Source organism: Hirundo rustica, chromosome 1 (assembly GCF_015227805.2).
Source record: "Hirundo rustica isolate bHirRus1 chromosome 1, bHirRus1.pri.v3, whole genome shotgun sequence".
Taxonomy (NCBI): domain Eukaryota; kingdom Metazoa; phylum Chordata; class Aves; order Passeriformes; family Hirundinidae; genus Hirundo; species Hirundo rustica.
Window position 1 is genome coordinate 44,768,896 of NC_053450.1, and position 72,089 is coordinate 44,840,984.

Sequence of the window (72,089 nt, forward strand, 5' to 3'; positions counted from 1 at the left end):
GGAAAGAAACACAACAGTTCAAAACAGAGAAGTGAAATGACCTAGCAAGAGATGCTGATGTTTTTTAGCTCTTCGTTGTTCCCTGGAGTTAGGTTGCTAAGTCAGACAGTCTTTCTTGTAGAAAGCACTAAGGAGCATCACTTATACCTGGTTATACCCACTAGTTAGTGTGGAAGCCACTCAGGAGATGGAAAAATATTTTCACATATCCAGTCTGTGATCTGAAGTGGTTCCCTCTGGTGCCTAAACCATAATCCTGGGGGATATGCTAGGATGGGTAAAGTGCCTTTTTAAATGAACCCAAAGGTACAGTCTTTGAGATAAAGAGTAAGTGAAGAGGCAAGAAACCAACTCTTCTGATGGATACTTAGAAGATCCCAGATAGCTGAATGGGATCTGTTGCAGCTGCCTCTGATGTGGAGGTATTGCAGGCGATGCTTCATATCCTGTGGTGAGAGGCCATTTACTCCTGAGGGCGCCTTCATCATGGGTATTGTGGACACAGAGAGATGTAGAGCTGCTCATGTTAGAAAGTTTTGTTCCCATTTTGGGTCTACAGTTTAACCACAGAATCGTGCTCCACACGCAAGATAGGTTTAGGCAGCAGCTAAGAGGCTGGTGGGGGCATCAAAACTTGAAAGACTTTCTACCAGAAGGATAACACCCATAGTCACATATCAGCTGAATGGGACTGTTGAAAATGTCAATGAAGCAAAAATCTTGGGCTTCAGTTTCTAGCATTACAGTTACATTCCTAGATATGTTTACGGTTATGTATCAGTTAGACACGCCCAAAGTATAAGAAATGCCTTTTAAAAAAAGAATTCCTCTCTGTACACTGGGATTCATCACTTTCCTAGTCTAAATAATCCTTATGGACAGATCCACAGCAGGTATAAATACCTCTTTTCTAAATAACTAATTTCCTCTCTCCTTTGTGCTTGGGAATCTTCTTTAACTGACCGTCTCATCTCCTGCTGGATAATCTTTTATTAGCCTCAGTGATTTTTTTTTTTCCTTATCAAAATATATATGCAATAAGTGAACTCATATGGTGTTCCTAACTGGCACTGGCTAAGTGCTCTCATCCATTTAAAGGCAGGTTTTCATTCTGCCAAGCATTTTGCTGATATCCGTAATCATCAAGATTTTGCTTTCCCTGTATTTAGCAGGAAACATTTTCCTTGCTTTTCTCACTTCTAAGCATTTTGGGCCACATGTGCAGCTAAGAAGTTTGCAAATCTTTAGTTGCTCAGACTGGGGAACTTAAGATATTTGCTGCTGGAACACGATCAATAGAGGTTTTAGGCACCTGCCAATGGCCTTTTAAGGAAATTATTTTAAACAGCCTCCTGGACAATGATCCTTTCAGAATGTAGTGGAGTTCAGGCATATTTAGAGGTCACCCATTTCCCCCATTAATTCTACCTTGCTGAGAAAAATGCTGAGGGAGGTAGAACATAGCAAATACCTTTTCCTCCACCAATAATTTCCCTTTTTGCTACCAGCAAATATCGCTGCAATTAAGCCACAGTTGGATGCAAGAGTACAATTATGCACTCTGCATTACTGTAGAAAAGAAATAATTACTTCAAAATAAATGTAATTGAAATACCCTAGCAACCTGAGTGGTTTTAGATGCATACACTTTGAGACAATTTCAGGTGAGTATTCTGCTGTCTGAACTCACCTTAGAAGATATTGCGATGTAAAGTTACATATTGGTTTTTTCAAAGATTAAGAACTGACTTTGACTGGTAGGCTTAACAAAGTACATTTTTGAAAGATTTTTTTTTTCCTGCTACCTTTTTATCGGTGGGATCTTCAGACAAAAAATTGACCTCCAGCCCCGTTCTCACAGAAATTTGCAGCTGGGCTAGTTATGGTTTCAAGTCCTCAAGAAAAGTTCTGTAGATGGGGAAAAAACCTCCTATTGTCCTTCATAAGACTCTGGAGCAAATCTTTTCATTTCTCAGGACCTTGATTTAAGGCAAGATTTCTAAGACATAAATGAGATGAAGTATTTTAAACTTTTCTCACATTCCCTTGTTCTACAACAAAAAGGTCTGTGCTACACGTTCTAAAGTGTTTCAGCTCAGAAATGCATTGACTGAGTGTGGAGACTCCTTTTGTATCTCACAGACCTCCAGTATGAAGCACTTGAATGTGAAGAACTGTATAACCTCTTCAATTTAGAACAGTTTTGTACCTCCCAAATGGCTAGAAAGGCCTAATTACATGTGGAAATTGCTCCCGTATTTTATTGTTGCTGCGCTGGAGGCCAGCTGAGAGGGGTCCCTGCTGATACATGGCATTCCTCAGATGGTAGAATACAGAACAACTAGTAGGCTGTATTTAAATTTTCATGGGAAGTGAGTACAGTGCCCAGGTATCCCCCAAAGAAGGTAATAAAAGTAAATCAATATGCTAAAGACTTGTTCTTTTCTTAAATATTTAAAAATGATGATAGGAAATCTTGAGTTTCTGTATTCATCATCACAGTCCTTTAGAGTGCCTGTTATGTTCATTATTATTGCCCTTGTTAAACAAAACAAAACCAAAAGAACACACACACCACAAAAAGACAAATTTCCCTGTGTTTACCTCTTGAAGGTTGTTTTGGATTGCCTGACTGTTTATGCATAAACCCAAATAACTGGAAAAGTCCCTAAGAGAATACCAGCTTCACAAAACTCATATTGTTTTAATACAGCTGTTTCTGTAGGTTACCTAGGTTCAAAGTGACCCTGAGTTTTCAGAGGCAGTGTTAGGAAAATCTTGTCACTCTCCATTGCATGAGTGGTCATTTATGCTGTTAGGGTAATAAGCAGAATAGATTTTAACATGATACAAACACTAGATTTGAGTAAGCTTCTGGGAAAGCTCTACAAATTCACAAAGTTAATGGCTTAACCTCACAATTCTCCAATGAAAAATAAATTTTAAACTTTTATAGACTCAATCCAAATTTCAAGATGTGAATTTACCCTAACTCCACACTAGACTTCTGTTAAGTGCTGAACTTAAACAAATAAAAACTTATTTTCCCCCATGATTCATAGAGCTATACAGACATGGTTTCCTCCTCTGTGAAAGAAGAATAGAACATTATTCCTCAGGCACTCAGAGCAAAGAGGTTGGAAATTATAACATAAGAAGGGCAATAAAAGTGCCAGTAAAAAAAAGTGAATGGAAAAACAATGGGGGGACACAGAAAATGTATATGACATTTAGCAGACTAAAAACAGGATTAGAGGGTATTAACAAATATAATATCTGGTTAAGGTCTGCGGGACAGGAAAATATACAAAAGTTTGTATTTCTCCTTTGGAAGCGTTGAAATTCTGCATGAACATAAGCCTTTTGCACAGCTTTGCTAGGCTACAGAAACCAAAATCGTGGATGCAGTCTCAAAAGAACAGTTACCTGCTTTTCAGACAAAGGTCCTACAAGCTTGTGTCAGCCCAAGGGTGGCGATGTTTGCCCTCCTGCAGGAAGCCTCCAAGAATTTTGTGCAGCAGTATTTTGTTTTGAAGATTAGAGGACTAGAAGTGAGAAAAGTTTTCTTAGGAGATAGGAGGTTTTTAGTGGGCTTTAGCAACATCCTAGACTTTAATTATTACTAGGAACAACAGCCTGTGATATTCCAGGAAGCAAAGATTACTGTACGTGCTAGCAAAGCCATGATTTGTGGTAAGAATTAGCTCTGAGGCGATAGTGAGAAATTCTGATTTCGACATTGCAGTTTGGTAGTAATGAAACAAGTCTCTGGATTTTAGCTGCTCGGCTGCAGCACAAAAGTGCTTTCCAGCCAATCGGTGCACAGGACACGCTTTCGTGGTTTCTAATCGTGTTCTTTTTTTGCCTTGTTCTGACTTTGCTAAACAACGCACATTGTATTAGCAGAGCAATGCATATTGATGTTTCCTAGTATTACAGTGAAAAGGGAATACTGATCTCCTTGCTCCTGTTATATGTTAGCATTATCTCCTTTCAATGGATTACTTGGAGTTTATAGGCATGCCCCAGAGTGATTTGTAATCACCATCTTTAACTCCTCTGTCCTTGCAAAGAAAATACTAAATAGTTCACTTGCATGTCTTTGCCATTCACTGAAATGACATTAAATATAATGACGAGGGGCCATATTCTGCTGTCCCTTGTTGTGTTAAAAGTCCTGGGGAATGACTGGAAATCATAGTATTAATTTATATGTATAATAAAACAGAACACAGACTGCAAAGAATTGGAAAATGTCTGAAAGCATTCTGGGAGACCTTTCACTCTCTTAAGCAGTGATTTCAAGCCAGGACGTTCTCTGTTCACCTCCTTCTTATGGCTCTGAAAGCTGCAGCATATTTGGGTGTTAAGACCCTCAGGTCCTTTCTCAGCTTAGTTGAGTTTCGGTGTTTGTGGAGACATTATAGATAAATGAGCCGTATTCAGCTGGAAAACAAAACCTCTGGAACCCTGTAGGAAGAGGCCACACTAGAGGGAAGGGCTTTCTTTGTCTTCACACGGGGAAGATGGTTATTTGCTTTTGTTTCTGGACTTTAATACACTGTGCTTTTCCCTAAAAGCAAAAGTCTTCAAGAAAACTTGTAGCTTTTTTTTTTTTTTTTTTTTTTTTTTTTTTTTTTTTTTTTTTTTTTTTTTTTTTTTTTTTTTCCCCTGAGGCTGGTTACTGTTTGTCCCTCATTTTGGTGCGTTTGTGGGCTCTTCATTGCAGTGCCTGATTACAGGTCCTGTTAGATGATAATTAGCAGTTTTGAGTCACATTTTTCTATCTCAATCCAGATGTCTGACTTGCTTGATCCTTCACCTTACGTATATAGAGGTGACAGCTTCACCTTCACCTTCCCTTCCCTTTTCTCGCAAGGAAGAGAACCTCCAAGATCTGGGATTCATGATACAGAGCATTAAATTAGAAACTGAAAGAGATGCTTTAATAAACTGCCATGGCCATGCTACATAGCAGAAATCAGGATGTGCTGCTGAAAGGTTTGTTTTAATGTCTAGACTATAGATGTTTTTGCTGGATAGCACTTGTTCAGTTATTGATTGTGGGGAGAAAAGCCTCTCTTTTCCAAGTCAGCTCTTATGTGGGAAGCAGACAATGTGAGAGCGTCCTGGATATTTGAAAATATAAAGCCCAGATAAGATAATACACCTCCACTTCTATTAATGTTGCCATTGAAAGCCAGAAAACAGAAAGTGGCAATAAGTATAAGAAATGCTTCAGTTAATGTAAGGGGAGAGCCGAGAAACAATTCCATTATCCACTTTATTCTAGGGAATTTATGGTGAGAGCTGAATGTAGTATGTGACAGATTTCAAAAGAAGTCATTCAATGCACACTAATGCCTCTACCAGAGAAATGCATATGAAACAGTTTTATAACTGAATTTCAATATGCAACTATAAGCAACATTGCCAGTTAAAGTTTCTGCTTGGTGGTTACCAAACTATGGTGTTCTTCGAACTTTCCCACTCCAGAGAATGCAGTGAAGCACACAGCACTGAAGTTTAGTCATAGTCCTTCAGTGTCATACGTATGTCATTCTTGTGCTGTATTGATTTTACACAATTTAAGGAAGATTTTGAAATAAAAAGATTCTTTATTTTCATTCTTCTCTGTCACTGTCTGCAGCATATTTTTAAAGCCTTGTTAGATATTCAACTATGTATGTGTGTCTATATATATATATAGAGAGAGAGATAGACATAGGGGTGGCATTATTTGCGCCTTATTTACTTATTTTGGAGATGCTTAAATGTATAATAAAAACGATTTAAAAGCAGTTTTGGCGGGTTATCTAGGCACATTAGATTTCTGCACCATTTCACTCGCTGCCAGCAAAAGACTGAGACGTCAATGTCAGAATTGTCTAAGAAGGGTCCCTAAAGTACGAATTTCAGCGTATGTTTTTTTGCCCAAACAGAACGCGGCAGTGAAGACGGGGGCTCCTGCGGCTCCGCTCGGTGCCGTGCTGCCCGTCGGGCTGGAGGTGGAGCTGTTGATCAGCGCTGCTCATCGCTCCCCGCAAAGGGATCGTGATGCTCCCGCCGCCGCCTCGGCGCTCCTTCGCCGAGCTCGGGAGAAGCAGCCGTCTGGAACTTATTCCAGGATTTGACTTCAGTCACTTTGCTGCTTAACAGTGACCTGCCGAACAGTTTAACCGTGTTACTCTTCCTTCCCCCCACTTAATGCAAATCAGAGAAAACAGCCAGAGAAAATAAGAGGTATGAAGGGATATGTAAAATTTTGTGACCTGCGTTAAAGCATAGCATGATCTGTGAAAAAGGAAAAAAAAAAACAACAAAACCCAAGCAAAACTAAACAAAACCCAAACCCAAAACAGCATCCAAATATCATTTGGGGAAGTCAGACAAAGGGTGTTATAGAATAAGGGAGAAAAAGATTCACATATTTTTTATCCAGATGTTCCTAGACTTATAAAGGTTTCCACTCAGTATAGATTTCATATGGGAAAAAAAAGTCTTCTGCAGTAAAGTTCTGTGTTCTGTTAAAAATGTTTAGTACCTTCAGTGCTTGTGAAACACTGCAGACATCAGGCCTGTGTTCAAAAAAATATTAATAGAACAAGAACTTGCATTATGATTTTCCTTCCTCATGCTGTTCTCATTATGTAGGAAAATAACCCTTGAGATCAGAGTTAAAAGACTGCTTGTAGGCAGCATGGACATTTCTAGTGATAGCCTTAGTCAGGATTCACACTGCGGTGGTACCCTTTTTTCTCTTGTTCTCTAAAGTTAACTTCATTTTTAGCTAACTGCTCTGAGACTATTATATCCACTAGGAGCTACAGGCTTGCTTTTCCACATGACTAAATGGATTCAAGGACCACTGATCTTTGTCTACAGGGTATCAGGATGTTATTAAAGGGCTAGACCATAATTTGGAATCTTAGACGATAGGTTATCCAGACAATGGGTCCAGTTGTGTGCTACTTCCTCCTCATGCATGCAGAGTCTGTACGGACTTCCTCTTATGCACCAATCTCTCATCCACCTCACATCACATTCATCCTTTCCCAGAAGCATTGCTGAGCTGGCTTGAGGCCTGCAATCACAAGCAGTCATGTCCTTTTTCCCCATAATTTTTTCTTCCTTCCACTAAGAGGGAAAGTCCTGTCGCTCTCATTCTCAGTGGGAGCTAATCCTGCAGTGTGAGAATATAAGAATTGCTCAACTAGATCAGAGCCAAGCGTCACCTTGTACAAGATCACATGTCCACCAGGCAGAGGCAGAGCAAAAAAGTTTAAGAAAGAGCTAAGTGTAAGGCAGGTTTTCTCCAGACAGCATAATGTAATTTTGAGTTAATCAGCAGTTTATGCTATGCTTAAGCAAATGGCTCTCTTTTTATAATTGCTACTTCTCATCTTCAAACTCATCTTCAAATTCCTTTCTGCTTTTGATTTTCACAGCACATTGCAGTGGTGGGTTATAGTTCACCATTTAATGGGATGATGTCTTATTCTTCTTTTTACATTTAATTCCTAATTATTCATTACCTACCTCTGCCACACATTACTTTCCTCAACTCTATAGCCCTTTTTCATAGTGCCTTCAATACTGGGTTATCTATGAAAGAATCCTGCTCTATGTTGACTCTGTGAACGGTTCAGGATTCCTAATATACAGAGTGGTCACTGGCAAAGGAGAAAAATAAAAACACAGCTTGTAATATCAAAGCATCAATGTTAGTATCCACAAAAACTTCTATCCTCAAAACTGCGTGTATGCATTGATTGAACATTTAAAAAACTCTTTGGGACCAAAGCGTGCTAATTCCTTATTTAGACAAGACAAAGAAGAAATGACAGGTAAGTCGGGCTGCTTACCCAAAGGCATAGTGTCAGAGGCGAGACAATTTTCAAGTTCTGAACCTGTAAAATAGTACTACCTGCCAGTGCTTCTCACTCTTCTGGAGGTACTTTCCTTGCTGCATGTCTTCATTACAGAATTTTTACACTTGGGTTTGGCATTTTGGGTGGCAATGACAGAAAAGTCCTGACTCAAGTCCACAGCATACTGGCTGCCCATGAAGAAAATCCTGTTCGAAGTGACAAGGTTTACTCTTTCAGGTGCAAAAAGTTTAACAGCTTAGTTGCTGTGAGATCCCCAGGTTCTTAGCTGGACATCCACTGGAGAGGTTAGAGATGAGAAAAGCTGACATTTTAAGTCACTGCTTGTATTTGAGAACCTTCAGTGCAAATTACCAAATATGAGACTTCTCCATCAGGAATCCTTGGAGACCATTGTTATTTTCCAAAGTGTTTTCAAGTGCTTTCAAAAAATAGGCTTATCTGACATTTCTCTATGCAACTATTCCTTCTGTCTCTTTGCTCCTTACCTGTTTTTCCTGTGACCTGTACTTTCACTTCCCAAATTGATTTCACATTTTTTCTTAAGCAGTCTGTTGGCTTTTATAAAGAATGTCAATTCATGAGGTATCTGCAGAGAAAATGAAATCTTAGTATTTTGATTTTGTAGTTTTAGACTCCAATTTATCAGCTGATATTTTCTTTTGGGGTGGGGGAAGAACATCACTGCTTTTATCTTTTTTCCTGCCATTTGGCAGTTTACAAAGACCTATTCCTTGTTATGTAGAAGTTCACAATGACATCAGAAAAAGTTGTGCATGACTGAGTAAGAACATCAAAAATGGTACCTGAACTGAAGAGTTCTATATGTCTTAATTTCAATAATTACTACATTTTACAGCGGAGTTTAGATTTTCTCCATGAAATTGCAGTGATGTGGCATGATATTTCAAATCTTTCAACAACTGGTGAATTCTTGGAACAGTTTCCATTAGATGTTTTCCAAAAGTGCAGGTCTTCCTTGTATCAGAAATACTGATGTGTATGAGTTGATGATGTTCCTCCAGAATATTTTTGGGGAAAACCAGTAGTTACTGAATTTTTTTCAAAATTTAAAAATGATTTCTCATGAAAGCTTTGCTTTCATCTCTTGACTATACACTTTTTAAAGTACACTTTCATGGTAAGTTACTATGGTACCTGCTGCTTACGACATAAATAGAAAATGTTTCCAGACTCTAAATATTAATCTCCTTATTGCCACTCTTTGAACAGGAAAAGAATGTGCACTGCCAGAGATTCAGCCTGGATGCTGTATTTTCCCCTGATAAATATCTTTTCCATTTCTTCAGCCCTGCAAAGTACTTTTGTCCTTTATTTTCCACTAATGCTTATGATAAAAAATTAAATTACTGTTCATCATTTCAATAAGTTTCCCTCAGAGAATCTCTGTTAAAGAACAAACATTTAAAAGGAATGCAGAAGCTTTAGTTTTATACACAGCCCTACTATATTATTCATTGCAATGCATTTTTAATGTCACAGAAAGAAAAGTAAAATATATTTTAATTTCAGGAACTAGGCAGCCAAGTGATCCAGGGAATCCCAAATTCACAAAGGCTGAAGACAAATGCATATAGTGCAAAATAAACCCCACACCAAGACCAAGCCTTTGTAGCCTGCGGTTGCCCAAAGGTTTTCATGAGAGATTTGTGAAAACTCTTACTGGTTGAAAATCTCCTGAGACTGTCACCATGGTGCACAGATGCTGGGAACCTCTGACCTAGAAGCATTCAATGTGTTTTCAGACACACTTTTTTCACTGAAGAAATAGGTCAGCAAGAAGATAATAAAAGAAAAAAGGCTGAAAACAAAGCTATAGATATTAACATAGCTGTTGCGATTATGATAAAATTTTCTCCTGCCTCTTCTCCCTCTTTTTACTTCTTACAAATAAACCAGTTTTTTCCTTTTGGTACATTTGGTCGTAAACAAACTAATTTTGACTGAATAATTGCAATAATTTAAGTGAGCTTTCTTTACATTGTCTGAAACCTGGGTACTATTTTACAAGAACAAGGAGTGAATAATATTCTTTACTTTGTTTATGATTTGACAGGGCTAATGGTTTTCTTTGTATTGTATTCTGTTGGAATTCAGCCATTTATCTTCAATAGATGAGTTACAGCATCTAGTGAAGAATCAATTTACAAAACCCTCTGAATATAAGACTGCAGATTAAACCTTATGGACACTCTGTTCTTCAAACATGAACACACCTTTTATGATATACAATGGTGGAATAGCATAAATAGAATAATAGCCTTGTTTGATAATAGAAATGAAAAGCAGAGCAGGATTTTTAGCTTTTGTTCTGTGATTCACAACAAAGAGTCTAATCAACTGTAATTTTCAAGCATGCATTTTGAAGTTTGGAAATGTGTATGGCTAATGGATATTTCCACAGACTAAAAAACTTAATTTGCATTGTAGTCTGCCAAACATCTGATAGCAGCCCACCCATTACTGAGACAAAACTGATCAGAAATTCAAGAACAATAGACACAGTTTACTTTTAAATAGTGACTGTGAGGGTTAATAATTTTAAAAAATATTATTTTAATGGTGAAATCATCATATTACAAAAGCAATTCTTGCAAATTGTTAACTTATTATTTCAATTGTCCCTTATGGATTATTAAGATCTTATTTGAATACAAGAGAGGAATGTTTGTCAGTGCAGGTAGTTGAAAATTCTCAAAAGGGGCTATTACTTTTTTAAAAAAAGCTGTTATTCTGTTGCTTGAAAAAATACTAAAACCAATGTAATTCTTGGTTACATTACTGCATCCCTGCTCAGTCATTTCTTTCTCTCATATTGTCAAGGGCAAAGTTCAGAATTGCCTTGAGATGCACAGTTTGATTACAGGCTGCAGGTGGATTTCTCCTAAAGACATCAGAACGTTTTATGGAATTCACCACTTACCCACACAAAAAGGAGGAGAGAGCACTTTATTATTAGTAAAGGCACTGGTTGTTAAAAATAGGAGAGTAGAAAATGCCATTGTTTATGAAAGCCCCGTGGGAAAGAGGGTTACGTGAAAAAAACCCCGGCTTTGAGATTCCAAAATTGGTTGTAATTGAAACCAAATTCAATTTTGATGAAAGGAAAGTTCTATGAGGAAGGCATTCAAGGTGGCATTTAGACATTTCTTCAGTCCATTAATTCGTGTTGATGAAGAAATCTCATTACAGACTGGACAAGAAATATTCAGGGAAGCAAAACTAAATGCAGGAAAGAAAATTATTAGAAGATCTGAGGACAGAAATAGCTGTATAAGCTTTACAAAGATTAAGATACAGAAAGAAATCATAGTTCCAGGAAAAGCTGCAAGTATGATGACATAATTGTAAGGAATGAAAGCATTTCTAGAATGAGACTTGTAAAAAGAAAGAAAACTCAATTTAAAGAGATCAGGAATCTAGAACTTTAAACTAGATTTAAAGAGGGATGGGGACAACGCCAAAAGAGATAAGATGCAGGAAGGGGAGAGCTAAAGCAAGGGAAAATCTTGAGCAAGTGGAAGCAAAGACATAACCACAAGACAGGACTATGGAGTATCCCAATGAAGCCCTATTGGGATATTGACACAATTCTTCCATAAAGTGCCTGTACTTTATGAGGGGTCCAAGAGACATTCAAGGTTCACACAGGCAAAGATGACTAAGGGACTGGAGCATGTTTCTTATGAGGAAAGGTTGGTAGACTTGGACCTTTTTAGGCTTGGGAAGAGACAGCTGAAAGGGGACCTCACTAATGTGTATAAATATGTAAAGGGAAGGTGTCAAGAGGATGGATGCAGGTTCTTCTTGGTGGTCTCAAGCAATAGAAATGGAGGCTGAGGCAGAAACTGTCTCTCAGGAAGTTCCACTTGAACATGAGGAAGAACCTCTCTTTACTGTGCAGTGACCAAGTACTGAACCAGATTGCCCAGAGAGGGTGTGGAGTCTCCCTTACTTGCGATATTCTAGAACTGTCTGGATGCAATCCTGTTCTATGTACTTGGGTGACCCTGCTTGAGCAGGGAGATTGGATCAGATGAACCACTGTGGTTCCTTCCAACCTGACCCATTCTGTGATTTTGTGAATAATGAAAAACTGAAAGTATGTACAAAATGGTTAAGCTGAGAATAATCACAGTGGCTAAAGAAAAATCTGATGCTAAAGAAACTGTTACTCAGGTTTGGTGGAATAATGTATGAAAGGAAGAAGAAATATGAAAGAAATAACTACCATTAATAGTTGAATTTGACTTGGTAAGAAGATTCTGCTGAGATGCAAATCAGGAAAGTCATGGTGAGCACAATAATTTGCAGATAGAAGCCATTTTAAAGAGTAAAAGGGGAGGACAGCTAGGGCAGCTTCAAGCCAGACTGAAGCTGCTCTGCTGGTTGCTGAACAAAGCAAGAAGCCAACAATGATGTTTGTTTTTTTCGTTGACTTTCATTTCAGCTTGGTTGGAAACAATGTGGAAAGCTGCAAAGTCACATGGAATTTAGACAATATAATTGCATGTATGAAAGTTGTGTTTGAAGACTCATGCAGCATTGTAAAAAGAAAGGAAAAAATAAAGCCTGATATAATATAAGGAAGCATAGAATCTCTACAGCTTTTCATCACTTTCTTAACTAGGCAGTAAGAATGATAAATAAGGTAGAGGGCATGACTTGAGATTATCTACAGTTAAGGTCCTTAACTAACCCAGATGACATCACATAGCTGAAAAAAAAAAGCTTGAATTATTGATGAATCAAATTAATAATTAACCTTGGAAGATTGGTTTAGTCAACTTTGACTCATAATAAATGCCAAGAAGATGACTTGGCTGCAACATGAAAAAGAAGAAATAGGAAGGGCAAGTGAAATGTCGTATCTGTGAAGTCAAAGAATATGCAAGAATCCTGTGTGCACAGAGGATCCTTCACCACTGCTGAGGTTTCCTTACAAATGAGAATAAAAGGAGATGTGCTTCACAGGAGCTGAGGAAACTACAAGCTGATAAAAACTTTACTTCTTCAAGTGCAAAAATACCAGATCTGTGCACTGCTAGGCACCATGGGCCAGAAGCAGTTACTTTACATGAGAGAAACAACTGAGGCATTTGGCGTTAGAGCAATTTTAAAGGTGTTGAGTATTCACAGAATCATGGAATGCTCTGGATTCAAAGGGACCTTAAAAATCATCTACTTCCAACCACCCTGTCATGGAGAGGGGCAGCTTCCATTAGAATTTGCTCAGAGCCCAATCCAACCTTGCCTTGTACCATTTTAAAGTAAAATTTGAAAAGATTAGTGTTGAGAAAATATGAGTATTAGGTGATAAGATTTTCTATGAAGAAGATAAAAGGCAAATTCTATATGAATCCAAGGAAACCCATTGGATATATTGAAAAGACATAACTATACAAAAGGCTGCACTAAATCATAGAAATTCACCAAAGAACCCAGTGCTCAACTATCTGTTACTTGATATTAAGTCAGTGATTTATAAAAGAAGGTGGACTGTGCAGGAGTGACCTATACAGCTTCTCATCTGAAAAGATATTCTGTGATGAAAACATGAGAAATGGACAAAACCAATGGATAATCTCATTCTGTGAACAAATGATTTAACCTCTCAACAGAAATGGAGGGGAATAGTATCCTCTGGGATATTTTCCTTCTTCAGAATTACTGTACTAGACAGTATTTGAATTTGTATTTGAATTAAGTTCATTATCTTTTTATATGCTTCTAGTGGAGTGGAATTTGGCAAGGGAAGCCCGCTCTTTCTTTCTTTCTTTCTTTCTTTTTTCCCTCCTAGTGGGTTTTAAACAGTGAAAACACAGAACCTTTCCTTCTGGTGAATCTCATATGGGGGAATTTGAAAGACACTTGTGTACTGGATGGATTAGGATATCATGCATCACCTGCAGGATTCTTTACCCTGGTTCTGATGTTTGCTGGTTTTACAGTACAGGCAAATGCTGCTTCAGTCTGTGGGGATGGACTTGAAATGTAATCAATTTACTATAGATATGAGATAAAAACAAAATTCTTTCTCATTTTTACCAGCCCTGCACTTCTGTTTGTATGGCATTAGCTGTCTACATAAAATAAAGGCCTTTTTAGACTTGTGCTTTTTGATATATTCTCGTTTCTGGAAAAGACTCATATATAGAAGTGGAGAAAAAAGAAAAAAAAAAAGGTAAAAAAAGAAGAAAGAAAGGACCATGTACTAATTTCTTTCCAGAATATATGTATTCTGTGGATATTACAAGGGAGACCCATATACCTGGGCCTCAAGAGCAAGGTGAACTTTGAGGCAGGGTGTTTCACATGCAGCAGTGTTCCTTCTCCCACTTGTTATGTCAGTGTATGTCAGTGGGTAATTCACTAGATGTCTTGCAACAGAGTCAGTCCTTCAGGTGTATCAGAATCTGTTAACTGCTTTTCTTCTCAATGTTCTAAGTTTCTGTATTCAGTATATTTTGAATTATATATCCTCTAAAATGAATGGCTTCATTTCTCTCTCTCACACCGAATTGTCTTAGGCTTTTCTGCTACCTTGCCTTTTTGCTGTGAGGAAACTGGTTCCTGAGCTGTAAGAAAACTGGCATCTGATCATCTCTTCACTATTTTTGGTCCTACTTACCATCTGAGTCTTTTTTGATTGATGTGAGGCTTAATAACCACTCAAGACATCTGAAATTATTCCTATGAGAAAAGCTTAAACCACTTAGATGTTGACAAAGTCCTTTTCTAAGCATTACTTAATGTTTTGGGTTTTTTTTCTTAATCCTCCCCATCACTGTTCAGAAAGGATCCACAGAGTCTGGTTGTCCTGTATGAAGGGATATATATTATCAGTTTAAGTCTTGCTTCAGCTGCCAAGGGTTCAGTAATGTAAGCCACGCCTCATAAAAACTAGAGGAAAAATATTAAATTCAGAACACATCTCTCTCTTGTGTTTTAACTCCAGTCAGTAACTCAGCCCAATGCAGCTGCTCGTTCACTCCCTCACCAGCAGGACTGGGGAGAGAACTGAAAGAGTAAGATGGAGAAAACTCATAGGTTGAAATAAGGACAGTTTGATAGGTAAAGCAAAAGCCATGCAAGCAAACAGAGCAAACCAAGGAATTAATTCCCTGCTTCCCAGGTTCAGGCAGGTGTTCATCCAACCCCAAGAAAGCCAGGCTCCATCATGGATAATTGTTGTAATGCATTAATCTGGTTTATATTTCATTGGATTTGTAATGTTTTTTCTATGTATCATGTGATCTGTCCTTGCCCAGCAGTGCCCATCCCCGACGCTGAGATGTTACCTAATTCTGTTCCCTCCCACTCATCCCCGTTTGGGTGGTGCCTCTGGGCCCTGGCCCCTGCGGGAAAAAGCCCCAAAGGGGGGTGGGGGGCGGAGCAGGTCTCTCTGGCATCCGCGAGTCATCTGGAAAGGTCTCCAGCAAGCAGAACAGGACTTAAGAATAAAAGCTGTCATACCCAACCCGGTGCTAGAGAGCCAGACTCTTACTGTTGCCATCGGCGGCCGTCTAATCTTGTGGGGTATTCTACAGATAATGGCACCTTGGGAATATGTACTTGTTTTGGCTGAGGTGGAGTTAATTTTCTTCAGAGTGGCTGGTATGGGGCTGTGTTTTGGATTTGTGCTGAACATAGGGTTGATAATAAAGAGATGTTTTTGTTATTGCTGAGCAGGGCTTATACAGACCCTTTTCCACTTTTTTTTGATGCTGTGCTAGCAAGAAGGTTAGGGGTGCGTGAGAAGCTGGGAGGTTACACAGCCAGGACAGGTGGCCCCTCTGACCAAAGGGATATTCCAGAACATAGGACATCATGCTCACCATATAAAGTGGAAGGTTAGAAGGAGTAAGGGGGTGATGTTTCGAGTGATGGTATTTGTCTTCCCAAATAACTGTCGTGTGCTGGGGACCTGCTATCCTGGAGATGACTGAAAACCTGCCTGCCCATGGGAAACAGTGAATTAATTCCTTGTTTTGCTTTTTTTTTGTGCATGTGGCTTTTACTTTTCCTATTAAACAGTTTTAATCCCAACCCATTATTTTTATAGCTTTTATCCACCCAATTTTCTCCCTGGTCCTACTGGTGGGGGAGTGAGTGAGAAGCTGTGTGGGGTTTGGGGTTAAACCATGACAGATTACCAATGTCATCACTCTGAATGTCCCCCCCTTCTTACTTCTTCCCCCAGCTCCAAGTGTCCCATATATGAGTGTGACACCATATTGTCTGGAATATCCAGCTGCCTTGGTGGTGATGTGGGGTGAGGTGCAGAAAAAGCCTTGCTCTGCAAGCCTTGCTCAAGAATAAGAAAAACGTCTGTTTCCAACACAAATCCAAAACCTAGCCCCATGCTAGATATTCTGAAGAAAGTTAACTCTGTTCTAGCCAAAAGCTGCCATTACAAATTTAGAAATGCAACTTAAAACCCCCACCACATTCTTTCTGTCAAGGACTGTACATGGAGGTACACCATTCTGTACCATCAGCTACCAATGTTATTTCAGTCTTCTCAGTCACTTAACAGAAAGAAACACATTTGGACGACTGGAAATGAACACCTTCTTCCCATTCAAACTCACATCTTACTTAAAATTTCAAAATGATACTTTGATACTTGCTACATACATTCTGGAAAATGTGTAATACTTGCCCTATAACATAACCAAGCTAAACTCAAATCCATTATGTATGGAGAACAATGACAGTCAGCTATGGAGAGCTGATAGGGGTCTTGATACACTGCTGCAGATGTCCAAGACCTCAATGGAAGCAAATGCAAAGATCAAGTGCAGTCAAGTCATTTGCACCCAATTTATTTAATTTCAAATCTGCATGTGTGTAACTCTGACATAGTCCCTACAATATTGCAGAACCACCCTTTAAGACCCTATGATTCAATGTGTAAGCTTATTTTAAACATGCTGGTTACTTTGTCAAGCCATCTCAGAACTTTTTTTTTTTTTTAATTCCTTTTTTTGCACACTGTCTGTAAATAAACAGGTGTAATTTTACAGATGATTTATTCAGAATCATTTAAGTGTGATGCATGGCTTCACAAGTCTGGTCTGATTGCCCAGCATTTTTTCTATTTGATTGCACAAATTCCCTTTTTCTAGTTCTGCCCCATGAAGCATTTCTAAACAGAAAGGAAAAAAAGTCAAGTCACAAGACAACAGAGAAAGTATTTTGAATGCAAAATTTTTGGCACATCACAAACATGTGACTTTCATTCCCTGTCAGTATGCATTTTTCTAAGAAAAATGGTCTGCCAAATATGGAGCTCAAAAATCAGAAAAGCTTGAGTTTTAATTCGATGTTCCTAAACTCTTTTTGTTGATGACAAGTATGCATTGCAAACTTTTCATATTCTTTTGTCACTGCACAAATTTAGAAAGATTAGAAGCTTTCTAAAGAAAAACATTTGTCATTTTCCAAACGAGTCATCACTGCTTCCAACAGCAGTCTGGCACCTTTTGCTTTAGATGGGCAATAAACTACATAGTTTTTACTGTTAGCAGCAGGTTTTTCTTCAATATTCTGTTCATAGAATACTTAATTTCAAATGTTTTATGTAGCAACCCATAAAATATATTTTGAATGTTTTAAAGCCTGCTCTTTACTGGTTAACTCAAAAGGTTAAGTAGCACTTCATGCAAAAAAAAATCTCATAAAATAATGATGAAAAAACTCATGGTTTTACTTGTTTTTTTTTCCCAAATATTTTTGTTATAAAAAGAAATGCAATAAATAAACAAACAAATAAATAAATAAATAACAATTAACCCCCCCCCCCAAACAACCATGTCTTAAACCACCAGAGTATAAGTCTGAGATTTCTGACAAGAACAGTATGCTCTCTGTCTTTCATACCGAGCTTCCTGACCTGAAGAGGCTACTTGACCTTCAGTCTTTTGTGACGCTGAATGCCAGTAAAAATGTGCTCTGGGAGTTAAAGAAAGGGAAGATCTCTTAGTAGTTCATGGTAGTTGAATGGACACCGAGTCCCCAGGCTAATTGGACTTCTATCCCAGCTCTATCAGTCACTCATCCCTAGGACTGAAATCACTTGCCTTCTACGTTTTCTACCTTGCTCTCCAAGTTTTGGACTGGAATGTCTGATAAGGCTAAAATAATTTTTGAGATATGTATTTGTAGAGATCTTGACATGACCAGGTGTTGGTTCATTTCAAATGCTTATGTAAGGCTGCACAAGACAGAAATCATAAAAGATATTTAGGGGACAATTCAATTTTTTGTTCTTTGCAATAAAATTTGTTTGTTGCATACCCACTTCACTCTACTCCAGGCTCCCTGTCTTGCATTTACTGACCCCTCTTGTTGTGTCAATGCCAGATATTTTGGGGAGGAGGCAGGGGAAAAACCATTTTTTAACATGAAAAAATTCACTAATATGCTGCACAGGCACAAAACCATTTCTTTGGATGATTCTGAGGGATTGAAGCATGGACTAGGAAGCTGAATTCTGAGAGTATGCTGTTACTCAGGTGTGTGAGAGAAAATGCATAAACCTTAATGAAAACTTCGTCTTTATGATTTATGTCTCTCTCTCTATAAGCTGCTGGTTCACCACAGCAGGCAGCTAAACACCACAGAGCTGATTGAGCACTCCCTCTCCCACCCTCTCTCTCTCAGCATGGGGAAGAGGAAATGGAAAATAACAGCAAGAAAACTTGGGGAGTCAAGACAACAAGAAGAACATAAATATTATTACTATTACTATTACTATTATCAATCATTACTACTACTACTACAAGTAGTATCTATAGTAAGGTAAAATAAATTAAGAGTAAGTGGAAAGAGAGAGAAGAAAACAAACCAAGTGATGCAAAGTCAACCAGTCATCGCCTGCCATGAGTAGACTGATACCCAGCCAGCTCCTGAGAAAAACATGGTTAAGTCTCCTAAGCCCTCCTGTTTGTTGGGTGATCTGCCCAGTTGTTTCCTCTCCCCACCTACTGCAGAGCACTCCAGTCTATTCACCTGAGGGCACAGAGTAAGAAACAGAGGGGGACCTGATACTGTGCGAGCACTGATCAGCAACAGCCTGAATATTTGTGTTCTATCAAAATTTTTTTGGCCAAAACTCCAATACTAAGCCCCATAAGAGCTGCTCTGAAGAAAATTGACTCTATCCAGGTCCAGTACAATTTATATGATACGTAATTAGTAATTCTTTTCCTTCTGGCAAGACCAAAGTCAGAGTTATTGCACGTCTTTCCTCTATAATAGCTGATAAGCAATTAAAAGTAATCTAGAGACTGCAGTTCCCTTGCTCTTCTCAAGGTGATTGCAGAAGAAACACAGAATCTCAAATTAAAGACTTTGCATGCAAAAGTTTGCCCTTTTTAAGGACAAGAAGCATCTCACAAGCTGTTGTATGAAGTGATTACCCATATGGTTCCACAGAAGTTACATTATACCTTAGGTCATAAAAATATATATTTATGTTTACTGCAGTGTACTAAACTATCTGTTTATACAGCTGGGTGATACTGTGTAAATATACTGCTCAGATACTGTGTCTGAAAAATCAGGTTCTTTTATTTGTGAAAATGATTTGCAAATATAAAACATTGATGGAAGGTGTTTGTTTTTTTGTTTGTTTGTTTGAAATTATATTTGTCCAAAACCCTTTAAAGTACATTGAGGTTCAAAGTGTTTTGTTTCAGTAGTATGGACCTGATAAACAACTATATATTGAAAGTCTTTTTGGAGACCAACTGAAAATCAAACTCACAGGGATTTTCATCCCATCACCAGCAAGTTTCAACCACCTAACACTCTTTTTAATGTGTAGTTTTCCCACCACATCACACTTTCTCCACATCCTGCAATCTGTTTTTAATCTAAAGCCTACAAACTTAACATATTCTGAAAGTAATATTTCTATCTCCTTTTGTTTTCTTTCCCCATGGATATATGTCTGAGCTCTCACTGCTCCCAGCAACTTGTAAAACTTTGTGTCTGCTGACAGATGTTACACAGAACTCAGCAAAATGTGGTGTCTACCCAGCATTGTGGGATTTTGAATCACCTCATGCAGATAAGCTCATTTGTGTTATATGATTATATCAATAAGGTGTAGAAAGATGGTTGAGAAGCACAAAATTATTAACGGTACCTTTGACAATGCACCATGAAAACATGATTCCTTGAATACACCACTGCTGTTCAATACTGCATATACAGGCACAACTGCTTAAAAAAAAGAAAAAAAAAAAAAAAAAAAAAAAAAAAAAAAGCTTTTGCATCTGAAAGAAAGCATATTGGTGCAAATAGACATTTTAAATATTTGAAAAGCTTACAAATTAGTTCAACTATGCCAAACAAATTACTGGTGTGATGCTCAAATAAATATAAATGTTAAATCAAGCAGCAACTTTTAGAAAAATCAGTTTTCATTTATTTGTTTTCTTAGGCAAATAAATCTGTCCCAGAGGAATCTCACAGTGCTTTCAAGCTCTTCATTTCCTTGGGCCACTTCTACCACATCCTCTGTCTTCCTGAAGGAAGATCACACCATTCTGAAGATGTGATCAAAGTTTTTCTATTAGGCACTGAAATAGAGGGACAGGTCTAATTGTATTGGGAGAAACAATTAGCTTTTATGTAGAATTTCTAAAGAAACTTCCTTGTGAACAAGGGTTTTTTTCAGTAACAGTATTGATTCCTGTCAGAAATTATTGCATCTTCAAATGTACTGCCAGGTAGAAGTTATATTTATGCCCTTGTGGGAATAGTAATAAAAACAGTTGATTCAGATGGCTATGTACATTGGACCAATAGTGTGTAGAGTAATAATGGTTTATTATTATATGCCCTAATAATATATATAAACAGCAAACGTAGCTTCTGCATTGTCTATGGACCATACTCTTGTGATATTTATAAACAATGGAAATAAGTGACAAACTGGTTAAAGGGAATATGAAAATATGATATTTTTATGTCATTTTGTTTGGCAAAATGCTTAAATGCTCTGCACTCTTAATGCCTGGGGTGGTGGAGCATAGAATTTTGTCTGATTCTACTGTGATACAAGTTCTAATAATTAACAATTCGCAAAAAAATTCTATGCTGACTAAATAATGTGCTGAAAATATCTAATTCAGCTGTCATACTTTGAAACTGACTTTTATTTTTTTTTTCAGCTTTTCTACCTTTCAGCTTTTCCACATAAAACAGTTTCATACTTAGCAGTCACCAAGACTTCTGTAGTCTCTCAATTTGTATTGCTATCTATTTTAAGAGAAGGAAGGACCTTTGGTTGCTGACTGACTCACAGATATTCACAACACATCCTTGGTTAAAAAAAGACCATGAAAGTAAACAGGGTTTAAGAAATTTTTCAGATTTTGCATTGAATATTCAGCATCTTGTAACTACGGGTAACATGGATGTTTTATACCACAATCCTCCATGCTAACATAATTCAAAGATAAATACACTTGATAAACCTTATGATATTCACACTTTGAGTGTAAAGTGTTGAAATAAAAAGCTGATGAAGCATAAAGTATTGAAGTAGCACGTTATTTTCAACATTTTCTCTGTCGTTTGCCATTTATTTCAACACTTCATAAAGTACGTTAAATACTCATCTATCAAGTGTTTGAGGGCCTGAGGACACAGAGATTTCTCTGAGCAGCAGCAATCACTGGGGCAACACCAACGGGTCAGAGGAGAGGAAGACAGAATTAGCTATGGATGCTACAAGGCTAAATGCTGTAGGGGGATCTGTGGATATCCAAGGGCATTGGAGGTGTGAAACAGTACTGAGGGGGTTGCAGACAGAAGGGTCCTCAGGAACAACATGAGGTTAGCTGAGGGATAGCAGGACACAGCCATGCACCCCCCCACACAAGAGTGTGAACGTGCAATGGTGAGGTACCACTACCTGCTCACAGCAGCAAGTGTATGTGGGAGCCTGGGTTGCAATGTCGCTGTGCGCCTGGTGGTGTGGTGCTTTGGCGGGGGTGTGACAAACCCCTGGATTCCTGAGAGTCCCAAGCAGTCACCACAGGATCAGCATAGAAAGGAGAAAAGAGAGAGCCTAGCATGTAAGTCCGAGCAAATCATTTATTAGAGCAACATAAATCTTAACTTGAACGCAGAGCAGGGGCAAGGACCCTGACAAAGGCAAGGCAGTCGGTTTTAAGGAGCAGAATCAGGGTGTAATTTAGGGTCGAGGGACCAATAGGGAGAAGACTGGGGCGGGACACAAGGTGGGGTTTACAGAGCACAAACCAATGGCAAAGCTAATAGGATGAGATTAATAAAAACAAGCCAATGTGGGCCTCAAAGAATAGGGGATTTCCCAAAGGCGCAGTCCAGGCAGGGGCTGGTACAAGGGAAGATTGACACAGAACATTCGGGAATAAGGGGTGGGTATCAGGCAAGACTGACAATTTAATGGGCGGATACAACTTAGGCTAAACCAAAAGCTGGGAGGGGGGTGGGAAAAGGAACAAACCCTCAGGTATACATCACTTCATTGCAAGATGTGTTGCACTGACCCCATCAATCCTGAATCTAGTGTGGGCAACCCAGTCAGCTCTGTCCAATGAAAAATTCCTTAGACTGTGCCACCCACGCTTCTGAGGTCTGTTGCCACCTTTTGTGCAATACCACAATGATTTCAGAAAAAAAAGGAGGGCTTAAAGGATTTTATGGTCAATTAAGAACTTGTCTGCCTGGTGATCAAATTTATTTGAGGTCTAAATTTAAAGTGTATTAGTTAAAGTGCATTGAATCCTCATGTGAGCGTCTTTTGAAGTGAACTAAGTGAAATACTGCCACTATATTTCTGAGGCTGCCCACATGACTGTTTAATGTTCTCCAAATACTTCAGATTCAGTCCTGTAACTAATTCAAACTAATACATCTTGGTGTCTTCAATCCAACACCCTTGAAAACTAGATTTTCAATGATTTTTTTTGGTGAGGCATTTCAGAGAAAAAGGTAGCAGTAGGTGGGAAAGTGTTCCCCATTTTTTCATCTTACAGAGTTGCATCAATATTAATGTGCACGGGAAGGCAGGGAAGTCAAATGAGTGCTCCTCAGCTATATATATATATATATATATAAAATTTCTTTATCACTTTCTCACAGTCTGGCACTATTTGTTCCAGGACCCAAACCAGCTGCTGCAGTCTTGTGGTGTGTATACCTATGAGGTAGCTCTGATGCCTTGGAATGGCTACCTGAAACAGAGGCTAGACAAGATTAACAGAGAAAAAGCAAGTATTTATTAAAGGCCTTCAAACAGGTACACCTTGAGTGGCCAGAAGCCTCCCAGAGGCTACACCCAAGATGGACAATGGTCAGGAGTTTTTCAGACAGATAAAAATTTGGTCCATTTACGTATCAGGGGTTAATCTGCCAATTACATCTTCAGGTAATAGAGTCATATATCCCCAGTTTTCTCCCCCCCAATTCACTTTTTGTTTATACTTTTCAGAGCCTGAGGCTGTAGGGTGTCCTTGAATTTCAGACCTAGAAGAACTGTTTTGTCTGACCAAAACGGGAAGACAGTTAACTAACACTCTATATGGAGTTCAGAGTTATACACTAATACAGTACAGGATTTGAAAAATGTAGAAACTAAAATCCTACAGCATCACCTAAATGTCTAAAGCATACAAGAGTTCAGCAGGTTCCTAGTAAGGCCATGGCTCACAGGCTCTGTGAAGTGGTGGGTCCCAATGATGGCAGTACATATAAAAGACAGTAGCATTTTCTCAGGATTCAGCATGGAATGTCCAGTATTTGGATTAGGCTTGAGTACTTCAATAGGAGCTCATACTCATTTCCTGGCAGAACAAGCAGAACTAAGAAACTCCACCTTCCCACTCCCTGGAGTTTCATGAGCAAATTGAATGGGAATGAAGAGCTCCTTTACCTTTAATGTGGATATGTCTCCATTGACTGGTACTAAAAACATACATTCATACTGTGGTGTGAATGTGGTGAGCTCCTGGCACAGGAAAAGAATAATTAAAACAGCATATGCTCTACAAAAGTTGCTTGAGCACACTTTGGTGTTTTTCATATTTGTATGGAAATTCAGTGCCAACAAACTATTACTCACTACTTCAGAGAGAAAAAAAAATTAAAGCACATAAACAAGCCTAATTTAAGACTAATACTGCAAATAAGGCACTATATATGAGACAACCTTGTGCTGGAAAAAAATGTTTTTTGTTGTAATGTATTAATTGGGTTTATATTGTATTGTACTGGATTTGTAATGTTTCCCCTGCCCCCTTGGAAACTGTATCACGTGGTTTGTCCCTGCTCAGCAGTGCCCATCCCCCATACTGGAATGTAACCCAACTCTGTTCCACTCCCACCTTATCCCTGATTGAGTAGTGGCTTGTCCCTACCTCTAGGCCCTGCGCCCCTAGGAAAAAGCCCCGGGCCAGGAAGGGACGGGGTCTCTCTGGCATCGGCAAGGACGGGAAAAGAGCTAAAATAGCTCTGGACCAAATAGAGCTATAATTCCCCCCCGGACAAAGAGCAGGCTATTTCCTTTTGCCACTGGCGGCCGTCTGGGTCTCTCTAAAGAACCAAACCAATTTTTTCAATATATTTTTAAGACCCAAGAGCTACATTTCTCAAAACAAATACATTTTTGTACAACAGTTAAGTAGAAACCCATTACAGCTAAGGTATGCATTTACTTATTTTTCTTTTTTTTGGAAAAGGCCTTTTAAGACAAACAGAAGTTCTGTTATCTGACCTGTGTGATTTCTTTTCTGGCAGGAGAACATAAGCTAAAATATTTAAAATTATTTAAATTGTTCAAACATGGCAGTTTTCTTATCATTAACTGCTGGGAAATTGAATCTTGCAGGGATACAAATTGAGATGAAACCCCTCTGTGCTGATTTATATTTGGTGATATCATATGACATTGTATTCTACAATGATCTGGCACATCATATCACATATTTCATATTATTCAGCATGCTTTGAATGGGGGGTGGGGGAGTGTGGCAAAATTATCTTGTCCTAATTCTGCTCACCTGTGTAAAATTGCTCTAAGGAAGGATTTTTACCCTCCCAGCTTAATCTAGCCTTTTCTCCCTCTTTGGGGGATAGTGCAGTGGAGGTTTTGGTAAAGAAGCAGGGTTCAGTTTCTGTTTTGTATGCCTTCCATGGCTTCTATATAACTTTAGGAAGAAGGTTCCCAGGGGCAGCATGAATAGTTCCCTCTGCCCAGCCAATGTAACTCCACTCCTCTCTCTTTCCTCATTTTTCCTTCCTGCTCCTGACCACATACTGTTGCTGCTGCATACTTTGCATCAGTTTTGGACTTCACTCGGTGCTAGTCCAATCCACTTTTCTTGCAAAAGGACAGTGCAGAAAAAAAAAACAAACAGAGAATGAAGGTTTTTTCAATTCACATAAAGTTTCTCAAAAGCTTTATGGTTCAAAGAAGGTTCAAAAGACTTTTTCTGCATTGTGAATTGAATGACCTTCAGGAAAGCTTTACTGGAGCTTGTGAAAAGGAGGAGAGGAAGTGCAAAAATGGAGCTAAAGTTCATGTGGAGAAGGGGAGACCTCTGTTTGGGTGGCAATGATATCTTAGACTGACTAAGCTTTGCATGGAAACATAGCTTACCTGTCTTTATAACTAATTCTTTGCTTAGTTATCACTCATCTGCAGTCCATACTGGGAAAATTAGTTCACTGTTGAAAGCTGCTCCTACCAGAATGGAAAATTATCCAAGATACTGGTTCTAAATTACACTCTCTTGTTGCTTTTCTGTTGATAAGAAATGAAACAGCCTTTTGGTATGTCATTGATAATTTCAGGAACATAAGGAAATAAAAAGGTAAAATTGAAAGGCCAATATTATCTACAAAAAAACCCTCTGTTTTTAAGTAATATTTATTTTACAGACTGATGTGGGTATGTGTAGACAAATGTATTAGTACTCTAGCCCCATCACACAGGATTCTATTTTATCATCAAAATGAAACTCTGACTTTGGGTTATGGATTAAGTGTTTGGTCCTGGGAAAAACTTAGAAGCAGTGAATTGATTGTGACCGAAGAGCAACTTCTGACATACTCTCAGCCATGGCCCAAAAACTGAAAGGCCTGATGAAAACTATCTGATGCTACTGAAGGTCAAGCACTGCCTGTTTCATAACTTTGTCTTTCCTCATAAGAAATTCCTGATTTCTCTGGTGCAGCAGAGCAGGCTCTGAGAGGCTTAGTGATAAAAGATTCCATATTAATAGTTGCTTGACACTGATTTTTATATCCTGCATTTAAGGATACTAATTTCAGAGGAAGATATTTCTACTGTGCTGATTGCAAGGAGGCTTTTGCTGTGGAGACTGTTTCAAATAGCATAATTAAATAATTTCCAATCATTCTTATGCCACAACACTCATGGATTTACACCTGCTCTCAGCAGTTTCAGAAGGTTATCTAAACTGTATTGAAGATAAATGACTCAATGCAAATAGAGGAGTTTCCACAGGTGAAAACCATCCTTACCACCAAAATAAATAGTGCTGGAGCCTGAATGTAGCAGCACTTCTGCTTTTCCCTTGTGACAGGGAGCACAGGCTGTAGCTGCCCCACACCGATACTGCCTGCAGAAGGACCAGAGCATGCTCATGCTGCACAAAGTCTAACTGTTCTAAAGGAAGTCAGGCCTTGGAAATCCAGCAATATGTAGATGGTTTGCCACATTGACATTGTAACACTTAGCCATTAATTTCTTTCTTAGGGGATGATATGGCTTCCATACTATGGTGTTAGAAACTATGGACACAGAAATGAAGAGGTGAGGCCCAGAGCTGACTGCATAAGGGGAGCTGGTGCAAATGTACAGGCTGCTTTCTTTAAAACATGAGAGAAAAGTTTTACGTGGATTGAGAAGCACATTTTGAAGACAGAAGTTGGCTTAGCCCTAGGTAAATAAGCCTTTACTGGAATAGTTCTAAAATGCTTTAAGGGCATTGTCAAGTTTTCAGAATTTCTTTATTTTTTATAGCTGGGACAGCTTTCTAGAGGTTCACCTACTGTTAATTCTTCCCCCTAAATTTAAATGCCTTAAAAATTCATTCTGTATTTATTGTCACTACTGACAGCTGTGAAGGAGGTAGTTGCTATGAAATGCTGATGCTCTGAAAGCTTATGGATTGGTTTCAACTTGTACGGCTTCTCAGGGCTAGGACAGGGTTTCTGCTTAAACTGAACACGCTGATGTTTGGCCTAATTTTATTCACTAGATGCTTTTCAGGCATATACTCTTGGCTTCTCAACAGCTCCCACACTAAAGGAATATGGTCAAAAGAGTGCAAATTTTCTGGTATGGTCTGAACTGGAAAGGCCTTTTGTAACAAGAGAAGCTAGGAAAGAAGTTTCTGAAAGACCTGATCAAAACTATTTAGCAATCTATTTATTACTTTCTAATAGCATAGGTTTTACTAAGGAATGAAGAAAGGAGGAAGAAAACCTGAAACCACCAACCAGAAAGAGAAGTGTTGTATGTTGTATTTAATTTTATTTATAAAATGGATAAAACCCATCTTAAGGAGTAGCACTCTATCCCTACACTAGAATGAAAAAATGAGAATAGAGGAAAGTTTAAATAAAATTTATGTCAGGGTACATACAGGCTTTAGGGTTTTTCTGCATGAGATAAAGGGAAGTAAAAAACTCTTAAACCTCTGCTTTAATTTTATTACAACTTGTGGATCAAGTTAGATATAGGTAGGCATAAAGGAGGTAGAGCAGAGATAATTTGTTCAAAGTGAAGAAAAAAATGTGGAGGTAAACTTTCCAAAGGATGTTCTTTTCCTAATACTTTTTTTTTATTATTAGTATTTTATTTTTGTTTTCTGTCTCAAGAGAGAAATAAAAAAGTCACCCTTTTGCATATGATAAATATGTTGGAGATGTTTGAAACAAAAGATTATTTCTTTGAGTACTATTAGGACGGATTAACATTTCCTTGTTTAGCCAAAACAAAATTTGATTTTTTTTTCCTTTAACACTGGGTACTGAACTTCAAATTATCTATTTCTTGCTGAGTTTCATAAAGGATATGCAAAAATATTAGCACAATTTGGAACAGCAAACCATCAGATGATACTTGGTCAGTCTTCCCTGTCAAAGCTGTTCCAGTTGGCATAAATTCCTTCAGTATAAATTCAGACTGTGGGACAGAGATAAAGAACAGCTTAATGGCTTTGAAATGCCTCTAGTGCTTTTTAGGTGATGAAATAACTAAATTGTTAGCTGAAGAAATTTACTCATGGTCAGTCAAAATATAAACACTTTATCATACTTAAAAAAAAAAAAAAGAAAATAAGGGCCATGATGTTTCAGTAAGATTTCAGAAATACAAAGGTTATCACTTACAACAGCATATATATGACTACACTGCACAGCTACTCTTGGTTCTTGCTTCCTTTCTTTTCCTTATGCTGCAAGGAAACGTCTTTTGTCTGAATAAGAAGAGGTTTTATTTATTTATATCTGTATTTCTCAGCTAGACATGTGACTGAAGATGAACTGTGATGATTCTTTGCCAGCTAACTGAACAATGTGTTTCCACACAGGCTTGTGGAGAAACAGCAACCATTTGGTATGATTGAACATTGTGTTTTGCTTACAGTCCAGATTAAACTAATATGGGCTTTCAGAAGTGGGTTCTGATTACTAAGACTAGCTACAGGCTGGGCACAATTTCTGCACCTTTATTTTTTCTGTGTTGCTTATTTCAGTACATAGAACATCTGAATATCTGCCACTAAATTGAAATAAAATTGAAAGCACAATGTTTCAGTGGTTTATGTTATAGCATGTTATATTTTGGAGATAACTTGCTCATGGAATTTCCACATGCATTATTTTCTCTAGTTTAAAATAAAAGGCTACCAAGCTAAAAGTTTGCAGTTATTACAGAGGCATTTCAAAACAAAGTAAACCAAAGGTTAAACATTGGAGATTCTGATAAGTAAATCTATTTCAAAAAATTAGGTTAAATATGGAAAAATTCTAACAAAATATTAATGAATGAGTACTGTAAAAAGCGTAAGTCATGTACAGAATCAACTTAATAGGTAAAAAGTGTTTGTGTATTCAACATATTATTGATAATCCCTGTGCCTTTAATGGATCCAACTGATCTAGCAGGTTTCCAATGGATTCAAATACTAACTTCTAAAAGGTTGAACTGAATCAATATGCATGTTAGACATAAACTGACAAAGATGAATTAAGTTGCTTTATCTAACATAACCTTTTCTGTATTATTCATACATTACCTTCAACATGTCTCATGCAGTAAGAATGAATCAAGTTTTCTTTTTTGCTATGCCTATCATTCTGTCATATTTTATTGCCAACAGTGTGTTTATTAGGGAGATTTTGCCCAAAGGGTAGTATGTTCATTTTTGCCTTTCATTCAGTGAAGAGAGAAAACAGTACTGTGTCCTTGTTTTTTTGCATAGCTTCACACCAACATAGTGAGCTTGTGACTTACTGTGCCATCATAATAAGCATCAACAATCTATAAAATGTATTTTTTGAACTTCTAACTGTTAATTTTTAGTGACTTTTCCCATACTGCTTCCTATGGTGCAACTAAAAGTCAGCAAGCAAAGAGTAGGCTTAGTGAACCAGTAAATTATTATGGTAGCTAAAAGTTCATGAAAAATTGTATTCCTTTAGGGGAGGATATCCTCTTAATATCAGAAAAATAATCCAGTGAACTGATATGACAGTCATGAAGTCAGCTGAACATGTCATATAAAAACACACTCATGAATGCTGAAAAAGTGGCTCAGAAATTGTGGCCATGAATCCACTTTACAGAGGCATAACTTAATCAAGACCTCTAGGTATGATTGCTGTATCACTGCTGTAATCAGCCCTTCTTCCTTAACACTTTGTCACAGTTGGAATTGCAGCTTTTCACCGAAGTAGTCTCCATTTTAACATGAAAATTCTCCAAAATCAAGAAAAAACTTGAAAAATGCAAAATACCTGAGTACCTTGTGAACTTGTAAGGTAGTTTGCAGAGGCACCAAACAGTTGGATGTTTTTGTCTTTCTTTTACTTTGGAGAGGATGTTTTCCAAGATGTTATTTACATCTAGGTTGAGTCCAGGAATAAAACATTTGTATAAGCGTTTTATGGAACTGAATCCATGGACAGCAGAACTCCACAGACTTATTAATCCTATTAAAATGGAAGTAGTCTTTATAAGATTGGATTCTTTATTCTTTAAAAGTTGTTCTATCTACTTGATTGCAAGCTCTACCAAAAATATAAACCACCTATTCTTTGCCCCTTCAGCCTCAGGTATGGGATATACTAAATTTTTCAACTTTTTGGTATTTTATTGACTTTGGTAACACACAGTATATAAGAACTTCTTAGAGTACAGATCACTGATCTTGCCAAGACAAGGATGGGTGAGAAACTACAATTTAAACAAATGGAAAAAAAAAAAAAAAAAAAAAAAAAAAAAAAAAAAAAAAAAAAAAAAAAAGTATTCTAGCTGGGACAAATAAGTCTAAATGTTTTCCTTAGCCTCAGACTTCAATTCTGATGTATTGTCATTACCAGTACTGCAGAAAAAAAAAAAGTGTTTCTTATTGTACTGTCTTCTAAAGCAGTGTCACCAGGGAAATATCACAGCCTTCTTTATAGGCAACTGTCCTATTTTATATGTAGGAATGTCATAAAGAACTTTGTATCTGACAGTCTTTTCCAGAGTACAGTATTTTCTATCAAGTCAGAGTCTGCTATTATTTCCCTTATATGATAAAGTGCATCACCTATTTACCACTCTTTTTTTGTCCATTTATAATTTAATAACATCTTTACTCTCTTGAGCTTTAAGAAACAGAACAGCTTCTTCTCAGTGTGCTGGCCATTGTTCTCCACTCTCTTTTTACCTTAAAACCTGCACAATTAACTTCCATCACCTTAAAAGCTTTTCTCACAACACATTGCTCCAGTTGTTGAAGCATATGTAATTACATCCAACAGAACCTGTCCTGGGGCAAGCTGATTTCATGCAATTTTTATAACACCTTTTTTCATTATTTAGGCAGAGTGATATCTTTAGGACAGTGTGATTAAAATGAAATTGGAATATTAAAGGTAAGCTATTCTGAGAAAAGGCAGACTCCTGCCATCCTTATGACAAATAGAAATTTATATTTTTATATTTTGTAACTAAGAAAAGATCCAATCCACTTGGCACATATATTGTCCACATATCCAGTACCATAATCATTATGATTTTTCATGTGTCTCTATTAGAGTTTATTAGTACTTTATAGTTTGGGCTGTGGCTTAATTCAGTAGAAATAGAGCCGGAGATTAATATGACATTACAAGCCAGTCTAAAATTTTTTCCTGATTTTCTTGAGAAAATCTGTACAAAGCAATCTGAGAAGTTGAAAAAAGTCAGGCACATATTATGCAAGGATTTCCAGTGAGGTGTTTCTTCAGTCTTAAGAAGTCTATATCGCCATGTACGGAATACATGGATAAATGTTGTAAACTGATTACTAAAGCTTGCTGGGATGGAAGTTTCTGCTTCATGGGACATTCCAGACTGGATGAGAACAAAACACCAACACTGCAGTCTCCTGCTTTGCAGAACAAACTATTTTGGGCCCATAACCTCACCCATGATCAGGCAAAGTGGGCAGGCAGCCTGCCAGGCATCTGGGGAGCTGGGCAGCAGGTAAATCAGCCATCAGGCAAACGTAGGGCTAGGCAGGCAGCCAGCCAGGCAGCTTGCAAGTCCATCTGCCACTCAGACAGCCGTGAAGCTGGCAAGCTAACACATTGGTTGTCTCCCTGGCTGCCCAGAGGGACAGATTGGGAGCTGGTCAGCCAAGCAAGCCACCTGCCTGCCAGGGCAACAACCAGGATAGTTCTGCTGCTTGCTGCTTTCTGTCAATGGCTCTGAAGGAATGCATGTATTCCCATTGAAAGTGCCAATTCCAATCTCTTGACATCCAGCTGTCACAGGAGAATCTATTTATCCAGTTTCACTTCTTACAAGAAATATGTGTATTTAATATATTGAGTTACAGACAGCTGCATTGAGAGACTTGTTTGTCGACAGAAAGACTCAGGCACATTTAGGATTACAATCATGAAATGTAATCTACCTGCTGCTCAGTTACATTTACATCAGTACTCAAATCTGGGTTTTCAAGGTTCTCTGCTTCATGCATTTGGAGGAGTAAGTCATGTTCAGCAGCTCGCCACCTTCTGCCATTTAATTCCATGAGTGAACAAAGAATGGGGCATTTTCTGTGCCTCAATTTCTGGTTAAATTTTATCTGCTGTATATTATTTTATACCTAGATGTTCCTAAAATATGTTAAGTGGATTGCATAATGATGCTGAAAAAAAGCATTTATGGTTGTTAATTCCATTTACTAAAGGTAAGCCAGACCTGTGTCCTTATTCTGCCTGAAGTATTTGAAACTCAAAACTAATTTTCTGGGAGGGAGTCCTAAATAAAATGTTTGAAGGAAGTAGATAGTGGAAAGCTTCGTCTGCCTCGAAGTGATGATGCTATGCTACAAATTACTCAAGATCAGAGAGGTGGCATGGAAAAAAGAAGGCTTTCACATCTGCTGGGAGGCTGGTACTCTGGTTCTTACTTTAGGGATGTTTCTGTATGTTTTAGTGTAGGTTCTCTGCATTACAATGAAGAATGTAGCAAGAACAGGGCTGGAGCTCCCATTTGCCTATTTGCAGATAAGTGCACTCACCACTGGGGGTATATAATTATTAATGCTTAACTTTTTAACCTGAAATTCTTTATTTCTCTTGAGTGTTCCAACTGCAGTATTTGGGGTAGGAAGTACTACCCTGTCCACTCTGGTTTACAGTCTCAGGTAAGGACACTGCCTTCAATCACTTATGTGGATTTTTAAACTGGCCTTTCACAGATGATCCGTTCATATAAAATTTGGGAAGTGCTGTTCCTGGTTGGAACAGACCTCTCAGAAGATTGATCTCTCAGAAAGTTTTGCAGGCTTGAGTCCTAGAAGGGGACTGCTGTGTCCTGAGAAAAAGCCTCATCTCCAGAAAAAGGCAGCCCTGGAGATATATTTGGTTCCATCTGACTCATCCTTTGAATTCTTTCATGCAGTGATGACAATCTCTAGGACTCAGTTTGTGATGTCTTTTCTCACACCCCAAATTTCTATGTCCATGTTTCTCTTAGGGCTCTAGCCAAGGTCAAGGGTATACAGCAGGAACATCTCCAACTACTGAATTTCTTCTGTGTGTCTAAATGTCTGGGGGGGGAGGGAGGACGGGCGGACCAGGATTATACAATAGTTCATATTTCAGGACAAGGAAAAAAACACTATTTGCTGTAGAACTCAGGATTTATTAGCACTCTTAACTGGTCTCATATCAGCATCAAAGAGCCTCAATTCAGTAGCACACTGTGAGGGTGCATGACCTGGAGTCTTGCTCACATAGTTATTTGCAGCATCTGTGATCTAGATGTGTGTTGACTAACCCAGACTGGATCTCGTATCTGCTCATGAAAGACTCAATATATTTTGAATTAAACATTAGGTCAAAATCAGAAATGAGTGGGATGAAGAAGGAGGAATCCTGCTGGTTTTGACTTCAAATAGGAAGACTAGCAGAGTCAAGGGACTGACATATAAGAAAAAATATTTAGGAAGACAAAAGAAGAGGAAACAAGCAAGAAGTAAACAAAATAAAAGCATAAAAAGAGGTTAAAGTTTTAAAAAGGAAAAAGTATAAGGAACATGGGAATCATATGTAAGAAACATTTTTCCATTTCTTGTGTCTAAGAAAATTAAATGCCATATAACATGAAACTGAGAATATAAGCAAGCTTGCTATAAAAGAGCTAATAAATCAACAATATAGAGTTTTAAATTATTATTAGAAAGCAACCTCAATACTGACTGGAAAAAGGATCAAAAGATTTGGAGAAAAGAGGAAGTTTTTTGCATAAACTTAGAATAAACTTTCCTCCCATATTACTTAAATGTCATTGCTTGGTAAACATTTTCATTCCCCACGCTGATATCTTCATGCTGACCCTTCTTTTGAGGGGTCAGCATACTACTGCAACATTAGGAAATCATGCTCAGTATTTTACAATAACACCTCTAATTTTCTAAGCTTTTTCTGGTGGGTAATGAATATGAAACTTTTCTCTTAAAAAATGCATTGAAGTGTCACAACAACATGAAGATTTCCCATGCTTTCAAGTGTTGGACAAGTAGTGACTAGCATTTTGGGAAGCACAGCTAGGAGTGTTTTTGTTTGTTTATTTGTTTGTTTTTTGTTTTGTTTTGTTTTGTTTTTTCTTATTACTGCCTGCTACCTAGCTGACTGATGGGAGTGCAAGAGAGTCTTGGGACCCATCCTTGGACAGAATGTTCTAAACTTGGTGGTCTTTAGGTTAACACATTATAAACATTATGCAAACTTTTGTTAAAGTCCTAAGAAAACAATTGGAATGGAACTTTCCTTGTTTTGGAGGATGGAGTCTGAGGCAGCTCTGGGACTAAGGGAGCCCATTCCTCTCTTCCCCAGGCACACAGAAGACAGAAACACTTTTCCTAGCCTCTTTGACTTCTGTCCCCTGACCCACACATTTCCAAATGTGTGGATTAATAGGAAATATTTCTCCTTCACCCTAGTGTTTAACTGCAAATGAAAGAAGCAAAGGACCAGACCAGGCCATAATCAAAGACAGTAATGAAGATAACATAATAATGTCATGGCATAATTATGTGGTGTCTTGGGTTTGGTTTCTTTAGAGTTACCACATTACCATAGCATCATACATTGTCAATTGCTTCCTTGAACCGTTTATGTAGTGTAAAGGGATCTTATGTCTTTGTAACTTTGTAACATATTCATAAAAGTGAGGATGTGGAGATTGTTTCTAAATGTCGAAGGGTACGGTATGGAGATATGTAAAAGACCACTGCAAAAGCTGAACACAATAGAGATGACATATTTTGGCAAATTTTCCTTCTTTATAACAGTAAGTCTTGGTGTCAATGCTTTCTAATTTAAAGGCTGAAACTGGTTCTGTATTTCTAATCCCTAATAATGCCTTTCATGAGTTTTATGGAGCAAAATGCTGGATATACTTTCCTTCTTGAATTGAGAATTTTGCTGTTCACAAGATTTCCTTGCACTTAATTAAACATATTTATTCTTACAGACTTGGTTTTTTGCCTTTTATTTCATGAGGAGAACAATGATATTTCTGAAGATAACACCTCTCTTTCAGCAATGGTTGTGGTGTTAGATACTGCAGCACTCAAGCAGGATGTGATATTGACCTTCTGTTGTTATTTGGGGCAAACACAATTAAAACTCTGTTTTGTTTGCATTGCTCAGTAACATTACAGGTTCTGACAGCTGCATGAGCGTCTCAGAAGAAACAAAAACTTGTGAGACTATTGTTTGAATCAAGTTTTGTGAAGTATTGCATTTTGTTATATCTTTCTTTGTACTGAAGTGTAACTCACCAGGAAAATTCCCATCTCAGCTCATTTACAAATCAGTAATATTCTACTTAAATGTACCAGATCTGAATAGAAATTAAAACCTTCTGTTGAAATTTGAAAAGAAATTGAAGAACCACTTAGAAAATAGGTAAGATGCTCAGAAGACTGCAAACAGAAAGCTTAGAATCTTTTCCTTACTGCCACTCCCTTATTTCATGACCCTGAGAAAATATTTTCATCTTCAGCCATATTTTCTCTGTAGTCCTTTGTTTGCTTTATCTAGTTAGACTGAAGACTTCTGGGATAGAGACTGTGCCCCTCTTTCCCTGAGAGGTATTTGGTATCAAATTGGTTTGATAGTCTTAAGCAACACATTGATATGCATACAATTAAAAGATCATTCTGCCAATATGTTTAATGATACAACTTATTCTGAATTGGTAAAGTACATGATTCATGAGAGGACTCTGACTTCAGAAAAATGACATTTAAAGATGAAACATCAACTCTGCAACAACAGAGCAGGGAACTTGACCCAGGAGTGCTTCTGTATATCATATGTTGTGTAATTTTCAATAGTTATCCTTTTTCTCTTGAAATGAATTGTGCCAGTTTAAAAGAATCTGAAAGGTCTTAGGTCTCAGCACACGAATGCAAGCTTAAATCAGGGTCAATACATACACAATATTGCAATGTCGTAAGAACTTACAAGATTTTTGAAACATTACACATGGTTTTATTATCTTTCCTCAGCTGGCATTAGATGAATCCAACACATTTGAATGACAGACTTGAAAAGTTCCTCCGGAATTTATTGTTACAGACACTGATGTCACAAAACCTGCCTGGACATACACCCATAACTTTCCTCTCTGTGATCATACCACTAATGCATTCTGATGTGATCGTATCACTTAAACTCTCTTCCTATCCCTTAAACTCTCTTCCTATCCCTCTATTTACAAAATGATTAAGACTTAACTGCAGCATCTGACAGAATATTTAAATAATTAATTAGAAAAACCACACAGATCACTGAATGAAGCTATTGTTAAAAGAACTCCAGAACACAGATATTTTACTGTTACTGGAGATGCATAAATGAAGATCTGTCTTTTGAAGGAGGTTGTTATTAAAGATTTGCATGCAGTTCAGCCTCACAGACAAAACAAAAAAGCTGACTGTTGGATATCAGAAACTAGGTTCCATTGTTTTTGTCCCAAACATTTTGCCAATTTCCTTTATTATTTTTTATTTTAATAATTTATTTTACAGTCTTGTTCTATTTAAGTAGAAGCTGAACTGAAAAGAAAAAAAAAAGAAAATATTTTATTCCTTTATCCTTGTTGCATGCATTTATTTATATAATTCTATAGTGTTTTCTTCCGGATTCACAATTCATGGATTAAGGGACTGAACCTTCAGGTGATCATTCAAGGCTGGAAAAGTGGCAGAGGTGTGGACCTAAACACTTTCAAAATATAAAGTATGCCATGCAAAGAAGTAATAGTTGAAGAGATTGAAGTCATATTGGTCTTGCTTGATTCCAGCTAAGGACATCTGCAATGTAAGCAACTTTATAAATGGTGGAGAAATGGAATAAAACTAAAATACTTCCATTAACACTGATATTATAAATGTCAAGATTTCTGACAAGACAAGGTGTCTTGGAGTAACTAGCAATAAGTCGTGATTTTTTGACGCCACTAACTTGATGACTTTACTTTGTCTGAAATGGTTCTATGCAAACATAATAAATGAAACTTAGATTTTACAGAAAGTAAATATATTTCCCAGTTATAGAACCTACTTATTTTTTCTATGGCTGCATATATAGTGCTTCAGTTAGCTTATTGACTAACCTTGAGAGAAGATCATGAAAAGCCTTCTGCCTCATGCTGAATTATGATCATAGTGGCTGGTGCCTGCACCATATTAAACAAATTAAATTAGGTGAGCCGTCATGAAGATGTCAAATTTCAAATCAGCAGCTTCTTAGGTTTTTTTGTTGTTGTTGTTGTTGTTTTTTTTTTTTTTTTTTTTTTTTTTCCTTTCCCTGAGGTAATTATTAAAGTGTAATGGCTTGCTTTTCTTTTTTTAAGATGTATTTCAGAGACAAAAAGAATACACAATTTCTGTGTTAAAGTACTTTGGATGAAAGTAGAAGGGAAATACAGCAAACTTGTGCGCTAATAGAATTATTGCTACAACATTATGGGATATCTGTCGATGTGACAATATGAAAAATAAGGAAGACACAGATGAAATAAAAGAAGTTATTGGTTTGCTTTGATCTTTTCTGTGTGTTATTTCTTTTACTTCTTGAGACATAACTTAGACTATTTTTCTAGCCTTTTTTTTTGCCTTTTTAATTTGAACTGAATTTGAATTTTTTAGCTTGCTTTCTCTTTTCTTTATCAGTCCATAAGCAGAATGCTTTCTAAACCCACAGAATTTGCAAAGCACTTGAAAACTCATCTAGCCTATCCTTGGATAAAGGCAGGGTGAATGGTACCTGTATTAATCCTAACAGAAGTTTTTTCTAACCTCTGCTGAGAGTTTGCAGCCAATCTGGACAATTCTTTCATACGATTTAGGATGTTTACAATTAGCATTATGTTTACTTATGTTTACTCTGAAGCTGAAACCCTAATAATCAACTGCTTCTCTGAGTACTTTGAGGTGAAATTCAGATCATGAGTTCCAAGAGATTCAAAGAAGTGTATCTATGCAAGTACTTTCAACCTGCTTCCGTAGTAGGCAGCGATCATAACCCCATTATTTATACCCAATAGTCACAAAGTGTCATGAAGAGATGAAATCTATTCAATAACATTTATGTCTAGAATGCACTTCTCCCATTAGCTTCCAGTAAGAGAATTGAGCACTACCTGAGTTCTACCTGTATTCTCAGACCTCAAGGGTCACATCTGATATTGCATTTCCTACCACATTGTTAGCATCTCATTTACTTACTTTATCTATTTACAAGAAATAAATGAAAGAGGTAGACTTGAAACTCTGAGCATTTCTGCACCAGGAAACTATTCTTTAGGAAGTTCCATATGTCTGTAAGATGCTAATTTCTTCTTTTTAATAGTCCACCAGATGGTTACAGTCTATGGCAATGGTTTGTGGTTTATTGCTAATTGAAACATCAACTCTTGTGTACAAGGAATGTGCAGTGGTGCCCTCTTTAGAACTTTAGATTTACATGCTAGTGCACTATGTGCTGATGTTTCCTTTCATATGAAAAAAACTCCAAGCAAATAAATCTGAAAAAGTAATGCTGGCAGATCTTCCTAGAAATTGCTCTTTAGCCAAAGAGAGTTGTCTTTAAAAAAAAAAAAAAAATTAAAGGCATATTCAGGCAACATTTTTTTATTATTATTAAGCGTAGGACAGAAGCCTTGCATTTAGATAAAGGACATGGACTTTGGAAATTATGCTGTTCTATTACATCTCTATTTGTTAAAGAAATTATCTAGTTTGGAGGAAGTCTAGTTAATTTCTGAGGGCTCCTTTGCATGGTTAGTCATATATCAGATACAATATAAAATATTACTTTTGGGTTGTTCTCTTCCATGAGTAAGGTCTGTCACTAACATGTTCCTTCTGACCACAAAGCTGAGTTTCTTATTTTAATTTTCTCCTCCCAAGACACTTGGCAGGTCTGCTTTGTTCTTTCTGTCTTGGTCAACAGGCACTGCCACTACTGTTCACCAGTTTAATCTATAAAAAAATTTCCCATACTCTCCCTCCTCTGTTTCTTCACATTCCCTTCCCTGTGCATGAACAGGAAGATTGATTTTCAATTCTTTCTCCCAATTTTTCAGATCACCTAACTTAATGGAGTTGCTCCTGCATAAGTTTAAGATCTGATCTTAGGGTCCGAAGCTGAAAGAGACACACCACATAAATTTTTTGTATCCCATGGTCATGTCTCACCTCAAATACCTGAACTCCTACAAGGGTGGATCCAGAAACCCTTTACATTCTGTCCTGTCTCACTTCTTAAGAACATTTTGCAGTTCCATTTCAGCGATGCCCCTCCTGTAAAAAACTAAGCAGTTTTCATAATGGTTATTGATAGCCTTTGAGTTCATTACCTCCTTTCTGTGTACCTTCCTAGCTTTGTCTTTACATGTCCCTATTCTACAAACACTCTGTCATGTCTATTTGCATCCGCCCTTCATTTGTGGTAGTTTGGATTGGCCCAAAAATCTAGAAAAAAATTTTTGAAGGAAATGGAGAAGCCCTGTGTAAGTCTGAAAGAGAATATGAACTACTTTTGCTGAACTGCAGATCATTACAAATTTTCTTTGATAGGAAATACTGACTCATCATACTCCTAGAACAAGTTTTTCATTATCCTTTTATGCCTCCTATATGATTACATGAACTTAACTGTCATCCATCAACTTCTTTTGGAGAAAATAGACATGTATGGATATTAATTTAAAAATAAATTCTGAAACTCAGTTTACTTATCCAGTAAAGTGCATGGTGATAAATCAAAAGACAAGGACAAGGAAAGAAATTCCATGGGAAATAAAGCAGAAGCAAAGTAAAAGTAGTTCCAGACAGGAGAAGGAAGACTTTTTTTTAGGAAATATATTGACTACTGACTGCCTGGCAATGCAAAGTCTGGAAAAAAGTATTATTTCTCAACTCAATTTTAGACTCAAAACATGCCTGTCCCTTAAGTTTGAAAAGGGTGGTGGTGTTAGAGATGCACAGTGAATCAGAAAATGACACAAGGCAATGATACCTTCCAGCTGGGTTTGAAACAGACAATTTCCCTCAGCCACTGTTGAATAGTCAGGTCTGGAAAGCTGATGGAGCTAGTAGAGAAAAAAATACACATGGTCTCTTATTGGTTTTATTCATTACTTTGCACACTATCTACTTTTAAATTAATAAATAGTGCCCTGTTTTGAAGAAGATATTTTTAATCTAGTGTAATTCTTTCTGTTGCAATGTGTCATAGTCAAGGACAAGAGAACATATAGGTACCAAATTAACTTACTGGGTCATGACCTTTAAACATCTTATAATCAGGTTTAATAATCATGAGTATGAATAAAAAAAATAAACCATCTGCATAAATCACCACAGAAAACAATAAATATTTCTTATTAGGCAGTATCTGGGTGGGTCATAAGAAGGTTAAAGCTGGGTAAATGCTTGTGTCACAGCTAACCTGCTTATACAGCAATAGTCAGTAGCATGTGATTTAGAAAAATATAACCACTGAACAATTACTGTGCAATTATTCTTGTTTCCCATCAAAACTCTGCAGATCCTGTACAAAATCATGAACTATATTTAATTAAATAATATATCAGTGTCTAGGGAAAGATCTATGCAATGACTGTCTTTTTTCTTCCTGATGAAAATGCAAATGTAGCCATTAATAGTTTATAAATGAATCTTAGCAGGAAGTGGGATAATGTACATCCTACTTTAAGCTAAATAAAAGAATTGTCCCATAAAATTCATTGACATTAAATCCCAAATAATTTTTTATTTTGGAAATGTACCTTTAAATATTCATCTTTCTCTGGGCTTTCTCTCTAAAAAAGAGCATTTCTCTATAACCTACTATGATGACAACTGAAAAAAGCCCAACAAAAGTTAGAGAAAGTGGTGTTTGGCTTTCTTCTATCCCTTCAGAATCCTGAAGCTAAGCAGTGAAATGAAAATTCACATATCACAGCCTAAGCTTTTATCTTAGAAACAGAATGCAACTTAAATAAGATATTGAATATTACTGCAATGCAGAACCACATATTTAGATTCAGTGCAGGAGAAATACTTCTGCTGCAAGGCCACGTGATGGAAAAAAATTAAATGCTTGTCTTTCCCATAGCCTGCAAAGTGAATAAAACCCCCAGAGTCTGCAGTTTGCTTAGTGTATTAACCTATGGACCTCAATATTGTAAACTGAAAATATGGATCAACTCCGACACTTCATTTTCATAGGACAAAGAGGGTTTGGATTAAATATTTCTGAGGAATCTGTGGGAAGTCAATAGTGTTTACAGAACTAGTAAAGCTTAGTTTGGATGCTGAATCTTAAATCTTTTGTTTATAAGTTCTTATCAGTAAAGCCTTCAAGGTTAGCTTTGTTCCTGGAGTTTTGATCTTGTCTATGTGACTTCAATTTTGAATGTAACAGGATTTAAGGGAAAAAAAAGTGGGACTAAAACCAGCTTAATGTGTTTTATTGATTTTCTGACACCAAATTATTATTACTGGTCCCCTGTTGAAACTATTGCACAAAAATATCTTAAATGCAACTTCAAATCATTTGATTGAGATTTTCCTATAACAAAGTTAAACCCCCAGGTATTTGTCAATAACCACCCTGGAATTTTGAGAGCCTCTAAGAGGCAAGAAAACACAAACATTTAATGATCTGAACTGAAAATAGATCTCTGCACTGAGTTAGTCAAACAGAACCCGACAAAAATTTGCATGTACAGAAGGATTCACATGAAATAATGATTCAATATTTAAGATAGATGAGTAATATATAAAAATAAGGGACAGTCTTAAAATTAAATTTTAGAGAGGAATTAGTGATTGATAGTGTGGCATAAATAACAGAATTAAGCATGTCTTCTTTACATATTGCTGGGTAATTATTTTCTTTTGAAAGTTCTTCCTCTGAACCACTCACTTGGAAGGAAAGGAGAGAACTGAAATGAGAAATGTCTTCATTTACGTGCTTGCAGAGCTGCTTCTCTGTATTGTGATAGTGCTGTACACAGTAATCAACAGCAATATCAGATACTAAAAAAGCAACCTTAAAGGTCATGCAAATGCTCAAAAATTGCAACACTATTTCCATCCCTGAAAATGTGGTAGATTACTTGATATGGAACAGCGAGTTAGGATAGCAACAGATGTGAGTGATTCTTTAAACTAATAAAAAACCTTATTAACTCATTATTTGAGAGATTCATTTTGAAATAAGGACTTCAACTTGCTTTCCATTTAAGTTGATAAACCTTTGGGACTGGGTTGTAGTTTATAACTCAGTTTTTTTAAACTAACACCTCACATAGGTGTGTGAATTTTACATATGTGAGTGTGCTTTTATTCCAGAAGAAAATGTTTACTTTGTTGTCTGATGATGCAGATGATATTCTGCTTTTGAACTTTTAGTTGCGCTACCCCATTACTTCATTTCCTGCAATACCCTGATGGCAATCCTTGCATACCTCTGAACAGAATGAACTACTCTATGGACACCTTTGTTTTGTTTCCTTGTTGTTAAAAGGAGCCTGAACCAAACAGGTCACACTAAGTGCCTAGATTTTAAGCAATCAGAGTTACAGAAGGAGAAATTCTTTGCGTATGCACAGAATTTAACCCACCACCAAATCATGTTCCAACTAATTTTCTTCAGGATAATTTTTGTATTTTTGCACTTTTTGTAAAACAGCTTTATCTCTGGTTACATTTGAACCTCTCTCTGTATAAACATATCTCCTCCTGTGTGCATCTGCATTGGCATTCCCAAACTGAAGTCAAACCAGAGCCCTTTTCCCCTGTCACTTTTTGTCATCTTTTCTTTTGTGCTCTCAATGAACAAAGAAAAAGGAAAGGCGTAATTCATTACGTACATGTTATTTCACAACAGTGTGAGGATAAACCAGATAATCCATTGGCTAAGACATGGATGGGAAACTAGCTAGCTTTTTCCCAGAAAAAGGAAGGGCAGCAAGACAGCGGCTGAGAAAAGGCTGTCGTTCAGTTCCGTCAGGACCTCTGCTAGCAGGAAAGAGAAACTGCGTAGAAGTGAAGGATTGATGAAGGCAATAAAAAACATTCCGTTCTGTTAGTGTAGCCAGAGAATGTTATACAATAATTTCAAAACACCCCTCAGTGACATCATGCCAGTATCAGCTGACAGAAGACTTGATAAATGAGATGGTCATCTATGCTGCCACCTCTTCCCGAGCTTCTGAGCGATTGATTTGCTAAGAGATTTCTATCTGTTTTGGACATACTGTCCTGAAAGTAGAAGGCAGTTGTCCAGTCTTGGGAACTGTCTAGATGCCTGTTACCTGATTGTTTTTAGGCAAGAGTTTACAAGTATAAGGTTTCCAAAAGCAAATATGAACTTCTGTTAACATACAGGAGAAAACAGTCAAGGACGAAAAATACCAGCTACCAGTAAACTTAAGACAAATCAACTGAGAGATGAACTGGAGGAATATGTGTGAGATGTGTAAACCCATGTCTAAATGACTTCCACCTTTTTTGAGCTTCACAGCTGGGTATCATATGATCTACTTTTAGATAGTCTGTAATTTTAGAAAGCTAAAATATGAACATCATTCAAATTAGTCACCTTGGGCTCCCTTTCTAATTAGAAAAGAGAAGTATAACATTTTCGTTAGGACTGTTGTGATTTACTCAGATCATATGTATTATGAATAAATCACCCTCTTGAAGTACAGGTCTCTCTCCACTGGTAACAATTCGTAACATTTGGGTATTTGGAGAGCTACAAGTGGCCAAATAAATCATGAGTCATGCCTCCAAATCCCCTTTGTGTTCTGAAATACCATGAAATATTGTGTTGTTTGCTGGTGCTCAAACTTTGCTCATTGAACAGATCATATGCAGAAAGCTATAAAGAATGTATGTGTTACTTGATATGTCTTTTGAAGAAAATGACTTGTGAGAACATACCAGTGCATTGTCTTAGTAGTTCAGCTAATCATCTCATATAATTCCACAGAGAAAAAGGAGAGAACTGTTTTCTTTTTTTTTTTTTTTTTTCTTTTCCTTTTCCTCCTTACTCCAGCTAGATCAATCTAGCTAAGTGATCCTCTGAGTTTAATTTTTTGTTGCTGACCATATTCCAAAGACAGATACTCTGAGAAAGGGAGTATGTGAAGGAGAGGCAGATATGAAACTATTTAGTTCATAGCTATAAACCGTGGAGTGGGTAACACTTTACTGATTTAGTGTTTTCCCATGGCAGGCTCCACCAACCAATTGAAGCCAATAGCTTGCCAATGGAGAAAACTTAAAGGAGATGAGTATCTCTACTTGGGCTTTTTTCCCTGTCACTACCAAAAATCAAAGAAATCATCTGAGGCGCAACCATAGAAATGCACTGGCTTAATTTATAAGAACTCATTCTGTGAAATGGACTTTTGCAATCCGAGGGGAAAACAAGGCATAAGGGATTAATAATTCTTTAATAAAAAGAATCCTGCTTTTCTAATAGCTTTTGTGTGGTTAATTAAGGCTCTGGTTCACAAAAAAGCAGTAACCTTTTAGAAATTGGATTCCAGTTTGTATAATGAAAGCAGGATTGGGAAACAGTGAAGTAATCATGTCTTTCCAGATAAGAAAAGGCAGTGGAGATTGTACAGGCTGTAAAAATCATTGTTCCTAAGATGTGATACCTTAATAGCTCTACACAAGATTTCAAGACTATTTAATCAGTTAAAAAGGAAATACTTACTGACATAATCAAGAAAAATATCAGACTTTAAAAAAAAAAAAAACCTCCTAGAGAAGTTCTCAGCAACAGAGTCTGGATAGCAGACATAAAGAAAAAGAGTTCTGGGTTATAGTATCCAGAATGTTCCAAAAAGAAAATTTATTTCTTGTTTCCCTTCCCACAATATTAGCCCATTTTATAAAGTGTTTTCTCTCTAAATATGAACTATAAAATTACTTAAATCACTCAGATGGGCATTTGTTTTTACCTGGCTAGCTCCTCAAAAGCTCTATTTATGGCCAAGTGATACTGCTTAGTCTTACATATCTTACATAAATAGCAAAGAACTATAATAATTTAAATGCTTCTCTGGATACCATAATTTAACTATATCTGTACACTTTGTCTTGGCTGCAGCTTCTGTTACACTGAGGCCAACAGTACCATTTCAATCCAGGCCTAAGAGAGTTCCAGTGGTGTAAGTGCCAACTGCCAAGCAGCTGAGCCAAGAGAAGAGCAGTTGTGATAAAATAGATGGTAAAAGATTACACAAATGTGGAGGCCATGGGAAAAGAAAACAGAGGAGGCAAAAAACTACAGTTCCCAAATAAAGAAAATCAGAAAAACATATTGGCAATTGAATATACACAGATAATTCACATAGCATTGTATATGTATGTCATGCATAGAGGTAAATTTAATCCATATACTCTATATAGCTTGTGCACATATGTAAACTCTCCCTGTGTCTCTGTGCATCTATGTGTATGTGTGTGTGTATATATATGTAGACATGCACATATATATAGAGAAAGAGAGAGAGAGAGAAAATGGGCTACTGTAATAAGCAAGCTCACACCAATTTATACAACGGAGCTAAGCAGGATTGACAATTCTAGAAAAACAGAAGCTTGAAACTTCAAAGCTATTATATAACCACTACTCCAGCTTCATGTACGACAACCTACACTTCTGTCAAATAATACCTAGGGCTTACAGAAGTCCAGCTCTCCCAGCTTTTGGAGGGAACCTTGCTCTGCAGTGGAGTCATGTGCTGCTGATTTTGCACCTACAGAAGACTTAATCCCAGACAACAAGGACAGGAGAAGAAGAAACTGTTTGAGCATCAAAGGAAACTGCTTTAAGCATGTTCTACTCTCCTGCTGCATAGTCACGGTTTGGATTAGGAAATAATAGGCTGTAGGCAGCCAGAAGTCAGAACTGAGTAAATTTTTAAAATCTTTAAAAGAAAAGAAGAAAGCTTAGAAGCTGTGCATAATTTATACCCATCTATCATTTTCCATCTCTTGATAACCCAGAACTGTGAACCCAGGTACTAAAGTGACTGCTTAGGAACGTCATTACAGATCTATGTCTGATAGCTGTTATTGATTTAAACAATTTCAATTTGTTTTGTTCTAATCTCACATATAAAACAATGGTACCCAAAAGGCTTTTGCATAACTTTTCAGTGAAATAAACACTTTCACAATTTTTAAATGCAACATTAATCTTGTTCCAGGATATTCCTAGGGCTGACAATTTTCATTATTATTCTTATCACAGAGTGTAGAGTGAACTAAGCTTTAAATTAACTACAGGCAGGCCTGAGTCACAAGAATGAAGTCAGAAATTTGCTAAAGTTTCTTGCTGCCTGGATACAGGGATTTTGTTCTTATTCTTTAATGAAATAAGAAAGTAGTAATAACCCATTATTTACCTGGAAAAAAAAGCATATAGTCATGTTTTATATTAATTCTCCTATGTTTAAATCTTTGCACTTTTTCTTACAGTTAATTTTTCTTCTTATCTGTGAAGCTAGCATGGACTAAACAAAATTGTGAATAGAAAAAATTGCATTCAGTATAATTTTAATTTCCTACTTAGTTTATTATATCACATTCACTAAGTTTATAAAAGTCAGTGATTTAAATGTTAATAAAATTTTAGTTGTATATTAAAGATAAATTCAATTATATAAAATGAAAAATGTTGAAGGTCCATAATAAGTGAGATTACCAAGTTGTGTCTATATGATAGAACAAGTTCTCTTAATGACAATAAAAAGGAAATCCAAGAACCATATTACTATTTATTCCTTGAACCAAGTTTATTTCTCACTAAAATTACTTTTACCATTTCAGAATATGTATTTGTGTATAGGAAGGGTTTACATTCAATGCTTATTTTGAAATTACACATTTGAAAAACAATTGTGAAAAATCATCAGCATAAGGCAAAATTTTCCCTTTCAAATTGCTGTTTGCAACCAGTCTTATCTGTAGATAAGTTTACATGGTCTTAGAAATGGACTTCTGTAATGTTGAATTTCTTAGAAAGACCTCATCAAAGGCTGTGCACAGATGCAGAGACATGCAATCTGGAGGAAATACCCACATGCAGAGGACAATTTAGAGGTGGCAGCATGTTCTTAAGTCGTGGAGATAGAATTTATTTTTCAACAGTCCACTTAATAAAAAGCTAGCTTGCTTTTACCACAGAAACTTTCTGTGTTACTGTGCGACATAAAATACTTGAAAGACTTTTTTCTGAATCATAATGAACAGTAGAAAAGACTCATTTTTACTTAAAATGGTACTCATGTAGTTCACAGATAATAGTTTTCAGGCATTTCAAGGAAATATTGTTTATTTTTAAGCTATACAGCTACCTCAGATAAGGAGAAAAGATATTTCAAAAATAGAATTGTCTTAGTTTTTATTAATACTATAACTAAGAGAAAATAATAAACAAAACTAGTGCAATCTTAACAGTAATAGTAGCACTCAACTTCTTTGCCAAAGATGGCACTCACCAAAGAGATTGTTCATAAAAGCTTTTTAGGACTGACTTCATTATACCACTCATGATACAAGTTTCTGCCTCTGTTGTATCAAGAATATAACACTATTACACATTTTCTTTCTGTAGTTCCACTCACATGAAAATTCTGAGTTATTTTTGGAGGACTGGATTCAAACTGTACCCATTCTAAATACACTAACTCACCAAAAATATTACCACACAGAATTGCCTGGGAACTGAAAAGTGTAGTTTGGACAGTATTTCCTACTGTGACAGACACTTGCTAATCGTTTCTTGCTGGTTTGTGTGTAATAGAGTTCCTACTGCTAACAAGTTCAACTACTGAGCAGTTCAGCTGAAATCCATTTGACAGCAAAGTCTGCCAAAGGAGCAATTTCAGAACAATGAGTTGCCAAATGACAGCAGGCAGAAAGAAGATAATAATAAAAAAAACCAAAACATTTTTATTAACTAAATATCAACTGAAAGACAAATCCAAGAGAAACATGTAGCTTAGGTGACTAGAAAATGCTTTAACAATGGTATATAACCTAATGTGTTTTATAAAATGCTAGCAACCATAGAATCAGCATGTTGATATACCACAAAGACCTAGAAGTTTCAGAACTAAGCCAGATCTCTTCTTATTTTCCTTTAGTTTGACAATCCAACTTGTGGTTTTCTGTTCTATGTTTGGTTTCTGATTAGGCTTCGACCCAGTACCTTTACCATCTCACATTAGTAGTTGAAGCGATGCAATTCTGCTAATTAGTTGTAACGATGGCCTGCCTCTTGTGGTGTCATCATGGTCTATGCTGGTGCCTCTGCTGTATTCTCGGATGTAACCTCTGTTGACACAAAAGCTGTTTGCTCTCCATGCCGGTAATAAATCTGGAAATGGGCTCTCAGGTGCTGCCTGAGTCTGCCTATCAGAATGCATAGGATTCTCCCTGCCAAAGCTCATCCTTGGCATCTCTGTGTTAGCACATCAGTTCTGGCCCAAAGCTCTGCAGAGAGTAAAGAAGACAACTGCATGGAGACTAAAAAGTAGAGATTATCCATATCTGTGTTCAGAATTGGTCTTTAAAAGACTGAGTTTTCATATTCACAATCATTTGTCCAGAAGTAGATATGTTTCTAAATGGTGCAAGAGTGGAAATTCTCTGGTCCTCAAACACTGGGGATCCATGACTGCTCAGTGAAAGTACTGGGCAAAAGCTGAAAACTAATGACTGATTTTGACAAACTTTGACAATTCATGTGATGTATTTTGTTTGTGGTAATATTCTCCAAAGAGATGAATCGCCTTATGCCTTGCCCAAAAGCCCCGAAACACAGACAGTAACAACGCTGAGTGGCAAAAACATTGTGTTAATCTGGGGAACATGTGAAAGGATGTAATGGAGACTTTCAAGTCGGCAGATGTGGAAAAGGAAAAAAAAATCCAGTTTAATGACATTATCCCTTTACCAGGATTAGAGGCCAATCTGGCTGCAGTCTCAGAGTTCACATTCACATCATAGCTCATCTGGGCCCTATAAGGGAACATAAAGTTAGGTTTGGTACAAATAATTCTTGTATTCCCCACAGTATCCCTTCTATTAAGTTTCAGCCATCTGTTTTGTACCCAAGGAGATTAGACCTTATGAAAAGCTACATAGGATGACTGTTAAGGAGCAAACACACAGACCTCCTACTTACCAAAAAGGACCCTTTGGAATTTGTTTTGTCCTCTGCCAGTCAGACAACACAGGTCACATTCACGACAAGCAGAAAAATGATCAGGAAAGGTTCATTCCAGTGACTAATGAGATTCATAAAAGAATTATCAGCTAACATTAATATTTATTTCTGTGTTACTTGCTAAAATTTCAGGATAGAATTCTAACTAGCATTTCTACATTTTTAATGTTTCTTTTAATAAGGGGAAGAAGACAAAGATAAAACCAATCTGAAAAATTTCCCTTAATCGCTTCAGAAGCAATGGACAATTCTATGATGATGGTAGGACTACACATGCTTTTAAGTGATCTTCAAAAATCTCTTCACAGCCCCAGGCATTGCTCTGCTGGGTTTGTTGAACAACAAGCTATGAGAAAGCAATGATCTCACAGAGAGCTCTATTTTTCTGCTGGATATCAAATACTTGGACAGTGTCTTAATCATAGAAATGACAATGGAGTCACCTTTTAATCTGTGACTTTTACTCAGAAATAGTTAATTTATGCATCTTATTGAAACATGACTAAAATTGGTGTTGACCTTTGTAAAACATGACTTTATGTCATAGCAAAAATAAGCCCCTTACCTTATAAATCGTTATTATGAGCAAGCTATAAATAAGGAGCAAAATGGAAATTGTGCTATTTTGGGATGTGCCAATTTACAGTGACTGAAGTTCAAATCATCAAAAAATTATAACGACCAAATGCATGGAATTTCAAGTTTCATAGGAACATCAACGTTTCACGTTACAGGAATAAGCATGCTAAAAGGTTTCTGTTAAACCATAATTTTAGAACAGCATAAGGAATGAATGAGCCTCTACAAACCAGAGCTAAATCTTAATGGAGGTGTGTTTATGTTAGCATGGAAGGTGTTCATCTTTTCTGGGCATAGTTTATTCCTGGAAGAAAAGTTGACTACTCATATCAGAATACTTTAATTCTAAAAGTACCATCCCTTAATTAGAATTGTTGGTAGCTTTAAAAGTTGGTAAAAAAATTCTATTTACAGTGAGAAAGAAATGCCACTTGTATGCTGATAAGATGATTCTTCTCTCCTTTCCTGAAAACTGAATGTTAAATTTTCTATTTATGGACTTAATAAACCTCCATGCTTTGTGGGTTTTTTTCCCTAGAGAAATCATGAAATCTAAATTTGGCCATTAATACACTATGAGGCAAGCCAGCACTTAAAGGTACACCCAAAATTTTATGAAATAAGCAGTGCACTGAATTATTTATTTTTTTTAAATACAGTGCTCAGTAGGGAAAAGTTGATGACATTCTGTGTAGGAAAGCCATATAAATTTAAAGAAAAAGTGAAGCTCTTTATACAGCACATCCACAAGGAAATGTGAAGGTGACATTATTTACTCTACCCCCTTCCATCAGGATGAAATAAGGCAGTTTCACAGAAGAATAAAGCACAATAAGCACTGTAAATCTCCATGTTAGATTTCACACATATATTAAGTGCTGATTAGTGGTTCAAAATTATTTGCTGACAATATATAAGCATATATGGCCTGTGACTATGAACTTTTTACTTAATACCTTTGAAACTCAAGTGAGCATATCTGTAATTCTGATTTTAAAATATGGTATGAAATTAATATTTCAAACTCCTAGTATAAACATCAGAGATATTAAACATTTTGAGTATTCTTAGGACACGGATTATAAGGAAAGTGAGCTTAAAGGTAACAGTGAAAAGATTCAGCATGCTGACTATTAAGTGTCTTCACTGCAGTTCACTGAATCTCCCGATTAAACAAACCAGTGTTGCTCCAGATGAAAAACACTGTAGAAAGGCAGTGTCAGAACGATGGAGGCAAGAGTGGCAGTACTACATCTGAATTTAGAAGAAACAAATTCTTATTTCTCTGCAGGCAAAGAAAGCTCAATGAGGCAGTAGCTTTTACACATGTTTCCAATAGTAAACAGAAGCCCAGTTTTGTTAGCCCTGCTAACCAGTGATAAACACAGACCTTCAGACAAGGAACCTGTCATTTTATCTTGCAGATTTCACTGTATGGTGTTGCTCTGACTCTAATCTAGGTTCCCATCTCCCCTCTGTTTAGAAACCACGTGATGAAGCCACAGTTACAGTGGCAGCAGCGCTGCAGTCTTGACCTATTGCAGATGCAGAGGCTCATCTCCATCTTCTCATCTCCACCTCACCCTGCATGCAGTAGTCACCCTTGAGAAGGACAGACAGATTTGTGACCCCTTACATTAACACCAGTCAAGGTAAAAAGAACTATGCAAGTCCTGAGCTTACTCCACAGAGGAGGACAAGGGTCTCGTAAGCACTCCGTAATCATTAAGATCAGTTTGCCAATGAGGCACTGTGCCTGCCTTGTCACCTATTTCCCAGAAAGCTGACAAGTCTCATGTTTCCACAGGGATTTCCCCAATGAAACCACCACATTCATCTTTCCATAAGGGCACAAGTTTGTTCACAGGAGTGTCTTCTCTAGAAACACATCTTTCAAAAATTACATTTGGAAGGGAGCAGTGCTGGTTCATCTTTCTAAACAAGAGTAAATGCATGTTTGAAGCTTATTTTGTTCATGTACCACTGGGATTGTAAAAAGAGGATGGAAAGTAAAAAGTAGTGAGGGCATCAAATTGCTGTGGCACACGTGACATACTTTGTAGTTGAATACAACCAAACCTAGACCACAGAGAATCAGGTGCCTCATACTGAATATTGAGTATCATACTAAAAATTCTGTTCTACAATGATATGTAGATATGGATTTTTCCAGATTTTTCCTACTTTTTAATACATATTTCTCCCTGGTAGGCACTGGACTGCCATCTGCATATTTTCTTCTGGGGAAGAGCATAAGAACTGATCATAATTACTTTCTTCAATTGCTGTTTATTCCTGCTTTCACTGATTACAGCCACTTTGCAGTGTCTCACCCTGAAATAAGAGATGCATTTTTCTAGTACCACTTCTGACATTTTGCTATCTTTCAAAAGGATTTTTGACACTTCTGGGAATTACAACCAGTGCAAAGAGAAGCAGTTACAGACCATAAGGGATGAAGATATATTTCAGATCTGTCAGACCCTTCAATTTTTGAAATTTGGAAATGAATCATGTGTACTTGAAAAAAAAAAGAAATGAAATTGCTGAGATAAGCATAAATCTGATTCTCCGAAAACAACAAAATCATTGCAGAAGAGTGTCAGGAGAGTAAGAGTAAAAAGTAAAAGTCTGTTTTGTGAACAGTCATGTTTTACAACATTTTCACCAAAGAATGAAAACCATATGAAGTTAATTCCAATCCATTATGTCAGATTTATAGCCCAAATCTCAAAAAAGTGAATCCAGAATCCATTTGCACCTTCCCATTTTTGCATAAGCTTATCTACATGTACGTGCATTGGGGAACTCCATTGCATATTTGTTTTGGAATACCTCAGGTATATAATTTCACACCAGCTTGGACTCGAATTTTTAACTCTGAAAACCAGTGCTTGATCTTCTGGGTGTGTCAGCATGTCTATGTGACACACATCAAGACTTTTTCTGCTGTAAATGTTCTGCATTACCTGTAGAAGCATTCATTAGCACTAGAAGTGTACATTATGATTAGAGGCAATTAAAATGTTTTGCTATTAACTGTGAATTGGTAGTTATATGTACTGATGTATCTAGAGATAATATGACATATCTAGAAATAATTTGACAGCACTTGAAATACTGATGGAATAATCTCCACAGTTGGTCTCACAGGCTTGTAGAATAGATAAAAATAGGGAAAAGTCTCTTTGTGATGACTAAGGAAATTTAGGTGCATCCTTTTCTGCTTATGTATGATTAAGTTGGCTTTTTATCTATATGCTCATAACTGCATCACTGCACTGCCAAAACCATTGTACCATGTTTTCTTCCCTGTCTTGCATTCATTAGCTAGGATTTACTTGATTTTCTTTTACCACAAATTGTTGTTCACTTTTCCTGCTTCTGATCTTCCCCCCTCTTTTTCCCCCATTCACTTGCTCTTTTCTTGGGTCTTTCTGATCTTCTGACTTTTGAGCTTCTGAAATTGCTATTTTTTTCATGTCTCTTCCTATGTTTAAAAACATTTCTGCTTCCTTACTCATGAAAATCTTGTCTCCTTCTTCTAAAAACCGATTTCTTTTATCAAGACTACAATATTTATTTTTATATTAGAGACATTTTTAGTATCAGATGATAAAATTTATTAATTTATACAAACTAAAGCAGTAATGAATATATTTTACTTATTTTTCTGGAGAAGTAAGTGTCATAAGGCTTTGATGTACCTAAAAACAAACATTCATGTATAAAAATTTCATATAAAGGTGGTGATTTATCTCAGGTCTTCTTCCCAGCATACACCAGAGAAAAATGAAGATATATTTTAAATGGACAGAAAAGGGTGCAGAGAGATACAATCTCTGATTTATTTGGAATAAAGTAGATTTCCAGCTTCATTCTGCAACATTATTTTAAAGCACATCAAGATGACTTTACACTCAGTATTGCAGTAAAATATTTATTATTTTATATGTATTTACTACATACTTATGGTATCTGTAGCACGTAAGGCACAAAAGGATAAAAATCATATTTTTACAGGAAGCACCAGAGAAGTAAATTAAATCTGGATGTGTAAGGACTGAAAAAAAAGTCAGTTAAGCAAACAGACTGATAAACGAACAGCGATTCTGCTGATACAAGCACTACAGATTATTTCAGTATGACTGTATGGGAATGTAGTGGTTTCATGCTCACCAAACTCTGTTCGACAAAAGCGGTCTTAGTGTTTACTTTCTTTTTGTGGGAGAGGATCAGGAGAAGGAAAGCAGGCTCAAGCTTAAAAAATAAACAAATAATTTTATTAACACACACTAAAATAATGGAAAAAAAAAGTAAAAAAAACCCAACAACAAACCTTCAAAACACTCTTCCCTTCCTTTACAAACTGTTAACTTTCTTACAAATGACATAGAGAGACACAACTTATGATTTTCAGTCAGTTTCACCATTTAAACATAATCTTTCATCACTTTGGGAGAGGAGTCTCTCTAGAGTCCTATGGGGACATTCGCCACAAGACAAAAACAATCTCGCTGCTCCCAATGTCACGAATCTGCAGCTGCCTGGAGTTTTTACAGTTCCACCCATTAGCAGCATTTCCCCAGGCTACTCATGGGCCTCACAGTGTATCTGGGGTACTGTTTAAGAATGCTTCTTCTAGCACAAAACAAGGATTCTCTTCTTCTATCTCTAAAATTTTCTCTATCTCTAAAGAACTAGAGACCTCCTTTTACCCCAGGAGCCAAGGGCTTCCAATCACTTTTTCTCTGAAATCATCTTTGTCTCAAAGGCTGAGTCCTTCTTTTACCCCAGGAGTGAGAGGCTTTAAGATTCCCACTTAAATCTCAATCATGTCAATCCCCAACTTTGACTAGAACTAGCATTCCCCCAAACAACATTAAACTGCTACAAGAAACAGTCCATTTCTCCACAGTTTACACTGGAGAAGTCCGGTTAAAAAATGTCCACTTCCTCAATCCCTCCTTCTAATAATCTTTATCTTTCTTTCATGCTTGCTCCACTCATGCAGTGTCTTTTTTACATCTACTCTGTCTATTTCTTCTCTCTCTCAGAGAAGGGTTAGGCCTTGGAAGCTTCATGTTGCCAGGAAAGGGTTAAATTCGCCCAGGCCTGCAGTGGCTGTGTGATTTCTGCAGGACAAGAGTCTCTCTGCCACTGCACCTCAGATTGCCTGGTTTCCTCTCTCTACTCTTTTCTTCTCTGTCTGGAAATCACCGGAAGCGGAGAGGGAGGAGAGAGTTCTGCCCAACCCTCGGTGACAATCCGGGCGTCCCCGGCCCAGCCGAGCCCGTAGCTGTTATCAGGGGCCCAGCAGAGATCCCTCCCTGCTCTGGGGCTCCAGGGCTCTCTGGCTCCAGGTAGGTTTTCAAAGTAGCTGATGTTAAGCTGCAACCTCTCCTTCCCTGCCGGAGCCGATGGGGCCTGGCCAGGCCTCGAGCCAGCTTCCCCTGCAAAGGGGGTGAGGGGAGAAGCAGGCCCCACTCCATGTTACCTGTTCAGCTGGCCAGGAGGAAAAGGGCTGACTTGAAAAAAATCAAGATTTATATTGGTACTTCCCAAAGTCGCATTCAACATTTTCAGTGGTCAGAGCAGATGGCAATACTCCAACTTAGCTTCTGAGAGATCCCTGTCCTTTCTAAAACAATTCCAAGGTCCTGACACGGTAATACTCTACATTCTTCTTTAACTAAAAACCAAACTGTGCCAACCCATGACAGGGAGCCCTACAAAAGCAAAACAGCATTGAGAAGGAGAACAGGCTGGAAAAGTACAGGAAAAAGCATGAAAGAATGCCTGAAAAAATCAAGAAGATATAAGCAGTATGGCAGTGTGAAGAAATGTCAGGTAATTCTTGGAAGACAAGTTTTTAAATGACCCTTGGAACCAAGTTGCTTTGACTTTCAATTTAAAAATTGTACGGCTCCTTAATCCATGTGAATGGAGGTTGGTAAGAAACCAGGAAAAATATAATGGCTTCAAATATTGCTCTGTATTCATAAAGGGAGATTAACTAAAGGCTAGAGGGTATCACCAGTTTTTCTTGCAAGCAAATTTTACTTTTGAAAAAGACAGTTGCTTTTAGTGATCAAATCCCTGTATCCATAACTTGATTTTTTCTTTATTTTTTGAAGTGAAGAATCCTATATTTTACTATTATCCATATTCCTAATTCCTCAATACTTAAAGAAATTATAGTGGAGGGCTGCAGAATTAATGTTTGAGGTCAAAGCTATATCTAGGCTTCTGAAGAATGTTTATAAGGTCAAAGCTATATCTAGGCTTCTGAAGAATGTTTATAAGACATAAACTTTCTTAGTTATGAAAGCTTTAGAGCTAAAACTCTAAACCAGTTGTGTCGTAGAGATGGTCATGATGAAGTGACATGGTATCAAGTTTTCAGAAGGCTTCTTTTTATTATGGCAGCATGCTGTCTTTTATAGAGTTTTTACAAACCTCAAGGGTAACTTCTAATTTGTTAATAGCTTTCTTTTTAATTATTCTGTTGGTTAGTAAAAGACATTTTACTTGTCTATCAAATCTATCTATTCTCAGATTGTTTACATATTTTCTTTATTGATTCTCATGGGACAAATCCCTTGTTATTACAGGTGCACTTATTTTTCACCCTCAGAACAAATTGTTGTGTTAAAGGAACTTCTCATTCTCCAAATAACTTCATATGGGAACTTACAGATTACTTGTTAGCGGCGCTTAAAAGAAATGACAGACTAACTTTTTACCCTATTCCTATATAGTTGCTACAATTTTACTTCACACTTATTACAGATGCCTTTTTTTCCCTCATCTTAAGTGTATTTGGTTCAATATATGACTCTGAAGAATATTTCTGAAGGAATATATTGCTGGTATGTTGAAATCATAGCCAGTGAAACTGAATAATACTAAGACCTCTGAGGCCCGTATTCTGCTTTTGCATGTTTCATGCAAAACTAGTGAAGTCTTTGCAATATTTTTCTCTTTTTCTTTAGATTTTGTTCCACCAACATGATCTGAGTGCAAAAGTACTACAAAGGATGAGAAATGAAAACAGAAGGTATGGTATCATTCATGTTATACATAGCCTAACCTGTTGAAATTAGAAACCATGCTTATGTGAAACATGAAGGAAACAATAGACTAGAAGAAAAAAGCCAGAAAAATTAGAAGTTTTGACCCAGATATTCCAAACACTATCTACTTCTAGATTGCAAATATAATATCCATGCCTTCTTTGGTGCTGCTACAGCAACCTTATTCTACAAGAAAAATAAATCAGAAATATAAGAATATATTTTTATTTAGATTTCTGTTTGTCAAATTTCAGTCTGGGAGATGAGCAAAATTACCATAGAAAACTGTAGAACCCAACAACCACATGAAAATATTTGCATATTTTTTCTTGTTTGGAAAGTGACAACTGTACAGTTAGCATTTCCAATGGATTGTCCAAACGATGTTCCAAAGTATAATTTGCAGCCTAACCACTCTTTCTATTACTTTAAAGAGCACAACATTTGACATTTTATGATTTTATTATTAAACTGATCATAAGAACAATGCACCTCCTGACTGACAAGGACACTACTTGTGGAATAAAATACCTTAACAGAATGAATTTTCCTAATACACTGTTCAAAGTGCTTTTTCATCTTTCCTGTAATTTTCAGCACTTCAATCATTTATATGTGGATAGCTGAGCTAGAATTCATCTCAGTTTACTGCATGCATATAAAATCTAAGAACCGTGTCGATTCTACTGTAATTGACAAAATGACAGATGTATCTCTAGAGAATATATATATATATATGGATCAGTGATTTTTCAGACATATTTATTTCTTTATATTGACTACTGAGAGATTCTAAGCTGGTTTACATGGTTAGAATTAGGAGAAATGGTAAAATCCATTGTTTAAATACATAACATCTCAAAGCAACATGTTCCAGCACTTAGTCACCCTTACAGCAAGTGTTAACTGATTTTCTGATGGAACATTCAGTTCTTCAGTTTTTGTCTATTACCTCCTGTCCTGTCACTAGTTAACTGATTTTCTGATGGAACATTCAGTTCTTCAGTTTTTGTCTATTACCTCCTGTCCTGTCACTAAAAAACAGTGAAGAAAGTCTGGCTGCATCTTCTTTGCATTCTCTCTTCTGGAATTCATATACCTTAACAAGATCTCTCTTGAGTCTTCCCTTCTGTAGCCTTAATAGTCCCAGTACTCTCAACCTTTCCTCATAGGTGAGATGGTTCAGAATCAAATTAGGGGACCTTCATTGGCCCCTTTCCACATCTGTCTTGTACTGAGGACCTCAGAAATGGACACAGAACTCCAGATGTGGCCTCAGCAGTGCTAACAGAGGGGAGGGATGATGTCCCTCAACCTGCTGGCCACAATATGTGTAATACAGCCCAGGATACTACTCACTTTCTTTGCCAAAAGGGCACACTGCTAGCTCAAACTGTTCACAAGGACCTTTTCTGAAAGCTGTTTTCTAACTGTGTCACTGCCATCATGTGTTGTTACATGGGCCTGTTCCTCCTCAGGTGCAGGACTTAACTCTTTCCCTTGTGGAACTTCATGAGGGATGTGGCTCTAGCAGCTTCTAAGGAGCAAGACTTGATGTTCTTGTCCCAGTTATCTGTAGTATTTCTTGGAGATGCCCACTGATTAGGGAGAGTCAAGCACTTTTTTAGACAGTGCTGGGAAGGCACCTTTGTAAGAGCCAGGATTAGAACCAGCAGAGCTTCCTGAGTTGTCCCACGGCTTCTAAATTGTGCTTTGGGAGCTTCTGGGCCTTCTTGGAAAGTGGCTTTCTTGGTAAGAGGCCCAGGATATCAGAGAATGTCTTAGGAATGCTCTGAGAAAACAATAAACAAAAGGGCTCCGTGGTTTTGTCCCTCATTTATTTAGGTTTGTGTTAATTTTAACGCAAAACATAGGAATAATACCCCAGTTGTTCTGTCATCATATTTCTTTTTATTTTCAAATTTTCCTTAGTGATGACTTTCTGAGGCTTTGAAAATAGTTCCATCTCTCCATGCTGTGGCTGATCTGCCCCACTGCTGTATACAAATCATCAGACCTCTCTGGGATTTTTCAGAATCACTGTTCTAAATTTCCCTTAATCACCATTTCAAACTTCCCCAGCACAATAATTTCACCCTCATTCTGTGAAAGATTCTGCCTTACTCCATGTCCATTGGACAGCATACTCAGACATTAATTGGGTTGAAATGCTCATTCCTACTGTGTACACATAGAACATTAACTACAGCCTGCAATGGCAATTTTCAGTTCTACATTAGTATTTATTATATGAATAAGCCATTTCCTTTGTTGAATAGTTAAAGACTTAGTTAAGATAGAAAAAAAGTGATGGCCATTTTACATCAATGATATTGCTTAATTTTGAAGGTTTTGGTACAGATCAGATTTCACATTTTCATAGCACAAGAGCTTTTTTAAAAATATACTATTGTTGTTTTAAGACAATGATAGTGCCTCCGGTCTACCAGTCATTCACAGTGTTAAATTACAGTAATTTGATGAGTATTGGATCCATTTTGAAGATGGGTAAACTGAAATATGAAGTACTGATATTTTCAGAAGTAATACAGTAATCGGATCAAGAGAGGTCTTCTATGTAGACACAGAGGTAGCTCTTCCTATGACTAATCTAGTTGTCATAGAATCCTAGAGTCATAGAATAAGCTGAGTTGAAAGACACCCAGCAGTATCATCAAAACCATCTCTTGGCCTTTAGCAGGACACCCCAATAATCACATCATATGCTCAAGAGCATTGTCTAAATTCTTCTTGATCTCTGTCAGGCTTGGTGCTTTGAGCACTTCCCTGGGGAGACTGTTTCAATGCCCAGACATTCTCTGGCTCAAAAAACCCGTTTTCTGATATCCAGCCTAAGCCTCCTCTGATTCCACTTCACACGGTTTTCTTCAGTCCTGTCACTGGTTATGAGAATGAAAAAAATTGATACCTACCCCTCCACTTCCCCTCATGAGGATGTTGTAGACTGCAATGAGGCCTCCCCTCAGTGTCCTCTTCTCCAGGCTGAACAAACCAAGTGATCTCAGCCATTCCTAATAAGGCTTCCCCTTCATATTCTTCACTATCCTTTTGGCCCTCCTGACCAAGGTGGGAATCTACATTTCTAGGTCTACTAGGGAATCTACTAGGACTACAGCTGTAGTAGTAAACTAAAAGTGCTAACGCCCACTCCCTGGCACTTGGGAGGAACCAGCACAGGAGACTCATCTCTTTAATGATGACTTTTATTCTCCAATCAGAATCTTATATTTAGTCTGACTTTGGAACAGTGTCTGTCTTGTGCTAAATCCCAAAGCAAAGGAGTTTAGAAGACTGCTAATGGGCCCAGGACAAAACCATGCCAAAGACCGACCATCCAATCAAATTAACCGTATAGATGTATTGCAATGTACTGTTCAAATTTTTAATACAGATACCTCATCTTAGATATTCAAAGAGAGCTGAAATTTTATTAGAGTATTGCCACTTCAAGTTTTTGCAAATTATGTGTTTGGTGAATTAAGTAATGCCACATGAATTTGCAAGATGAAAACTTCTTTCAGAGATTGATTTACCAGACTAACCTGCAATAGCACCCTGAGGAACTCTGTGTAAGATGCCAACATTTCCAACACTTCTCAGTGAGAAATGAGCTAAAGCAGTTTAACATGAAGATTTAATGATTTTTTTCCTGAAAACTATTTAAATCTCAAAGCATCAGGGAATACCAGTGAGTGATTAATGAAGTCACTGATTATTTGAAAGGTAAGGCATTCAGATCTCATTCAGTCAAACAAAATATGTAAACAAAAGAAATTCTAGAAGATGTAACTAGCAAGGGATTGATTGGAAACTTTGCTTCGATTTGCCTCGACTGAACAGATTTTTTCACAAGATGTTCTTCCCGAAAGACATAAAAGACCACTGAAGAGTATTGACCATTCAGTAAACAAATGGAAACCACGGGTTACTTCCTTCCAATTTTCTTATTTTGATGATACTAATCCAGTGCTTATAAACTGCACCACACTGAGAACCACAGAAAAAAAAATTGTTATGATCTATATTTAAATAGAGAAATGGTCTTAAATAGTTAGAAAATGGAAATGCATTTCAAGCTCCAGTCTGGCATGCATTTGAATAAATGATATGAGAAAGATTGTCTGCATAATCTACATAAAATTTTGTAATTTATAAAACATTATATTTTGTAACAGCTCAGTTTGCTATTTCTCTCTCACACACACACACACACAGAGAGACCTCCAAGACTAAAGGTATAAGTTAATGTTTTCTAGTGATCTTGGTACAATTACTCATGCTATGCTGAAGATACCTCTCAAAAAAAAAAAAAAAAAATCATTTCAGTATGTGAAAGAAAAACCCATGAAAACACTTACAGTGATTCAGATTACTTACAAAGCATCCTGACTTACATTCTGTTCAAAGATAAAATAATTCTTTTCTCTTGCTTTTATATATTATATAATTAGGTTGTGAGTACAAAACAATAATAAATATAAATTTAGAGAGAAACACCAGACAGTTTTCTTTCCATTTTTTCAGTCTGATATTTTAGGCAAATAAAACAAATACCGTTTAAGGGCTTCCAACGAAAGAGAAAAACCAAAACAACTTAAAGTTAAAAAAAAAAAAAAAAGTTTGATATAAACATACAATATTGACTTTTACTAGTGATCTGAATCTTATGAATCATCAGAATTTCAATCTTCTGAACAGCATTTTAAAGTGTGAAGAATGAATATGCATGCTGTTTGATATTTTCCTTAGCAGTAAGTCAGCTCAAAAGACATGTGGCAAACTACTCAGTTGTGCAAATCATAGGAAAATATAGATTTTTTCATAGGAATCCATTAAAGTGTTTATATTTTGAATATTGAATCATATATATATTTACTTGGAAAAGACCCTTAAGGTCTACAAGTCCAATCACTGACCCAATGCTACCAAGCCCACCACTAAACTGTGTCCCTTATTGCCTCATCTACACATCTTTCAACTACCTCCAGGGATGGTGACTTCCCTAGGCAGCCTGTTCTTATGCTTAACTCTGTTGGTGAAGAAATTTTTCTTCATATTCAATCTAAACCTCCCCAAGCAAAACTTGAGGCTGTTTTCTCTTGTGTTTGTCACGTGTTGCTGGGCAATAGAGGCTGACACTCACCTGGCTACAGCCTCCTTGCAGGCAGGAGAGAGTGATAGCCACCCCTGAGCCTCCTTTTCCCCAGGCGAAACATCCCCAGCACCCTGAGGTGCTGCTCACAGGACTTGTGCTCCAGACACTTCTGCTGGGGATCTTCAACCCTTTATTGGTCTTCTTTAGACACTCTCCAGCACCTCAATGTGTTTCTCGAAATGACGGGCCCAAAACTGAGCACAGTACTTGAAGTAAAACCACACCAGTTCTGAGCACAAGATGACTTCCTTAGTTCTGTAGTCCATATTATTTTTGATATTTCAATTGCATCATATGTTTTTAATTTGAAGGTTCTAAATACCCAATGTTTTTCCCTAGCATTTTGCAGTATATTTAAATACTTTAAATCGTATACTATTTCACTCCTACTAGGTATAATATACAAAACATTTCCTCTTCCCCAATCATATAACAATCATTAAAATTGCAGTATTTAGTTGTTACCACTTCCAGTTATCAGTGCAATGTTCAAGTGAACTGCTAAGAGAAATAATTTAACTGGGCAAGAATAGCCAAGTGCTGGTCTAATACTCTAGGTACAGGATTCATTAAAGCCATAGAAGTAAAATGCTTATGATAACTAAAATGTGTGGATCTTGAACTCAGGACCAAAATATATAGAAATAATTGGTAATTCTGCATTTCTCAACATTATGATTCATTAAAAACATTGTTAACTAATAAAATAAACTTGAGAGATACAATTGCCATCTTCAAGATGTTTGCTTTTCCAACTTATACAACCTGAATATTGTGTAGATTTCTTTCTACCCCTTGCTTAATGATGTTCCAGCTCTAGAATGGCATGCAGATGTCACGGATGCTCAATATTAACCTCATGTAGAGTAGTAAACTGTACTCAGTGTTGCTGACTTTTTAGTTTGAGGCATCATGTAACTATCTTCCCTTCTCTCTCTTTGGAGGCAAACTAAGACCATGAATTCATATGGGACTGTCTTGAAAAATGAGTTACTAATCTTCGTAGTTTGCCTGAATAGAAGTCATTTGGAGCCCGTTATGTTGCATTTGGGTTCACTTTCTGAGGGATATTTAACAGCAGACCACAAAAATGAGATCCATACCCAGCAACATTCTTCCTCCCCAAGGATACTACCTACTTATGGTTTCTTTGTCCTTATTCCCATCCATGCTACAGTGCTCAAATGAATTCCTGGCTTTGTTATCATTTGACTAGCAAGTAATGAAAAAAAATTCCATTTAATGACAATTTAATTTAATTGTCTCATCAGTCAAATTCTTGTCTGTTAGATCAAAACTGGTTTTATCCGTTTATTCATACACTTAAGAAAAAGCTTTCTTCTATACAAATATCGTGAAAAGTAAGAGTAAAATTATTAAAAGGTCTCAAAACATTCTAGAATAATTATTGTCTCTAGATACTGCAGGCTACATACATACGCTTTCTAACCATGTTTTATATATTCTTCTTAAATAATAAGTAAATAATATAATATTTCTAAACCCCATGAACATTTTGTACTCTCTATTTCAAAGCACAGTCTTCAAACAGTGGTACATATTTAGCATGTGATTTAGATTTAGATAACATGATTGCGTTATTATCAGCTAGGAATATAGGCATGAGGATAAAAGTTCTTAGGGGTAAATTCTTCAGCAATTATACAGGACATGGAAATATGCAGAAATCTTGTTAAATAAAAAATAATATGTATAGAATCTGGGTAATAGTGGGGAGGTCTGCTTTGATAATATGTTGTACTCTGTTGTCACCTTTTTTTTTTTTTTTTTTTTTTTTTTTTTTTTTTTTTTTTTTTTTTTTTTAATTTAAAAGCATTCTGGTATTCCCAGGCAGAAAACAACATTTATTCCTTACTTAAGGGGGTCTTGCATATGAGCTATTCTTTGTTTTAGAGATGACACAGTTTTGTGTCATGTGTAATCTTTACATTCCTTTTTTAGATTCAGTTTTCTGTCAGGTATGTTAAATTACTAACCATCAACTGCATATTTGATGCTGATGGCTCTATGATGACTATCAATCTGTTTGCATCAAATTAACCTGGCTCAGCAGTCATTGCATCTGTCACAGAGAAGTGAAACAGAGAGGGCTTTCTTTGCAGGAAGGGACAGTATTTTTTAGTGTGCACAGTGGGTTATTTTTGGGCATGCATGTTTTCATATTTTTCTGGTTTTAAAATAATTTAATGTTGGCTCTTCAAATTGTGTAACTTAATGTTTTATATAATACTCTTACATATCTATTTGTTTCAAAAGGAACTGTTAGAAAATTACCATGTTTAAATGCCATTAACCTTTCAGATCATGTTTACTTTAACCTCATTGCTAGAAATTATTTTTATTATTGTCTCTTCAAGTTTTTTTCCCCTGCTCCAAGCTACTGGATCATAAGCAAAATTAGTGTGTTTTAAAAAGATCTGCTTGAAATATTCACGTTCCTCTTGTGTGTGAACTGAAAATATAAAAGGAGGATACAATCTGGACAAAAAGTCTGAAGAGATCAAACTCTTTTTCAGTTATGCAAAGTCTAGGACTATACTTGAAAAACCCATGCAAAATTATTAAGCCTTTTGAAAGCTCTTCTGTAAGAAAATGCTATTCTAACTTGAATGGAATCAAGCAGACCAATAAAATGGAAATAAGTTTCTACTTCGATATATAATCACATAATAAAATATGTAAGTCATATGAAGAGTGGCTGAAGGAGCTTGGGGTGTTTAGCCTCAAGAAAAGGGGTCTCAGAGGAGAGCTTATCACTCTGTACAACTAGCTGAAAGGAGGCTGTAGCCAGATGGGGATCAGCCCCTTCTCCCAGGAAAACCAGTGATGGGATGAGAGGACATGGCATCAAGCTATGCCAGAGGAGGTTCAGGTTGGACATCAGGAAAAATTTCTTCACTGAAAGGGTGGTCAGGTAGTGGAATGGACTTCTCAGGGAAGTGGTGGAGGCACTGTCACTGGAAGAGTTCACGAAAAAAATGGACATTGGATTTAATCTTGGTTTAGTTGTCAAGGTGGTGTTTAGTCAAAGGTTGGACTCGATCTTAGAGGCCTTTTCCAACCTTAATGATTTTATGATTCTATATACTGATAGCAGAATATTTTATATGTAAAGATACCCTTGAATCCTCAGTTTCCAAATTTATAAAAATAGAGAAAATTTTCATCTTTTGTTTGAATATATTACCTCAAATTTGATGGCATTTGAATACATTTAGATACAAAAATTGGGCTAAACTCATGTAAAGAAGATGTGTAGGTACCCTCAGTAAACTGTAGAGATACCACAACCATCTCTAGAGAGACAGAAAACATAGCCTAGTCTTAATTAGTCTAACCAGTTTGGCCTACATCTAAATGTCTTCAGTTAGATGACTGGAATTCTCTCTTATATTTCAGTCCTCATATTTGTCAATGAGAGCCACGTATATCTTATGAGGATCTGAAGTCACTGCAGAAAAAACAGCCATAATAATAAAAAAAAAAACCTTGAGTCAAAAATGTGTTGTATTTTCTGCCTAACTGGTATGGCTCACTGCATCTAAGGCCATCAGAGTGATTTTATGCCCAATGAACACTAGCTGTGGATACTGTGTGTCTCCTCCTACGTAAAACAGAAAATTTATTTGCCTTTTGCCTTTGGATGTGTCCCAACACACCTTATTGCTAGTTTCAAATAATTCCAATGTGCTGATAGTAGGTGTTGGGGAATATTAAACAGAAAGTGAACAAAAAGAAAAATTCAATTTAAAAAAACCCAACTTATTGACATCTTAATCAAGTGCTTATTTTATTGTAAAGTCAGAGTGAGAAAAGTCAAACTGAAACTGGTAAGATAAAATCATCATGTCTCATGAATAAGCTACCATTTTTTATGCATTTGCTATGATACATTTGACTCATATATATTGGCTTTGTTACACTGAGAAAAGATGATTTATTGCAGTAGTTAACTTCTAGTATTTGTTGAGAAAAGGGAAAAAACCTCTCTCTATTGAGAATATTATTATGCTCTACTAGTATTATAAAATACCAGTTATTGAAGCCATAGTTATTTCACTAAAGTCCTATAGGATTTCGCTCAACAGAGTGAAACAATATTTCTTTACTTCAAAAAAATGAACAGAAATGAGAAAAACAGCAACCCCCCTCAAAGACAAATGGCTATGTATATATGGATTTTATTAATTTTATGATGATTGTATAGAAAGTTTCTAGTTGTCACATTCTCGGATGTAGTTTCTTTTTTCATTCTAGTACTGCTATGGTATCCATTCAAATAATATGGAAATTGGGTTAAAAATCTAGGTTTTCTTCATCAATGCTCTAAAGCAGGGGAATGCATTTATATGTTGTACAGACATTAAATTCAAACCTCTGTCTTTGGATTCTACATGCATGTCTTTAAAAAAATTTAAAATGAAACCATGAGAGATAATGCTTAGATATCTATTTTGAAGAAACTTGTTTCATGGCATTAGAAAGTTTTACCCAACACTTGTCTAAATTTTGCAGACCAAAGTGATGAGACCTAAACAGTTTTCAAGAGGAAATTCTTCATGAAAGTACAGCTTAGTAATTCTCTTTGAGCCAAGAAGGACTTCTAGACCTTTGGCTTAGGCTTCTGAACTTCATTGCTTCCTACGTTGCATATCTTTTTTTGATGTTGATTAGTGCTTTTGATGTTTTTAAACAGACATCACACCTTTCTTTACCTTTCTTCGGACAAACTATCCAGGTGAAATTTTTATTACTTATTTCCTGCAGTTGTTCCCTCGTGATTATATGTGGGAAAATAAAAGAAAAAGGATACTTTAACAGCTTTCAAGTAGCATATTGAAGAAGGATTTTTAAAAATTATTTGCAAATTGGGCACTGTGCTATCTTATAGATTACTGTCCATCTTAATAGCAATGCTTCTATTACTACTTCTGATTTCAGAGTACTATTTCATAGTAGATTTCAGAATACTAAAAGTGTATTTTTCAGATTATTTTTACAGATGTTCTGTTTTTCTAATATTTTTTTAATAATTTTTAGTTTGTTTACAAGCCAATCTGGATTTATTTTTCTAATTAAGTATTTGCATAATAATAAAACCTTTATTAAAACTGTTTCTAAATTACTACAATTCCCTATCTATTTATATTCTTAAATTTGAGTACATTTTGTCTACCCTGATTGCTCATTAAATACATGACTTCAATAAACATCAAAAGCAAATTGCTGAGCATTAAAAAAAATCATTAAAATGAATAAAACCTAAATCATGTCTGTTTGACTCTCATGAGTTCTGGTGTAACAGTTGCCTGATTTTATATTATAACCAAAAGCAAAAGGCCATGCAGAAGTGACATAGAAACTTTCCTTAACTTAGATTTTTCATCTCTTAGGCTTCAAAATTAAACAGGCCTCTTATTATTTTCCCCCAATATTCTGCCTTTATAAATTAATTTATGTGATTTAGTCTTTTGATCCTGTCTGCATCCGTTGCCTGTTTTTTGGGGGAGGTGGAATAGTAGTGTATAGTTTGACAGTTCTGTACAGACATACAAGTTGTCTCTAAAAAATAAAAGTAATGCTAGCATGGTTTTCTTTTGGTCATATGATTTCTCTTTATGCCAATGACATGCAACAATTACAGCAGTGTTTAAAACATTGATATGAGAAAATGTAGCTCACTTTTTCAAATATCTGTGCACAATGATACTACATATGCATTGTGCTTCACTGATCTAACTACCTAAAGAACAAGAAAGGTGCACAGCAGAAGTGCATCTTACATGAATTTGGTGCTTTTTAATAGCTTTTAAATTGTTTAGATTCCCTCTATAGCTGACGGAGAGAGCCAGGCCACTTCAGAACGCAACTTGTCCCATCTGAAAATGTTTTCAGAAGTAAATAGATGGGTATTTGGAATGTCTACTGATGCTTCATTTGCTATGGAGAAAGCCTAGATAAACAGAACAGGTAAAAAAACTCCCCAGCTTCTAACAGTCATAACTGGGGAATATAAATCTTATCTGTGGAATTTATATCTTTCACAATGAATTATTTTGTGTTTGCTCACATAACAGCAATTTGCTTTTGGGTGAGGGGGTGCTGGTTTTTTTGGGTTTTTGTGTGTTTTTTTGGTGATAAATAGTTATGACCAAGAAAAACAACGAACATAGGCGCAAAAATTCAGAAAAAAACCACCCCAAATACTATCTACAAATGCCAGATCCAATCAAACTAATTTTTAAAAATTTTAAGTACATGTTTTTATATATGAGCATCTGATGTCAGCTGACCTCTAAGTTGTTATTAGAGTGAATATATCACCATATTAAATAATAATGATGAATATATGCTAGTCAAGCATAGGAGTATCCTTTTAACTTTCATATGTTGCTTTGAAAGAACCCCCTGCCAGCATTTGAACTAGAGTCATCTCCTAGATCCTCAAGTTTATCAGGTTAATGAGAAATGGGAATATTTCTCACTCTTTGCATGTTTGGTATGGTGAAATCCTGTAAACAAAAATCTTCTTCACACAAAATGGTTTAGAATGGAATAAAAACTTTTGAATTATTAATTTGAACCTATTTTCCAGATTTTTAGAACTAAGGTTTTTTCCTAAACATAAATCCCCAGAAAATTTGGAAAAGACAGACCTCTTGTGTTCCCTGTTAAACTCCACTGCAACTACATCTATTCCATACCTCGTGGGATATTTTGTAAGATTACATTCAGCACAAGATGTGTAAAGCACAAAGCTAAAAAATAGATCTAAGTTTCTAGATATTTTTAGGCATCCTCTATACAACTATACACAAAACTATACTGGGTAAAAAATGTAGTAATAAACATTCACATAATCAATGAAATAGGCAAAACTAAACATTTCTTCAAGATGTGTATGACAATCTATGATTTAGAAATGGAAATTGTTTAAAAATAGTTACTCCCAGGTGAAAACAAAAAGGAAAGATTCAAGTATTGAATACAAATTACTATTAAAAACATGAATTCAAACCATGTTGTATCTGAAGTTAATGTCAGCTTTTGAGGCAAGAGTAGATGATGCTTTGAAGGTTTGAAAAAGGAGTCACCAATACCATCAATAATAACTAAAGAAATAACTAAAGAAAACCCTACACATCTCCCCCCTCCCCCCCCTCCCCCCCCCCCCCCCCCCCCCCCCCCCCGTTGTTGTGCTTTATTTGGGTTTATATTGTATTTCATTTTTATATTTGGTTTGGTAATGGTTTCTTCTGTACCACCCCGTTCCCTTGGAAAATGTAGGTTTGTCCCTCCTTCTCCCTGCCCATCCTCCCACACTGGAATGTAACCCAACTCTGTTCCACTCCCACCTTATCCCTGATTGGGTAGTGGCTTGTCCCTGCCTCTAGCCCCATGCCCCTTGGTACAAGCAAGGAGACCATGTGGGAAAAGCTATCTGGCTCTTGGGACCAGGACAGGGACTGGACTGAGCTCCAGACTCTGCGGGGTCAGGACACCTGAATAAAGCCATGATTCCCCTCGGACCAAGGGCGGACTATTTCCTTTTGCCATCCACAGATGCCTGCTCTCTCTAAAGAAAAAGGTTTGCAGCCTCTCTGGGATCTTTAAGGGCCTGAAGGGAAAATTCCTTCTGGCGAGGTTTCTCTCTCAAGCTAGCTGAGGAAAAGACAGAGCTGGGGCTCCAGGAGAGAGAGAGAGAGCCACTTCACTCCCTCCCCACTCCACCCACTTCCCCAGTGATAGACTAAAAAGAGTAACAAGAGTTTTCTCATCCTGTTCAGGTGATGCTCTCTGTGCTTTCTACATAACTGCTTGTGTACTCAAATTATTGCTGTTATAATAATTTCTTTTTTCTAACACTAGACACTAGCTCCTACAACTTCACTTTTATTTTAAAGCTTCAAAGGCAATTTGAACTTTTAGATGTTGGCCACTGATTTTAAAAATATGTGTGCTTTAACATGTCCCAAAATATCTCTGTGTCTTTGTATTTCATCAAAGATTTTGTGCTTCATTCCCAAATGGAGTAAAGAAGATTTGAAAGTTATATTGCTATACCTTATAGAATGGAGATTTTCTGATATGTCAATATGGTAAACACTGTGTAAATGATAAAATTTAATGTGACATACTTTGTGTCAAGATCTTTATGGAAAAGGAAATAAACCCACTTTCCTATTTGACTGCTTTATTTGCTAATCATTCGTTCCTCTACCTTTTAGCTACGTGAAGGTATCTATGCTTAGGCAGCAGGATTTGAAAGCTTTCCATTAGATAGAAAGACACTTTGGACAGGTTGCAGCTCCATAAGCTGCAAATCTTTATTAATTATTGCTTAGTTAGATCTAAGTAACTATTGAACACGTTTTCTTAAGTCTCTCCTCAGAAGGCTAGGCAAGTGTCCTTCTACTGCGGGCATAAAATATAAACCCCCCACAACTAAGCAGTTAAATAGGATTATTACATGTTTATTTTAATTGCCTTTTTTTTCCTTTACTCACATCCAGTTTCCTTCTCTACATCAGTAATTTTAAAGTAGACAGACAGTACCAAAATGTTGGGATTTAATATTGGTAACAAAGGTGTCAATTTTTGCCTACAGCCCTCTTTTCTCTCTAGAGACTACTTTAAGGTAGATGTTCCTGGTCTCTGTTACCCAAAACACTTTGGCCTTGTTCATTCCCTCTGATGATATGCTCAGGGACTTGCAGCCCTCAGATTTCCTCACTTCAGAATATAAAGGAGGATGCTTTTGGATAGACTGAAAAGGCTCCATCAGGCCCTAAGGGAAACAAGTGGTTCTTTTGCAAACTTTGCAGATTATCCTGCAGATATGGTGTAACTGAAATCAGATTTTCATGCCTTAGAGTTGCTTACTATCTCTTACACAGGATATATAAATATTACATGCACAGTGACTAACAGAAGCAATCAAACTGAATCTGGAACAGTGTTGCATTAATACAGGATTCTGTTTTCCTTAAGTATCTCAAATACTATTCCAGCATCAATACCATCCTCCAAGATAAAAGTTTCTGCTCAAAGTGAATTGCAACTGGCAGCAGAATCTGTCACTTACTGTCAATATAGTCTATGAACTTGAAGTACATTGACATTGCTTTTGATCTAGAGGTTCATTAAAGGAAGAGAACAAATCAGGGATGCTTTATCACTTCACTCTTTCTTTTATAATGTTTTATAAATAAATGGACTCTCTCATCACATTATCCTAAGCTAACCCGCCAGCTGATGCATCTTCCTGTAGTTCTGATGTTCCAGAAGGAGGTGGCAGCATGAGTTACTGTCTGAACCTCTGCACTTGGGAACTAACAGAAATTAAATCCTGATGCAGTGCAAACTGAGGCAGTCTGCACATCACTTCAATCTAATGCTGAGTAGAAGCACCAGGGAAGTGCCATGGGCATTATGGAGCTTGCTTCCTTCATGGTCCAAATGAGATTGTGCCACGGCAGAGATAGTGATTTAGTGATTTATGTATTCCTGCTTATAGCATGTGTCAAAATGTAGAATCTCTGTTGTTTAATATTTATGTCCTAGTCACAGTATTTATATTAAGACTTCAAATACTCTAGAGAATATCCTGAATGGCATCCGCTAGTGAATTTACCTGTGATTTCAGCATGTGATGTGCTACCAACTGCAATGGTAGCACATGCTGAAACCTCCATCTCTCTTCAAATCAATTAATAAAACAAAGGAAAAAACAAAACAAAACTA